Genomic DNA, 70,690 nt, shown 5'->3' on the forward strand with positions numbered 1-70,690 from the left:
TTGACAGATACGTTCCGGTTTGGATGTCAGTAAAATAATGACTTAGCCCCGACTTACTAAACAGAGGTACATTATCTCATCCTTATAGACATAGATATCAGGATTAACATTTAATATTTACGCCAGATGCGCGTCTCGTTTACAAAAGACTCGTCAGTGACGCTCGAATCAAAAATGCTATAAAAGGCCAAATAAAGTATGAAGTTGAAGAGCATTGAGGACCAAAAATTCTAAAAGTTTTGTCAAATATAGCTAAGTAATCTATTATAAATTAAATTTTAATTTTGAGACACTACATTAAAACACTACATTTTCATGTTTTTGTAAGACCAGAAACATACACGCTTCGAATACACATCGAAAATTGACAAGAATATTATTTATCAATAATGTTGTTCTTTATTTCGAGATGCGGGGTTAGTGAGTTTAAATTTACACGTATTGTTGACAATATATTGCTCGGGCCCATCTTTTCAAATTGCTACCGAAACATTTCCCCTACCCCCTTTTTTCTAACATTCTAGATTCATTAACATTCTAGATTCATTTCTGTATTCTTTATCTTCAAATATTATTGTAATTACATCATTTGTGTATTCAGTATATGTTTACCCCATTCTTAAATGTTTGCAAAAAGGGCGCACGCCCGTAAAATCCGCCCTGTCAACATCCTGTATTCTGTGGTCTATATATTTTTTTAACTAAGAAAAAGAACACAAACCCCAATTACCTGTTAAAGCTTCCATCCCTTACCAACATTTCATTAGTATCTTGTTACCAATGTAGATCTATAATTGTACTACATGATTCCAAAGATATCATGTTGAGGTTTGTAAAAGTATTTGAACATTTTGTGCCTCAATATCTTATTTTTCGGCATTAATTGTCTAGTTTAAATCTTTTGGGACCTTTCAATATTTCTAGCCATGAGTCTACCTATTTCAAAACTCGCATCATCGTCCGACAATTCCTGATGTTGCTGTTTTGTCTGAGCATCTCCATCTAGATCCCTTCAATGACGGTGATCCCTCTCTCATTAATATTTTGTCTTTGAGCTTGGGTTCTGCGAGGTGCTGGTTGTTGGTTGTTACTCGAAGACGATGGCTGCTCTTTAGAAATGGGTGGCCTAATGCGAGATTTAAAGGGATGATTTAGAAAGGCGGAGGATTGCTTGAGTAATGTTGACGGTGGGGTTGTGAGATGTTGATGACATATTGTTCTATGTAGGCTTCATAAAAGGACCAGTCTGGTGTTTTAGAGAGTTGGACGACTGGGTGCCGGAAGTGTTCATGGAAGTTGATGGATCAGATTTTCATGACTGGATATAAGAAATTAGTGGCTGGCTATGTGATATGAACAACGGATTGAAAGACGGCTGGTTATTAATACTATATAAATGAGACATTTTTATTAAATGATTTAATGTTGGTGTTTTCAATATACGATTAATATTGGTGTAGTTGACAACGTGTGTTCTAGGGGACAGTTTCAGGCTTCATTTCTGGCATTGACTCTCTCAACAATGTAGTGGAACTTGATTGTGTTGAAGTCGCATTTGTCAGCGTATTTTCCATTGCCTGGTCAGAGAGTGAAAGATCATGATGGGAAGACCCAGATCTGTTTTTCTAGAATTGTCATGTCAACAAATCCCTCATTTATGTCTGTTTGGTCCTCTGTTTCTCTCTCCTCTTCATTCTCCTCCAAGGCAGTCTGGAGTGCCATTCCTGGATGAGTATACAGACACTCAACTCCTATTTACTTATTTGTATACATCATACGGGCCTGGTATGAATGGTCAAGTGGGTTTCCAAAGACATTCTCAGCTGACCTGTTCACCGAGCACCAAAGAAGACTTCTACATATGTTACAGTATTTGTGCGACCATCGACAGCCTGAGATGCTCTGTCCTGGTCCCACCGGTACAAACCTTCCAGCAAAATGGCTACTTTAGGTCAATTTATGGCCTTCAACAATGGGAAAACACTATACCACATAGTTAGCTGTAAAAATGCAAGAAATGAAAAAAAAATAACATCCTGTTTATGTACAAAGCAAAGAAGCTAAATAAATTTAATCCACAATAAATTTGTGTATAAGAAAATTAGAATTAAAAGTTAATATATCTGATACGATACATATCTACTACTCTTGGACTCGTCTACAATAATAAAGTCTTTTTCATTATAATATAATGAACAATATACAGGTATATGTATTATATGTTTGCTTGATCTACTGCTAAACACATAAGTGCATAGATAACCATGCAGTGAGTTCTATAGTGTTCTGATACGATATGCTAAGATATTTTTTTTTCCAATTAAAGGGCATAATAAGCAAAGTAATTTATTACAACGATTTTGATAATTGAAATTTTGACAATTGACATAATAATGTTGATATAAATCATATTTAAATATGAATATAATTATCTAAATTCTAAGATGTTACACCACATCCATTTCAGCGCCACACACATGTTAATAAAAAAAGAGCATAACAATTATATCTAATATTAAGAGGCAAATATTCTCTGTGGTTTAAATAAAAAAAAAACAACATATCTGTACTATATTGATAGCTTTCTCAGTTCAAAACATTTATTAATATAATTTTTTATGTAAACATGTACATGTTTGTATTATTGTTACTTGACTGGAGAAATGTTTCACTTATCTTTTTCTTTCTTTTAATTTTTTTTCAGTTGTCCATGGTTACAATTAACCCTCTGGCATGAAATATTACAAAACAAACCAAAATAAAATGTTCAAATTCACTGGACATAAACCTGTTGAGGTGGAGATGGATGGACTACAAGGTAGTTGACCCCCTTGTACACCTTGATGTGTCTGTCTTCAGCAGCCCCGTCTGTGCATACAGTTTGGATCCACTTGGATCTAGAATGCAGAGCACATAGTTCTGTTGAAACTGCCACATTTCCTCAACTTTGATGGCATCCAGGAGTGATGTTCTTAATAGGTCTCGACCATACTCACCACAATACATTTTCAGAAGTTCACTGATGAGATCTGTGATGTCTTCCGGTTTCGGGGGTGGTTTTCCTAAGATATCTCGACCATGCTCACCACAATAAACTTTCAGAAAGTTCACTGATGAGATCTGTGATGTCTTCCGGTTTCTGGGGTGGTCTTCCTAACAGATCTGGACCATGCTGACCACAATAAACTTTCAGAAGTTCACTGATGAGATCTGTGATGTCTTCCGGGTTTCGAGTGGTGCGACAACAGTGTAAAGATAGTTCTTTCTTGGTGATCCCGTCTATTGGCTGCCTCTTTTGCTAACAGGTCTTCTTTAGCTCGCTTCAGGGCCTCCAGATCCTCACTGCATCACTGAAAGCTGCAACCAGAGAGTAGGCGCAAGAACTTTGGGTACAACGGATGCGATTCAGTGGTACAGGTACTGGCTATTCTAATGAAGTGCCAGATATCTAGTCTGACCTGAATATCCCTCTACTTCTGAAACTTCCTGCCAACAAAGTTTGGTCCGCAGCAGTTACTGTAGACATATAACACCTCTGTTGGTGAAATACCAGCATTCCTATACTTTTTTTCAAATCCGAAAGCATGTCATCTAGGCCAGCACCTTTTCCAGCTATCACTACTGACATCAAAATCTGACCGTATTTATTCCCCACATTGGTCACCCAGGAGGCAGTACAAGCAGCTGTTCCTTGAATATTTCGCAGTACTTTCTTGGTTGAGTCTGCGTTTAAAATTCTGCCATAGGTGGAGGTTAAAGATGCCTTGACATCATTGAGGCGGGAACGTACATCTCTACAGAAAACTGGTCATCCACTGGTATGATGAAACTTTCTCTGGTAATGGTGGTGGCTGAAAAGGAGAAGTGGTAATGAGCCCTAGCTTGGTTGCTTCTGTAAAGGTCTGACAGTCACTAAGATAGTGAGCTGTCCTCTTTAACATCTCCTCTCCATCAAGGTTCTGTCGTAGACGGCTCACACTGTTTCCTAGGCCCCTCTGTTGCAGCATCTGTACAACCTTAAGGTCACATCCCATGTCTTGTGAGTATACAATGGAGCTGGATTCTGTGTCCTACATCAAGCCCTCTCTTGGTTGCTTCTGTAAAGGTTTGACAGTCACTAAGGTAGTGATCGGTCCTCTTTAACATCTCCTACCCATGCAGCTCCTCAAGGTTTTGCCGTAGACGGCTCACACTGTATCCTAGGCCCCTCTGTCGCAGTATCTTTACAACTTCAAGGTCACATACCATGTCGGGTGAGTATACAAGGAAACTGGATTCTGTGAGAATTTCGTCACTCCAACTAATGACGTTCTTATGACATCTTGGACATTCCAGGTATTCCGCACCCAGATAATAGTACCCCGACATCCCAAGGACTTTACGTAAAGTGTGGTAGATACCAGCAGATGTCAGCTCCCTCTTGCTGCAAACCGGATCAAGGCAATACAGCAAAACCCTCCATACCTGAAGGAAAATAGGCCTGGAAAAATATCTGTCAAGAAGTGGTGTCTGTGTACACTGAAGTAGAGGCTGTGGTGGCTAATACCACATATGTGTTGTACTATCGAAGCTCATCTCTGGTTCCCCTACTGATTGACTCTAAAACAAGGATTTTGAGATCCTAAAGTGGTCGCATGGCTGCATAACTGGCTTCCAAGCCTCGTAGATGGTGTCTGATATAAAATAATAATTTAAAAATAAAATTATAAACAATTATCTAGTAAGCAATAGAAAATAAAGAGAAATCAATTGGATATCTACAATTAAAATAAATGGGGAACGTGTCCAATGATGCACCACCTGCTTGCATATCATATAAAGGTATAAAGGGACATAACTGAATGATGGTAAACGTGACGTTATCAAAATGTTTACTTCATCTGAGGTTGAAAAGTAAGTAAAAAGAAACAATTTTGATCCACCTTATTGTTTTGTTGAACCTTCTACATTTCTTCACATTTGGTGGCATCCAGGGGTGGTATTATAACAGATCTCGCCCAAGCTCATCACAATAAACTTAGGACTTCACTGATCAGATTTATGATAACTTCAAAAGTTCGTGTTTTGCTCCGGCATTGTTGTGATATTTCCTTCTTGGTGATCCAGTTTATTGGCTGTCCACTGGGTAAACCATCTTTGGGCAACCGATCTTCTTTTGGTGCCTTCAGTGCCTCCGGGTCCTCACTGCACTGACGGAAGAATGCTCGACATAATAAACTTTCATGAGTTTACTGATCAGATCTGTGAAGTCATCAAAAATTCGTGTCATACGCAGACAGTGTAGTGATAATTTTTTCTTGGTGATCAAGTCTATTGGTTGTCCATTGGGTACACCCCCTTTTGCCTACAGGTCTTCTTTAGCTCCCTTCAGGGCCTCCAGATAATCACTGCACCACTGAAACTGACCTTCATATCCCTCAACTCGTGCCAACAAAGTTTGGTCCGCAGCAGTCACGGTCGACATATAACACCTCTGTGGTGAAATACAAGCATCCGAATGCCTTTTTTCCAAAAGCATGTCATATAGACCGGCACCTTCTCCAGCTGTCACTACAAAATCTGACTATGTTCATTCCCCAGATTGGTCACCCAAGAGGCAGTACTTTCTTGGTTGAGCCTCCCTTTAAAATTCTGCCATAGGTGGAGATCAAAGATGCCTTGACTTCATTGAGGCGGGAAAGTACATCTCTACAGAAAATGGTGGTCAACCACTGGTATGATGGAACCTTCTCTGGTAATGGTGGTGGCTGAAAAGGAGAAGTGGTAATGAGCCCTCTCTTGGTTGCTTCTGTAAAGGTTTGACAGTCACTAAGGTAGTGATCGGTCCTCTTTAACATCTCCTACCCATGCAGCTCCTCAAGGTTTTGCCGTAGACGGCTCACACTGTATCCTAGAATTTCGTCACTCCAACTGATGACGTTCTTATGACATATTGGACATTCCAGGTATTCCGCACCCAGATAATAGTACCCCGACATCCCAAGGACTTTACGTAAAGTGCGGTAGAGACCAGCAGATGTCAGCTCCCTCTTGCTGCAAACCGGATCAGGGCAATACAGTAACACCCTCCATTACTTCTTTGGCATCCACAGAAAAATAGGCCTGGAAAAATATCTGTCAAGATGTGGTGGCTGTGTACACTGAAGTGAAGGCTGTGGTGGCTTGTATCACATCTGTGTTATGCCATCGACGCACATCTTTGGTTTCCACTGCTTGTTGACTCTAAAGGATTTTGAGATCCAACGCTTGTCGCTTGGCTACATAACTGGCTTCCAAGCCTCGAAGATGGTGTCTGATATAAAATAATAATTTGAAAATAAAATTATAGACAATTATATAGTAACCCATAGAAAAATAAAGAGAAATCAATTGAAAATCTACAATTAAAAGAAATGGGAATGTGTCCATATGACATAGATGATGCACCCGATTGCTTATCATATAAAGTTGTAAAGGGAAATGCCAATGAATAATGGTAAAAGTGACGTTATCAAAATGTTTACTTCATCTCAGTTTGAAAAGTAAGTAAAAAAAAACCTAATTTTGGTCCACCTAATTGTTCTGTGGTGGCATCCAGGAGTGTTATTATAACAGGTCTCGCCCAAGCTTATCGCAATAAACTTTCAGGAGTTCACTGATCAGATTTGTGATGTCTTCAAAAATACGTGTTGTTCTCCGACAGTGTAGTGATATTTCCTTCTTTGTGATTTAGTCTATTTAGTGGAGTGACAAATCGAGAAAAGCCGCTTATGTAAGGAGTTTAATGGACCGAAATACCTCACGGCTGAAAATCCACATGAAGATAGATTAAATATTATACTTTCATTTTAGCCCTGTCGTTGAGTTTAACCACGGTTCAGGTTTTTTTAACGCGTTAAAGAGTGACCTTCGGATTTTTTTCTTTTTTATTTTCAAACACGGGAACGCTTAATTTATAATTCCCGAATGAAGATACTATCCAAGAATTGGTATCAGATGAAAGAGTGATTTATCAGCTTTCATTTGACATCAAACTTTCATTCCATATGAACATATAAATTGAGCGAATTGGACGATATTCAAATGTATGTAACATTTTTGTCAATCTTACCGTCTGTCAAAGTATATTACATTTCTTATATTTATCACCAATAGTAAATTTTCACAAAAAAAGATTAATAATACATAAAAATCAACTTTTTCAAGCCTTTTTATACTCATCACATAGCAGTATTACTATTCAATTTTGACCTCAATAACTCGTAACGTTCCCTTTTACTATTTTCTCCTGTACTATGAAATGCTGTTTTTCACAATGAATTTAATATGCATTTTCTTAAGTATTGTAGATAGAATATAGATTTGTATCAAAAATTGAGTATATGTGCTTGAATAAGTACAGATGCTAAGGTTTAATAATCTTTGAGGTGCTTTTATTCTTGAGTTTTTCGAAAAGCCTAATTCATAAACCACATTGGACCACATATGATAAGTTCTGGAAAATTATTTGCAGTTCTAATTCCATTAAATTAGAACGATAAAGTTGCTTAGGTCGTATTATTAATTAATCCTTTACATGTACAAGAAGAAAACATTTTGATGTATTTGATTTAGGGAAAAACAATGCAGGTGATGATGAATCAACTTTCGCAAAAACACGCTCCATATGGCATTACCACAACTGGTAACATGTCTATTCTGGAGACAAAAGTCATACAACAAGCTAAGTAATTAAGGCATGTCGAGTCATTTGGGCGTGCCGATATTGTTTTAGCCCTGACCAACATTTAACAGAGGTGAGATATATATATATAAGTACGTCTGAGTCAGTGACAACTCTACAACAGATGTATTCATCGGATCGCCATCAATGATGGTGATACATGGCTGTGTACATTGTGTATATACAATCCGATGGATACATCTGTTGTAGAGTTGTCACTGACTCAGACGTACTTATGAATATAATTATTTTCTGTGACTGTATCTTGCATTAATTTGTAGGATCCTTTACTATAGATAATTGAGCTGATCTGTAACAATAACATCTCCATGCCTTATATATCATGTACTGTAGTACGCCGCTAGATTAAAACTGACGAGGAAAGGTAACACACGGCCACTGAAAGCTTTATTTTTGTAGAGCCCAGGTGGTCGTGTGGTCTAGCGGGACGGCTGCAGTGCAGGCAATTTGGTGTCACGATATCACAGTAGCATGGGTTCGAATCCCGGCGAGGGAAGAACAAAAAAAATTTGCGAAAGCAAATTTACAGATCTTAACATTGTTGGGTTGATGTTTAGACGAGTTGTATATATATATATATATATATATATATATATATATATAAAGTTAAAGCACTATATTTTCATGTTTTTGTTAGACCAGAAACATACACGCTTCGTAATGAAGAACTGTGATCAGTGTACCTTTTTCCTATACAAATATAAACAATCAAATCGAATACACCTTGCATAAGAAAATTGACAAGAACATTATTTATCAATAATATTGTGCTTTATTTCCAGAGGCGGGTTTACTGAGTTTACATTTACACGTATTGTTGACAATATAGTGTCCGGGCCACTCTCATCAAATTGCTACCGAAACATTTCCCTACCCCCTTTTTTCTAACATTCTAAATTCATTTCTGTATTCTTTATCTTCAAAAAATATTCTTTAATTGCATCATTTGCGAAGTCAGTATACGTTTACCCCATTATTAAATGTTTGCAGTAACCCAGTAAAAAAGGGAAAACTTATGCTCAAAATAAATAAGTGTTTTAAAAGGGGCGCACGCCCGTAAAATCCGCCCTGTCAACATACTGTATTCTGTGGTCTATATATTTTTTAAACAAATAAAAAGAACACAAACTCCAATTACCTGTTAAAGGTTCCATCCCTTACCAACATTTCATTAGTATCTTGTTATATTTAATACCAATGTAGATCTATATTTGTACTGCATGATTCCAAAGATATCATGTTGAGGTTTGTAAAAGTATTTTAACATTTTATGCCTCAATATCTTATTTTTCGGCATTAATTGTCTAGTTTAAATCTTTTGGGACCTTTCAATATTTCTGGCCATGCGTCTACCTATTTCAAGACACGCATCATCGTCCGAAAATTCCTGATGTTGCTGTTCTGGCTGAGCATCTCCATCTAAATCCCTTCAATTACGATGATCCCTCTCTAATTAATATTTTGTCTTTGAGCTTGGATTCTGCGAGGTGCTGGTTGTTGGTTGTTACTCGAAGACGATGGCTGCTCTCTAGAAATGGGTGTCCTGATGCGAGATTTGGAGGGCTGATTTAGAAAGGCGGAGAACTGCTTGCGTAATGTTGACGGCATTGTTCTATGTAGGCTTCTTAAAAGGACCAGTCTGGTTTTTTAGAGAGTTGGACGACTGGGTGCCGGAAGTGTTCATGGAAGTTGATGGATGATAATCAGATTTTCATGACTGGATACGAGAAATTAGTGGCTGGCTATTTGATATGAACAACTGATTGAAAGACGGCTGGTTATTAATACTATATAAATGAGACATTTTTATTAAATGATTTAATGTTGGTGTTTTCAATATACGATTAATATTGGTGTGGTTGACAATTTGTGTTCTAGGGGACTGTTTTAGGCTTCATTTCTGGCATTGACTCTCTCAACAATGTAGCGGAACTTGATTGTGTTGAAGTCACATTTGTCAGCGTATTTTCCATTGCCTAGTCAGAGAGTGGAAGGTCATGATTGGAAGACCCAGATCTGTTTTCCAGAATTGTCATGTAAACAAATCTCTCATTTATGTCTGTTTGGTCCTCTGTTTCTCTCTCCTCTTCATTCTCCTCCAAGGCAGTCTGGAGTGCCATTCCTGGATGAGTATACAGACACTCAACTCCTATTTACTTATTTGTATACACCATACGGGCCTGGTATGAATGGTCAAGTGGGTTTCCAAAGACATTCTCAGCTGACCTGTTCACCGAGTACCAAAGAAGACTTCTACATATGTTACAGTATGTTGTGCGACCATCGACAGCCTGAGATGCTCTGTCCTGGTCCCACCGGTACAAACCTTCAAGCAAAATGGCTACTTTAGGTCAATTTATGGCCTTCAACAATGAGAAAACACTTTACCACACAGTTAGCTGTAAAAATACAAGAAATAAAAAATATCAACAAATTTAAATGGAAAAAACTTACATCCTGTTTATGTACAAAACAAAAAAGCTAAATAAATTAAAGATAAGAAAATTAGAATTAAAAGTTAATATATCTGATACGATACATATATACTACTCTTGGACTCGGACTCGTCTACAATAATAAAGTCTTTTTCATTATAATATAATGAACAATATACAGGTATATGTATTATTTGTTTGCTTCATCTACTGCTAAACACAAAAGTGCATAGATAACCATGCAGTGAGTTCTATAGTGTTTTGATACGATACGATAAGATATTTGTTTCCAATTAAAGGGCATGATGAGCAAAGTAATTTATTACAACGATTTTGATAATTGAAATTTTGACAATTGACACAATAATGTTGATATAAATCATATTTAGATATGAATATAATCATCTCAAACCACAGCCAGATCAGCTCCATACACATGTTAATAAAAAAGGGCATAACAATTATATGGATTAAAGCAGTGAGGACGTTGATACAAATCAGAATTAAGAAACTCAATGAGTCTATCAATGTCAATTCTACGTCAATCTTTAAAGACCAAAATGTTGCAAAACACCTATCCTAACTCCATGACAAATATGTTATTGTCCCCGCAGATAAAGCCCCAAACAATATCGTTTTTGTGTTTAAAACTCATTACATTAACTGTTTGATAAACGAATTAGGTATTGACAATTCACTTGGAAACTCAACATATACCCTCACGACACTTACCAAAGAGAATATCCTGGATAATCATAGGTCTGTTCTATGTTCCTTTGGAATTTCAACCAAAGATGAAGAACTGGATCTTCCATCACTGTATTGGATACCTAAACTACATAAGTGTCATTACAAACAACGGTATATTGCTGGGTCTTCCAAGTGCTCCATGAAACCTCTTTCTAAATTTTTAACATCTATTTTATCAACAATCAAAGACGGGCTTCAAAGTTATTGTGAAACTGCCTATTCTAGAGGTGGCGTGAATCAGATGTGGATAATTAAAAATTCCAAAGATCTTTTAGAGTACATACAATCTCACTGGGGTAAATGTGATCTCCTAACTGCAGTTACGCATATCCCAAGATGGCGGACGATGTTTCTGTTCAATATTACTTTTGTCAATTGTGTAATAATCCTGAATTATTTTTCGGTAGTTCTTGTCTTATCTAAAGTATTAATAAGTTTGAAACTTAAATATAAAGCCTCTTTTCATAGTTCAACCGCTAAATGGAGAAATTATCATTTCAAAAAATCCCGAGGATATGGGTAACTGTATAAGCTGATAACCGTAACTGAATCAAATATTTAGAGAATGATATCCGTAACTGTAACAAATATTTAGAGAATGATATCCGTAACTGTTGAATTGTGTCTCTGCTTCATTCATTATACTCGATTTAATAGTTAGGACAATCATTTATTTCTGAAATAAAACTGTCATAAATTCGTCAAAATATATGAAATCATCGGGATAAAAAATAATATGCCCACAATTTTATAACAACATTAGAAAAAACCCACTGTTTAAGACTTCTTCACGCTTAGTCCTTTGGATGTTGGATGTGTTATAACTGACAAATTAGTTATAGATAGATCCATGATTTTTTAATAGTTTTTTTTTTTTTTTTTTTTTTTTTTGCTTTGAACTAGCTTTCAGTACTTGCGATTACTCACAGATGTTTGTTTAGAGTCAGCTTGGTTTTTTTGATGTACAAGTACCCTCCCACGTTCGCTTTTTTTTTGTGTAAAAACTATTTTTATTTGCATTCACATGATGACTTAAGCCTTTTCGACTGATTTTTAAGTCTGCTCTTATGTTGTTTCGTTACACCACTGTCACAGGTTAGGGGAGGATTGGACACCAGGTAACATGTTTATCGTCGCCACATCCTGTATTTGCCTAGGCCTGACACAAATTAGAAGCCTGCAATTCAGTGGTTGTCTTTTGTTGCTGTGTTTTTCGTTATTCTTTTTATTTTATTTTTGCCCAAAAATAAGGCCATTAGTTGATTTGAAAAAAAACGAATTGTGTTACATTGTCCTTTCAGGGCCTTTTATAGCAGACTATGTGGTATGAGCTTTAAGGAATTTCTCTTTACACTCGTACCACATTATTTTTTTTATTATATATATGTTCAGGACGAGAAAAAATATAGATACAGTAGGTAAGTCTTGCATGAGAGGCCGTCCTGGATGAAGTTCGAATAACATTGGACTGCCACGGGAATGGCAGATTGAATAGGGGAAAAAGTTTGTCTTTGCCACATGCCGTTTATAGACCCCTCAAAGAGATGTTACAAGGATTATTAACGTACAAAAAAGCACGGAAATTTTCTACACGAGGCATCTGATTAAAAAAATGTTCCCATTCTGACCGAACGTGGATGCGTACTTGTGCATCCCGGACAGCAAAACGGACGCCCCACTCTGGCCATTGTCTAGGGGGAGGTAGACCAATGGAGACCATTCTTCCAATCCCGAAAAACTCTTGGGGGTCTTGAAATTTAGTGTTTATATACTTGCTGTTTGTCATCTGATTTGACTCATACAAGTTTAGCTAGCTATAGAACCAGCTTTAATCTACCAGTTTTTTACATTAGGAAATGCTTGTGCCAAATCAAGAATATGACAGTTGTTATAAGTTTGTTTGGTGTGTTTGAGATTTTGATATTTGTTTTTGTTTAAGGACTGTCCGTTCTCAATTTTACTTATATTTCATCTATTTATAAAAGCTACCAAATTTCCGCCCTCTATCTCTCAATTCATGCTACTGACTATATAGTTACCATTAAAACGTTTAATCCCGCCGCAAATGTTTGCACCTGTCCTAAGTCAGGAATCTGATGTACAGTAGTTGTCGTTTGTTTATGTAATATGTACAGTAGTTGTCGTTTGTTTATGTAATTTATACGTGTTTCTCGTTTTTTTTTATATAGATTCGACCGTTGGTTTTCCAGTTTGAATGGTTTTACACTAGTAATTTTGGGGCCCTTTACAGCTTGTTGTTCGGTGAGAGTAAAGGCTCCGTGTTGAAGGCCGCACATTGACCTATAATGGTTTACTTTTTTAAATTGTTATTTGGATGGAGAGGCACTCACACGACATCTTCCTATATCTATATAGAGATACAGAATTGGAAGCCTGATCAATATTTTCACATATATAATTTTAAGTCTTCGAAGAACATTTCTGATTAAAATATATTACACTTTTAATAACCAGAGACATTTATTTCATACCAAACATGATTGAATTGTTTAGAAATAAAATCAGTTACGGATATCAAAATTTCCAGTTACGGATATTATTAAAAATTTATTTACTTCAGTTACCCATATCAACACGATATTTTAGATGGCTGTTTTCTCCATTTAGCGGTCGAATTATGAATAAAACACTTAGTATTTCAGTTTCAAATTTAGTTATACGTTACAAAAGACACGAAATACCAAAGAACAATACATTACTATTACAAAATTGACAAAAGAAATATTGACCAGAAACATCCTCCGCCATCTTTGGATATACGTAACTGCAGTTACGGAGATCACATTTACCCCAGTGAATCTAACTCTCTTTCATCTTGAAACAGTATTAAAACATTTGACTTTTCTACTCTTTACACAAGTATTCCACATTCCAAACTAAGAGACAAATTAAAAGAGTTGGTATTGGCTGCTTCATAAAAAAGAATGGCCAACGTAGATACAAGTATCTTGTCTTAGGGAGGGATAAATCCTACTTTGTAAAAGATAACTCTGATTCAAACAAAAAATTCTCTGAAACTGATATTATCAAGATGCTTAATTTCTTGATTGACAACATATTTGTTACGTTCGGAGGACGTGTTTTTCAACAGACTGTCGGTATTCCAATGGGAACAAACTGTGCCCCTCTACTTGCCGACTTGTTTCTTTATTATTATGAGGCTGACTTCATGCAGGAACTTCTTAGGAAGAAAGATAAGAAGTTAGCAATATCCATTAACTCTACTTTCCGCTATATAGATGATGTTATTTCACTAAATTATTCAAAATTTGGTGACTATGTGGAACGCATCTATCCCATCGAGCTAGAGATAAAGGATACTACAGATACAGTTAAGTCGGCCTCATATCTTGACTTACATCTAGAAATTGACAATGAGGGTCGGTTGAAAACAAAACTTTACGACAAAAGAGATGATTTTAGCTTTCCAATTGTGAACTTTCCATTTCTAAGTAGCACCATTCCAGCAGCACCTGCATACGGGGTATATATCTCCTAATTGATACGATATTCCCGTGCTTGCATTTCCTACTATGCAAACCTATATTCTTGATATAGGTTTGCTGCTCACAAGGAAGCTATTAAACCAAGAGTTCCAAATGGTGAAGTTGAAATCATCCCTTCGTAAGTTTTACGGACGCCATCACGAGTTGGTTGATCGTTATGGAATAACCGTTTCACAAATGATATCGGATATGTTCCTTACGTCGTAACTACAATCCCCTTCCCTTTCATGAATGTGACCTACCGAATAAGACTATTTACCGGATTTGTTATCACATAAGCAACACGACGGGTGCTACATGTGGAGCAGGATCTGCTTACCCTTCCGGAGCACCTGAGATCACCCCTATTTTTTGGTGGGGTTCGTGTTGTTTATTCCTTAGTTTTCTATGTTGTGTCATTTGTGCTGTTGTTTGCTTGCCTTTTTATTTTTAGCCATGGCGTTGTCAGTTTGTTTTAGATTTATGAGTTTGACTGTCCCTTTGGTATCTTTCGTCCCTCTTCTATATCTAATATTGAGAGGTAAATATTCTCTACGGTTTAAATAAAAAAAACATATGTGTACTCTATTGATAGCTTTCTCAGTTCAAAACATTTATTAATATAAATTTTTATGTAAACATGTACATGTTTGTATTATTATTACTTGACTGGAGAAAAGTTTGTTTAACTTATCCTTTTCTTTCTTTTGATTTTTTTTTTCGGTTGTCCATGGTTACAATTAACCCTCTGGCATGAAATATAACAAAACAAACCAAAATAAAATGTTAGAATTCACTGGGAATAAACCTGTCTGTCTTCAGCAGCCCCGTCTGTACATAGAGTTTGGATCCAGGTGGATCTAGAATGCAGAGCACATAGTTCTGTTGAAACTGCCACAGTTCCTAACTTTGATGGCATCCAGGAGTGGTGTTCCTAATAGGTCTCGACCATGCTCACCACAATACATTTCAGAAGTTCACTGATGAGATCTGTGATGTCTTCCGGTTTCGGGGGTGGTCTTCCTAACAGATCTCGACCATGCTCACCACAATAAACTTTCAGAAGTTCACTGATGAGATCTGTGATGTCTTCCGGTTTCGGGGGTGGTCTTCCTAACAGATCTCGACCATGCTCACCACAATAAACTTTCAGAAGTTCACTGATGAGATCTGTGATGTCTTCCGGGTTTCGAGTGGTGCGACAACAGTGTAAAGATAGTTCTTTCTTGGTGATCCAGTCTATTGGCTGTCCACTGGGTACTACCTGTTTTACAAACAGGTTTTCTATAGCTCCCTTCAGGGCCTCCAGATCCTCACTGCACCACTGAAAGCTGCAACAAAGAGTTGGCGCAAGGACTTTGGGTAAAACGGATGCGTTTCAGTGGTACAGGTACTGGTTATTCTTCTCATGAAGTGCCAGATGACCAGTCTGACCTGAATATCCCTCAACTCTTGAAACTTCCTGCCAACAAAGTTTGGTCCGCAGCAGTTACATATAACGCCTCTGGTGAAATACCAGCATCCCTATACCTTTTTTCCAACCCGAAAGCATGTCATCTAGGCCAGCACCTTTTCCAGCTATCACTACTGACATCAAAATCTGACCATGTTCATTCCCCACATTGGTCACCCAGGAGGCAGTACAAGCAGCTGTTCCATGAATTTTTCGCAGTACTTTCTTGGTTGAGTCTGCGTTTAAAATTCTGCCATTAGTGGAGGTTAAAGATGCCTTGACCGCATTGAGGTGGGAAAGTACATCTCTACAGAAAACTGGTCATCCACTGGTATGATGGAACTTTCTCTGGTAATGGTGGTGGCTGAAAAGGAGAAGTGGTAATGAGTTCTAACTTAGTTGCTTCTGTAAAGGTCTGACAGTCACTAAGGTAGTGAGCTGTCCTCTTTAACATCTCCCCATGCAGCTCATCAGGGTTCTATCGTAGACGGCTCACACTATTTTCTAGGCCCCGCTGTTGCTGCATCTGTACAACCTCAAGGTCACATCCCATGTCTGGTGAGTATACAAGGGAACTGGATTCGGTATCCTACATCAAGCTGGGACAGAATTTCGTCACTCCAACTGATGACGTTCTTATGACAGCTTGGATATTCCAGGTATTCCGTACCCAGATAATAGTATCTCGACATCCCAAGGACTTTACGTAAAGTGCAGTAGATACCAGCAGATGTCAGCTCCCTCTTGCTGCAAGCCGGATCAGGGCAATACAGCAACACCCTCCATACCTTTTTCTGCATCCACAGGAAAATAGGCCTGGAAAAATATCTGTCAAGAAATGGTGTATGTGTACACTAAAGTGGAGGCTGGTGTGGCTAATACCACATCTGTGTTATGCCATCGAAGCACATCTCTGGTTTCCCCTACTGATTGACTCTAAAACAAGGATTTTGAGATCCTAAGCTGGTTGCATGGCTGCATAACTGGCTTCCAAGCCTCGTAGATGGTGTCTGATATAAAATAATAATTAATTTATAAATAATTATCCAGTAAACAATAGAAAATAAAGAGAAATCAATTGGATATCTACAATTAAAATAAATGGGGAACGTGTCCAATGATGCACCTGCTTGCATATCATATAAAGGTATAAAGGGACATAACTGAATAATGGTAAAAGTGACGTTATTAAAATGTTTACTTCATCTGAGTTTGAAAAGTAAGTAAAAATAAACAATTTTGATCCACCTAATTGTTTTGTTGAACCTTCCACATTTCTTCAACTTTGGTGGCATCCAGGAGTGGTATTATAACAGGTCTCGCCCAAGCTCATCACAATAAACTTTCAGGAGTTCACTGATCAGATTTGTGATGTATTCAAAAATTCGTGTTGTGCTCCGACATTGTAGTGATATTTCCTTCTTGGTGATCCAGTCTATTAGCTGTCCACTGGGTTAACCATTTTTGGACAGCTGATCTTGTATGCCTTCAGTGGCTCCGGGTCCTCGCTGTTCTAATGGAAGGATGCTCGACATAATAAACTTTCATGAGTTCACTTATCAGATCTGTGATGTAATCACAAATTCGTGTCGTACGCAGACAGTGTAGTGATAATTCGTTCTTGGTGCTCTAGACTATTGACTGTCCACTGAGTACATCATATTTGGTCAAATGGTCATCTTTTTCTCCCTTCAGTGCTTCCAGATCATCACTGAAAGATACAACCAGAAAGTTGGCGAATGAACTTTGGGTACAGAGGATGTGATTCAGGTACAGGATATTATTTTCATGAAATGCAAGATGTTCAGTCTGACCTTTATATCCCTGCACTGGTCAAACTTTTTGCCAACAAAGTTTGTTCCGCAGCAGTAACGGTCTACATAAATAACCTCTGGTGGTGAAATAAAAGCATTACTGTATCTTTTTTCAAACCCTGAAAGCATGGAATCTAGGCCAGCAACTTCTCTAACAGTCACTACTGACATCAATATCTGCTTATGCTCATTGCCCACATTGGTCACCCATGAGATGGTAATAGCAGCTGTTCCTTATTGTTTGCACAGAACCTTTGTGGAATCTGCCTATACAATTCTGCGATAGGTGGAGGTTAAAGATGCTGTAAAGTAATGTGAGCCACATTCACACACAAAACTATTGTGACACAAAAAGCTGGCGTCAACTGTCTATTTGATAATAAAACCATAAAACTGAATCTAAGGGCATTTTCTTTTTGCAGGTCCCGGAAATAGGATCCAGGAAAGAAATAATCCCAAATTTTTCAACTTTTGTTGTGTCCTGGTCCCATACTAAACATTTTTTATTTCTTGCCATGTGACTCTTTCCTAGTATTTTTGCTGATATTTTCGAAAAAATCCCTCCATTAAGTGTATGAATGCATATTACTAACAAAATGACCTTACTGTGACCCCTTTTAAAATTTTAAATTGAAAAAAACATCTTTTTTTTAGATTTTCATTAATTTAAAATTAAGTAAAATTGGCATGGCCCTATTTTATAGTTTCTGTGTTTGCATTAAATGCTGTGGTCATTAATCTGATGCTGCTCTGAAGAAATGTGAGCCACATTCACACACAAACTATTGTGACACAAATAGCTGGCGTCAAATGTTTATTTATTACATGTATTAAATAATTATTCAAAACCATAAAACTGAAACCATGTTTTTTTTCTTTTTCCAAGTCCCAAAAATAGGATCCAGGAAAGAAATAAGCCCATATTTGTTATCTCTTGTTATATTGCTTTTTTCTAGTATTGTTTTATTGATAGTTTCCGACAAATCCCTAAATTTTAATTTATACTAGAACACACCCGCGAAATCGCGGGCATATATACAGCTTGTGAATTGTTGTAGGATTTTTTTGTAAAAGATATTATGTATTGAGAATATCATAAAAGGTATCAAAGCCCTCTCCCTTTTTCCAAAGTCCGATATTTGTTTCCTTTCTGTTAAATTCAATTATTTTCATGTTTCTGGCCTTGGACCACAATTATTCTTCTCCTTTGCTACAATGCATCTTTTGGTAAAAGTCAAATTAAATCAAAAATTTGCACCGCTTCAACCATGAAATAAATGCAACTGCTGATATATAGACCATTATTAGTCTAATAAAATATGCTTCTAGGACAATCCGTCAATGCCTTTTCTTTTGGGAGCCTCATTGACATGCCAATGGTAGGATATGAATTTTGTATAAATGACTAAGACCAACTCAGGCTTATTTGAGGTGTGGTCGGAGGGGTCCTGATCCCGAAATCCCGGGCATAAAAATACGAAATCCCGAGATGCAGAATTTAAAGAAATTTGTATCCCGAAATCCAGAAATTGAAAAATATATTCCCGGATCCCGTAAGGATCAATCCACAAATCCCGAGCTTAAAAACACCTGATCCCGACGTCCCGAAAAAGGTTATGCCTCCCTCTAATCTCTACCCTACTTTCATTTTTGCCAAATCACTACTTTCACTTTCAACAATAAATTTGTATGTCCCATTTATGGGCATTATGTTTTCTAGTTTGTGCATCCGTGCTTTCGTTCGTCCGTCCGTCTGTCCCGCTTCAGGTTAAAGTTTTTGGTCGAGGTAGTTTTTGATGAAGTTGAAGTCCAATCAACTCGAAACTTAGTATATGTTCCTTACGTCGTAACTACAATCCCCTTCCCTTTCATGCATTTGACCTACCGAATTAGACTATTTACCGGATTTGTTATCACATAAGCAACACGACGGGTGCCACATGTGGAGCAGGATCTGCTTACCCTTCCGGAGCACCTGAGATCACCCCTAGTTTTTGGTGGGGTTCGTGTTGTTTCTTAAGTTTTCTTTGTTGTGTCATGTGTAATATTGTTTGTCTGTTTGTCTTTTTCATTTTTAGCCATGGCGTTGTCAGTTTATTTTAGATTTTATGAGTTTGACTGTCCCTTTGGTATCTTTCGTTCCTCCTTTCGTAAATATAATGCCGATGTGGCATCCGTGTACTATGGAAACATTTTTGTTTCCCCATGTTTTACGGATTTTAATATATATGCAACTGGTATGACCCCTTAAATAGTAAACATGTCAAAGAAACCAGTAGACAGAATACAGAGTCTCTATATATTAAAGTAGTATAACCGTAGTTTACATGTAGATAAACGCGAAAAATAATTGTCCTCTCTAAGGAAGTATGATAATTGTGGTTCTTGCGATCTAAACACCACGATATAGAGAACGTTCTGATTAGCTTATTTATTTTTCATATTTGTTATCTATCATACGATTGGTTGTATTTTTCCATGTTTCAAACCGGAATGTTATCTATATCTAAAAGTCAGTCTGATGACGGAATCAATATCCGGACTCCGTTTTTGTCGTTTTTTTCCAAAAATAACTCAATCTGAATAATCATAAGAATGGATGACAAATGCGACTATGCATGTTACCTAAAGAACACAGAGGCGTGATGATTAATTTATCGTTGAAGGAAGAGAAGCGACACACAAAATGAGATCTTCTCGTTTAATAGTATAGAAGTTTGTGATTACATGTAACTAACAAAATTAACATACTGTAATCTCTTTTAAAACTTTAAATTGAAAATTTATTTCAGAAATTTTAATTCCATTGAAAAATACAAACAGAAAGTTGGCACACGCACTAAAGGTATAGAGGATGCGTTTCAGTGGTACAGGTACTAGCTTATCTTCGCATTAAGTACCAGATATCCTTCCACTTGTGAAACTTTGTGCCAACAAAGTTTGGTCAACATCAGCCAAGGTCTATATAAAGAACCTCTGGTGGGGAAATACCAGCATCACAGTATCGGTTTTCTTACCTGAATAACATAGCAATTAGACTTAGCACCTTACCCGGCAGTCACTGCTGACATAAATATATGCCCATGCTCATTGGCGAGTCATTGCCCACACTACTAACCGAGGAGGTGGTACCAGCAACTGTGCTTGATAGTTTGCGCAAGACCTTTTTGGTTAATTCTACTTTTACAAATCTGTCGTAGGTGGAGGTTAAATTTGCATTGCCTTCATCGAGGCGGGAAAGAACATCTCGACAGAAAACTGTGGTCAACCACTGGTACGATGGAACCTTCCCTGATGATGGTGATGGTTGAAGAGGACAAGTGGTTTAGAGCCCTATCTTTTGTCTGTGTTTTTTGACAGTTACAAAAGTAGCGTGCTGTCTTCTTTGGGTCCTCAGTGCTCTCCAATTTTGTACTTGTTTGGCTTTTTAATTGTTTTGATATGAGCGTCCTGATGAGTCTTATGTAGACGAAACGTGCGTCTGGCGTATTAAATTATAATCATGGTACCTTCGATAACTATATAAACCCACTGCATTTGTTTTTACCCTATCTTAAGGAGACTCGAGGGTACAAAAAAATCAGCAAAAACATTTTTGTTCATAACAAATTTTATTTATTACACTATTAGTTGTTACTTATGATATGGCACAAAATTCAACCAAAAAATCAATTCGTTTCGGCCCTAGATGACTTTATTTCATTGAAAAAGCTCCAAAATATCTTCCATTGTTTAAAAATGCCATGTTTTGCAATGAAATTGAAATATCTTTTTTTTAACTCATCCTTGACCCATATTTTTTATTATTTTTTTTTTAAATAAGCTTCTCAGTTTCAAAATAATTAACTTTTCCAAACACTACTTGATGGGGGATTAATAAAAGAAACAAAAGAACAAAAATATATATAGGTCAATGTACATGTATTCGAGATATTAACCATTGAAATTTTGGCGGGAAAATGTTCTCTCTTGACTTTCCATAGCTTTATCATTGACAAGTTTATGTTCTCAAAAGCTATTAAAAAATAGTTAAAATTTTTATAAGATTTTTACAGATGGCTTATCACTATACATATAAAAGATTTATAAAAAGAAAAATGGGGGTCAATGGGCAATTTTTTTGAAGGCATTCAAATGGATAAAAACAGGATTCCGAAAATCTGACAAAAAAATCCAAAACATGACAAGCGAGGTTCCTTAAACTAAACTATTGTTAAATATAAGCGATTTCTGTAATTTTTTTTTATTTCGAAATTACCCACGTTTCTCCTATTAGTTCAATAGGGGAAAAAACTACCTTAAAAAAAGGCATTCTTCTTTCCATATTTTTATTTTATTTTTCTATTATTAAAGTGTAGGATAAATTTATTTACAGAAAAAATAGCGAAATCCTATATTTAAAATAAAATAATTTATACCCGCGAGCCCCTTAAGTCAGGAATCTGATGAACAGTAGTTGTCGTTTTAAGTGTTTTACATAAATTATACCATTGGTTTTCCCGTTTAAATGGTTTTACACTACTCATTTTGGTACCCTTTGAATCTGGCTGTTCGATGTGAGCAACGGCTCCGTGTTGAGGACCGTCATATGATTCACAGTGGTTGAATTTTATAAATTGGGACCTGGACGGTGAGTTGCCTCATTGTCACTAATATCAAATCTTATATCTATTTATATATAACAAACTATAGTATGTTTCTTCATCATCACATTTAGCATGTTTAGAACAATAATTCTTTCAACTTATGAATACGTCTGCTAAGTTTACTCAGGATTCCTCAACATCTAAAATCTTGTCGCCAAGTGTACTAAATAAAGTCATCATAGATACCAGGATTACATTTTGTATTTACGCTAGACGCGCGTTTCGTTTAGATAAAAGTCTCATCAGTGACGCTCGAATTCAAAAAAGTTTAAAAGGCCAAATGAAGTACGAAGGTGAAGGGCATTGAGGAAAACATTCCTGAAAGTTTTTCCAAATATAGCCAAGGTAATCTATTCCTGAGGTAGAAAAGCCGAAGTATTTCAAAAATTCAAAAGTTTTGCTAACAGTTAATTTATAAATATGACCATATCAATTTTAATTCATGTCAGCACCTGGGCTGGTGATACCCTCGGAGAATTAAAACTCCAGCAGCAGTGGCATCTACCCAGTTGTTGTAAATGAACGAAAAGTGACGTTTAGCAATAATTATGTTACCAATCAGGTTTTTTCATTTAAAAAGTTTTCATCATTTTACTGTGTGTATTAATATTTCTTTTTTTTAAATTTGTTTTTTTTTTGTCAGAGTAACATTGTACTCTGATGTTATTTCCTATACTAGTATTGAAATTAGATATCCGGCTATGCAATCTGTAAAGGAAGTTACTACAATGTGTTTCTGGTTGATATGATAAGTAATGAATGATTGATTTATCAACTCGGGATGTTACAACCACAAGTTTTATTTATTTGTCGTCTTATTAGTGTATGAAGGATGAATTTCCCTTGTTTAGTCACCGGACGTATGTTATGATCAGCAGTATCTCCCACTTTTTAAGTTAACGTTGAGTATTTCAAATCTTAAAGTTATAAAGGTAAGGATTTTTTTTATTAATAAATACCCGACTAATTATTTGTTAACGAATTCATCAAAAAGTTTTGTTAAGATCGATTTTTTTCTTTCAATAAATAAATGTAGGTGTATTAAAATAAAAAGCTGACAGACAAGAGAGGGTTTCGGTAAAACTTTTAAAAAAATCCTCATAGGTCAGCGATGCTTTATTAATTACAAACAATTTTGTGTGGGTTAATGTTTGTCCTTATTTTCATTATTAAACTCTGATATAAATATTTTAATGATTGCTTACACGCGTTCAAGTTAAAAAAAAAAAAAAAAAGCTATGGCAATGAAGCCCCAATTTGTATCATAAAATAAATGTTTTCTATGAGTTTGAAATAACTTAGTGAATCTGTTTGATGGTTGGATATCAAGTATACAATCTTTGAAAATATTGAACATTTCAGATGGAAACAAAGATTTTGCTAATAACATTTGCTTTTGCTGTGTTATTTGTTGCTGGAAGTTATTCTGGTATGTAAATCCCATATTCAGTTTACATTGTTTTATTTTCAAACCTTGATTGCGATACAATAATTTATATAAAACAATAAACAAAGACTATGGGTATTTTATTAATTTTGTTTTTACTGTCTATTTTTATATTATCATTTACCAATTTTCAGTTTCGAAGCAAGGGCTTCATAAGTGTGATGTAGTAACTGCAGGGAAAACTATTCCATAACATTCAGCATGTCTCCTGATACTAAATGTTTGGAAATACAAATATAAAACGCCGAACCGTCTAAAATTTGCCTCAAATTATAGGCGATCTCTTGCCAATTCAAACTGAACCAAGCAAGCTTTAAGAAGTAACAGCAAATATTGGTTGGCTCTGATAAAAAAAATGGTGTGCCTAAATAGAGTGACACTTTAACCTGGTATTTTAACATGAAACTCTAACTAGCATGTTGAAAATGTCCGGGGTACCTGTCTAGAATTTGACCATATCGTAAAACTTGCGTATTCTTACTCTAAATTTGCATGAAATATTGGGTGTTGGACTTAAAATTATCAGCTATATCAATTTGTTATAGATACAGTCAAGAAAATACGAAAACATTTAACTTCAAATGGGGAAAAAATGATTATTAACAAAGCCGTAGTGAAAAACACGTGTTGATTGATATTACAACATTAGTGTCATTTTCTTCCTTTTATCGTTGACTTTTTTCAACGTTCTTTTTCGTAGAAAAAAGTCGACAAGCTTTGTTATTCTACTTAATAAAAATGTTATTTTTATAATTTTGTAATAGTCGATAACACACTGAATTTATTTTAAGTTTCAGGAAAGTGTCCAGGCTTTCACAAACCTTGTCCTTCGGGAAATGGCTGTATCCATCCCAAAGATTTTTGTGATGGTGTACCCGATTGCAAGGATAAATCTGATGAGTCTTTTGAAGAATGCGGTCAGAGTAAATATCTTATAATAAACTATTTTGCATTCTTAACCTGAGTAATCATTTATCAGCAGGTATTTGTCAATCAAAATTGGCAATTCAAAACTTCAGATATTAACAGTCTGAAGAGCTTTATGTCTAAATATATTGGTAACATGGCATGCATTTTCTTTGAACATGTAAAATGAATTTGAAATACCTGAAAAATTAAGTTTTTTTTCTCACAAAACAGCAGTTTGATTATTTTATATCGCTAGTTTGTAATTCCAAGCACAATTTGGGGGAAAATTACAAGACGGATATTTGACAAATTACCTTGCACTTTTTCTTTTGTCTTTCTGTGATAGAAATAAATAAATGAATTATTATTTTTGTCTTGATTTATTACATTTCAGCGGTTTTCTTGGATTTTTGTTTTTTTTTTTTTTTCTTTTTTTTTTCTTTTGTTTCTTGTCTAATGTCTCGTTGATGCACTAATAACATTGCGTCTTATTCCTATCTTAAATAGAAATTTGTTCATGTAACAAAAATATTTTTTATCTTGAAAGGCGACAACAGTTTATATCAGTACATGTATATGTTAATTTGTTTTATCATACTTCACGTTAAAATGCCTTGTTTTGATTGGCTAATAAGAGGGTGTTAATTTACTCTATCACATGGCTGAGAGGGTGACAATTTTTTTGAATGTCACCCTCTCGTCTAGACCAATCAAAAATCGATAATATTAAGGACAAATCTTTGAGTTTACATGAAGTAATTAAATACAATGCTTAAGTTCCACGTTTTGGCTCAGATTTTGTTATTTGACTGTCAAAATACAAAATATTAAACATCTTGCTTCTCTTTTGTTGTAATACTCGTAACGTTGTTATGCTTATGACGCCATAGAAAATACTTTTAAAATAAAATTAATCTGTAAAAGACAATAATGATAGGACGTTCAGTATAATAAATTAAAAAACACATTGCTGAGAGGTTGATAGAGCAGATTGTTACCCCTCGAAAAAGCATTATCCCCGGTTTACAATGTTTTCTCGGGATAACAATCTGCTCTATCACCCTCTCAGCTATGTGTTATTTATATAAAGATGTAAGTTTTTAAAAATATTTTCAACACTGCAGAACATTTTTTTTTCCATTTTTTTTTCAGAAAAGTATGGTAACAAAGCAAAGTGTCTTTGGGAAGGAGAAGTTAGGTGTCGTGGTCATATCGGATGTGTTCCTAAAAAAGAATGTAACTGAGCAAGGTAACCGTTTTTGAAAGTTTCACTTTTTATCATCGAATATATTGTAGAATCGAATATATTGTAGAATAATTTTTGACAACATAATTGAGGATTATTATACCAGGCCCATGTTAATTGCTTAGAATCAGCACACAGGTATAATTGCAAATCTTTACAATGAAAATGTATCGCTTTACAATTTGCAATTGGCATTGATTGTTTTAAGAACTCAAAATTTATATTTAAAAGCCTAATACTTCTGCTCCGTTTGAGCTCGTTTGTCGCATCTTGGAACTTGAATGAGGTTTAATTTTTCTCTCTTGTCTATTTCCAATGATTTTTAAATGAATACTAAGTATTTTTGAGAATTGTTCTATATGTTCTCCCATTTATTTGTATTGTAGTCCTGTCATGTAATGTTATTATGTTAATGTTATATTTAACATTGCCATATAAGCGGGAGGTTTGGCATGTCAGAATACCAGGTTCAACCCACCATTTTTTTCTTTAAATGACCTGTACCAAGTCAGGAAAATGGCTATTGATATATATTATAGTTCGTTTCTGTTGTGTCGTAGTTTTCCTCTTATATTTGATACGTTTCCCTGAGTTTTAGTTTGTAACCCGGTTTTGTTTTTTTCTAAATCGATTTATGAATTTCGAATAGCTGTATACTACTGTTGCCTTTATTTGTTTCTTATTTTGTTGAAGATTTTTTTTTTAATTTCAGGTGATGCTTTAGCAGATTAATAATAAAAAAGAAAAGTCTTACAGTCAAACTTTATTATTTTAGTCTTATAACTATACCCTTTCCTAAAATCAATATGAAATAAAATCTGTCTTCTGCTAGTTTAAATTCAATATGCTTAAATTCGTTACAATATATGAACGTGTTTATAAATAACTCACACACACACACAATATGTTTCTGAAAAACGGAACATATTTCTAACACTTATAATTCATACTATAACAAGTCAATATATGTTAATTTATTTTAAATGCTCCGAGGTTAAAATCTGTCGATGTTCCCTAGAAAAGAAAAGAAGAACGAAGTTCAAGGTCAATTTTTGAACAGTAAATGTTTGTGTCAAGCATGATAATTTTCAGAAAAAAATATGTGTGGGTTTTTTTTTATAAGTTAGCTTGATCAACTTGTACCATAGTACTCCGGAGTTGTGCGAGGAAACTTTTCATCTTGACATTCTGTGATGTTTCGGATGGTATTAAAAATAAATGCCTTTCAACGATTTTATTTGATATACAACCACATAATAACATTGATTTGTTGATATAAAGACACAAGTGACCAACTTTTTCTCTCAGAGTTTCAACACCAGTAACTCAAGTGATATATAGTGAAAGGAGGACACGCCCTGTTGCGTGAAAGGGAGGATCTACAAAACTATCACGTTAACTTATCCTTTATAAGCGCCCTATCGCGTGAAAGGGAAGATCTATAAGTAGTGTCACGTGAACTTGTCGTCTATAGATGTATTCAAACTAAAGTCTGTGGTTCATGCTGATGTTATTGTATTTGTTGTGTTTTTGTTAGGCTGTACCGAGCGTATGATAATAAACCCCGAAGATATAATTTTTAATCAGTTTAATTGAGGTCTGGAGCTGGCATGTCAGTAACCGCCAGTAGTCCTTTGCTAATTTATGTATCATTGTCATTTTGCTTAGTTTCTTTTGTAACCTATCCCGACATCGGACACGGACATCTTTTAAACTGAATTTTACTATACGTATTACTGGGTTTTTAGTTTTGGCTATATTATAGAGGTATAAGGTGAGGGTTGCGATCACACTTAACATGCTTAACCCCGTCGTATATTGCGCCTGTCCAAAGTCAGGAGCCTCTTTAATCCAGTTGAATAGTTTTGAGTAAAAAATACATTGAATTCATCCCAGCATTTTAAAACTCATGTATTGCCCTTACAAACATATACCGTTCCGTTATCTGAAATCAAACTGAAAACTTTTGAGATATGAAATGTAACAACGCCTGTGTTGTGTCCAATGTGATAGCCACAAGGTTCAATTACGCTTTTAAATATTGCTTTTGTTACTCGGGTCTTGGTTTCCTTTCCTTCATTCCTTTCAAAACTAGTTTGTACGATTTCAATTTACTAATATAAAAAGAAGATGTGGTATGATTGCAAAAAGACAACTCTCCCCAACAGACAAAATGGTACAGAAATAGGTTACCGTTCGGCTTTCAACAATGAACAAAATCCATACCGCATAGGCAGCTATAATGAAATGCCCCGAAATGATCAATGTAAAACAATTCAAACGAGAAAACCTAGGCCTAATTTATGTACAAAATAATACACGAAAAGCAAATGTATGTTACACAGCAGCAAACGACGACCATTGAATTACAGGACCTTGAATTGGGACAGGCACAGACAGACTGTTTAACTCGAAGGCGACCTCACCCTGACATTGGACAGTAGTGTAAATGTACACATCAGGACAAACTATAAAAAATAGTTGAGAAAGACTTAACTCATCAGATGGACACACATGGAAACAAATGGACGGGTACTTTTACATCTCCATAATTCCTTAGTCAGAATGAAAACAAAATTTAACTAAACGGGCTCTGTTTACACTTTGGGGTAATACATGAGATGATCTCCTAGATTTTTAGCAAGGATTTTGTTGTTCATTCTATTGATTTCTTCTATGTTGTGTTTGGTTTACTGCATATTTTGTCTCTACGACATTCGTGTGTCAGTTTCTTTTTTATTTATAAGGTTTGAATGTCCCCTGGGTCTCTTCCATCTCTTTTTTACTCGGCTTCTATTACTATATATATTAAGCGATACTACCTCTTTTGTGTCCTTTTCTTTCATCTCTTTGGAATTTCCATCTCCAACCTGCAATTAAAGAAGAGCGAAAAACATGGTAATCAATTTTAGAACAACACGATGCAAAGCTGATAACAAAGTCTTGCTTACAGTAGTACTAAATTAGGAATCGCCTTACTGCTCTGAAAATATTTGCAAAAAACATATTCAGAAATAAAATCGCGCGGGGGGGTTACCGTAATTATAACAAATTTTTTCGTGATGGTTCAAACTTCTTCTTCGTTTGGGCTCTGGCGGTGGATTGTCTAATTGGCAATCTTTCCATGAAACCTTTTAATTTTCATATCAGAATAAGAACAAAAATGTGTCCCACGTAAACGGATGCCCCATCCGCACTATCATTTTCTATGTTCAGTGGAACGTGAAAATGGGATAAAATCTCCAATTTGGCATTAAAATAAGAAAGATCATATCATAAGGAACATGCATTCTAAGTTTCAAGTTAATTAAACTTGAACTTCATCAAAAACTACCTCGACCAAAAAGTTTAACTGTACCGGGACAGACGGACGAACGAACGGACGGACGGACACACAGACCAGAAAACATAATGTCCATAAATGCGGCATAACAATACAAAAGGTCTATGTTGTACAACATCGAAAATCATCTACGTACTCCTTTTTGGAGAGTGGCATGAATTACCTGTCTATTTTCATTTTCCTTCCGCTCTGTAAACTTTTTATATTTTTCTGTGGTGTCACCGATAAAGGCTCCAACCCATGATAAACCAAAAATTATCCACACCACTACAATGAATTTGTACACATGCTTCCCAGCTCTATCGTCATTGATGCCTAAAGAAAAAAAACAAAAATAACTGTTTCAGAAAACTTTTGCGATATTTCTCAATATCTTTAATATTAACAATATTAGAAAACTGAATATAAAATAATCGAGACATTTTAAAACCATGAACTTTGCTTTGTACATTACGATATATATATTATTTATACGTTTAAAAAAACCTACAATATCGATATACTAGTAAACAACAAAAAAGTTTTCAATATCAACCAAGTTTCGATTTTTAAATAAAAACAAAAATTTAAAAGTTTAAAAATTGAACTATCCCGAGTGAACAGATATCGTTATCAGCCAGATTGTACGATATAGAAACTTAATGTAAACAAATATTATTTTTTTACGTTTACCTATTTTTTAGCTGACTTAGCGGCGATTTTTTTCCTATTTTTTAAATGTATTTACAAGTATATATGTAGGACTCTAAAGTGCGATGGTACTCCAAAGTGCGATGGTCACGCTAAAGTGCGATGGTCTACGCTAAAGAACGATGGTGTCGCACGCTAAAGTGCGGTGGCCTACGCTAAAGTACGATGGTGGCTCACGCTAAAGTGCGATGGTTGTTTGTTTGCTAAAGTACTATAATATATCACGTTAAAGTGCGATGGATTAATAGGGCAAGGTTCGAGAGCGAACATTCAGTGTAAAAATAGTCCTTTTGCAAAATCTAGTATTATAAGCTTAGATATACCATATGTGCTAGGCATTATAATCAAACAGTAGTCTTAAGTGAATGATTCCAAAAGACCAACCACGTAAAAATTGCTTAAAATGTTAGTTAGGTGTCACAAAATACATTTCTTGTAGATGAATTTTTAACTAATTCGGGCGTATTAAATATTGTGATAATTGGTGTAGCTTGTCGTTCATTCTTATGGGAGCATCTCCCCTTACAGTCGTCCTCGTAAATTAAAAATATAGAATTCGATATTTGTCGGAATATGTAACATTTATTTGTTTACGCTTTAAATTAAATGAGAAAGAAAGACGATCTTTGCCGAGATAAATTTTCTCCTTTTTTGTAGCGACTACACATTCATGTTATATTTTTTTGCAATATACAAAATGAAGAATATTTGAATAACAACTCTTTTTCTTACGTCTATCCTTTCGCCGACCATCGGACTTCAGCGTATAGAGGAATCGTACTTTAACGTATAACATTACATTTTGGCGTGACCATCGCACTTTAGCGTCCCCATCGTACATTTGGTTTAAAGTTGTTATTCAAATATTCTACATTTATCTTCGGCATACTAGTATTAATTTGTTAGCTCATCTAGCCAAAAGGGTCAAGTGAGCTTCTCATCACTTGCCGTCCGCCGTCGTCGTTAACTTTTTACATTTTGAACTTTTTCTAGAGAACCACTGAATGGAATGAAACCAAACATAGCATGATTGTTCCTTATGAGGTGCTGACCAAGGGTTGTTATTTTGTAGCTGATCCACCATCCCAGATGGCCACCAGTGGAGGACTTAGTTTAGCATACGACCCTATGGGAAATACATACAAATGACAAACTTTAGATTCCTACATATAAGATTAGATTTAAGTCCGACTTTGAAAAAGTTACATTACTACTCGCTTAAATAAATCGCTCGAGAGATAGTTTGCATTATGCACATCTATATTGAACAAATGATAAATACTAACCCACAACATAGTCTCCAAATCCGATCGTTGTTAACGTTATAAAGCTGTAATATATTCCATCCCCATACCTCCAGCCTTCTACGACAAGAAATATTGTGGATGGGATTAGTACCAATAATGTTATCATAGTTACATGTATTAATATAGTTTTCAATATATTGTCAATTGTTGAATGGGTTTTAAGACATGGTAATTTCTTATTTTCTATTCGTTTTGTTAATCTTTTCATTCTTTCGGCAACACCAACCATCATAAGCCCTGCTACGGGAATACCAATTGTAGCAAATATCACTGTGAAAACTCTCCCTTCTTTTGTTACTGGTGTTTGATTCCCGTAACCTTGAAAATACAATATATAAATAAGTTATGGTCACATTAATTTTGTATTACTTTAATATTATATTATTAAAACGCTATGATTTGTCAGTTCATGTCACATGTGTCAATTTTTACCTGGTCTTATGAAATGAATATACTTATTGACTTGATATATTTTTTTAAAAAAATCAAAAGAAATCCAGCTTTAAAGCTGTTATACTACTGCTAGCAAGTTAACAGTTTGGTTGTATAAATGTTTCCTCAAGCATTGTAATAAAGAATGTAACCTGCTGTCAATAGATAGGCAAGGCTTCAGCATTTGTACAATTCACTTATAAATATTATTAAAAGTTAAGCAATGTATACAAGTTGAAGCCCCGCCTATCTTTTGGTAACCGATATCTATCTTAACTAAAATTATTAAGCAAACATTTACACAAGCAAGCCATCCAAATCTTTCACTTGCTACCATTACTATAACAGCTTTGAAAAGTATTCAGTGTTTTGAAGTTTGATAAGAAATTCATTCAAAATACATAAATTAGCTTACAAACAATTTGCAACATGAAAGGATACTTCAATGCTCATTTTTTCAGAAATATAAACATCTTTGTAAGTTTTAATATTTACATGTACTGTACCTATAGTTGTTAATACTGTCATAGTATAGAAAATACAACTCTCGAAATCCCATTGTGGCGGTTTAGCTGTCCCGTTTGGCGACATAATTCCGCTATCGAATGAATCTTTTATCTTGTTTAGAAATACTTGTAATTCTACTGTGGTCATACAGGATGAGTGATCAGCTGATGAAAAATAAACAAAACATCGGTTCGGTATAGTTCTATCCCTTGCACAAATACGGGTATATGAATTACTAGTAATCAAAGGTACTAGGATTATAATTTAGTACGCCAGACGCACGTTTCGTGTACATAAGACTCATCATTGAAATTTAGACTGCCAGAGGAAATTGATGGTATATTGGATAAGCACAGCAACTATGCATTGTAACCACAACCTACAAACCCCCTCAAAGAGTTTATACCAGGGTTCATAAGAATCATAACGTGCAGATAGCGTGGCACTTTCTCTATACACAAGACATTGGATTTAACGACCCCAGTCCGACATGACGTGGCTGCGTACTTAACAATCCCTCACAGCAAAACGATTGCCCCTATTTACCAAGGGTTTTAATAGAAATACAACCTTAAGTAACAATATTTCATCCTAGGGGTGCTTGAAATTATAATAAGTATTTATTATGTTATACATTGAAAAGAAAGAAATCTTTCTCTACATGAAATTCTAGTTAACTATTATACTTTATAAAATGTTTTTCATGTGGAATGTTCTGGAACCTTACGGTCAAGAACCCGTAATTTTCCATGATAAAACACATTTATAAAGTCTACTTTGTATGTCAATTTTCTACGTATATAAACTGTGTTCCAGTGAGACAATCTCCATCTCCGTCATAATTTATAAAAAGTAAAATGTCATTCCGGTACTGTCATATACAGGCAACAATCGTTTACGAAACAAACACCTCATTTTCATTTCGTCCTTAAAAACCCGTTTTGTTATCATGCCCTTAATTTTCATATATATATTTACAGTCAAATATATTTGAATATTAGTTTAAAAAATATATGAGAAAAAAAAATGCATAAAAAGTAATCCCACTAAAAAAGTAAAGATAGTCAAGAATGATATACATATCTTTAAATTTGTTTCAATAACCATTTTCAAATGTGCACTTACATAAAAACGTGTTTATTGTCGATAATACGTCACTCGCCGATGTCTCTTCGTTTCTTTTTTCCAATACCATCATTACTGCTGCACAAATCAGTGAATAAATCATAACTACCATTACCAAAATCAGTAACGTTTTATGCTCCATTTTTCTTATCCTAACTCAATCTTTTATACTCTGTAAAAATTGGATTTTTTAAAAGATATCTGTATGATTCATTGGCACTTGAGAATTAGAAAATATATTTCAAAACTAGGAATATTTAAACTATATTTGATATAAGTAGTGATAACCACGCTTTGATAAACCTCATCGGCTATGGTATTGCTGATGTTGATTGTATAATTTGTTCGGTGCTTTATGCATTATTTATATTATGTTCAGTAGTTTTCATATTATGTTCAGTAAATTCGACATTATGTTCAGTAGATTCAATATCATTTTCAGTACATTATGCCACTTCTCAAAGCTATTATAACCTTGCAAGCCATTATTGTTCATTTGTACCCATTATTACTGTTAGTTGGTTGTCTATGGTTTGGTTGGTCTACCTGATTAGGTAAATTGTATAAATGATAAATGATAAAAAAAAAAAAAAAAAAAAAAAAAAAAAATGAACTTAATATTTTCTATTGGTTTCAAATTTTGCACCTCTCTCTTTGTCTCTCTCTCTCTCTCTCTCTCTCTCTCTCTCTCTCTCTCTCTCTCTCTCTCTCTCTCTCTCTCTCTTCTGTTTACAATAAAATATAATCTTCTTACCTCTTTACAGATTAAATCCACATGTTCTCAAACATTCTCCTTTTCTTTTTAAAATGTAATTCTGTTTCCAAAACTAATTCGTCTTATATTTCAGATAATTAATGCCAAATTTTAAATAAGAATTAATAATGAAACATGTATCAATTTCACAGATCATCATTATAAACAAATTGAAAATGTTCATACAATATATTGGAAATCTATATTGTCAATTAATTGTTTCAGTTCTAGAAATTGTACACTGCTATAGGTATAATTATTGACTAGTTCTGATCTGCATAATACATGATGATAGTGCAAATCGACGATTGAGAATATTTAATTTCAAAACCCCAAAGGAAACCTATTGTATAGTGACTATTTTTAATTTATAAATACCATGGTTGTCATTATAATGACATTGAGAAACTATGACACGACTTAATGATGCGTGTTTCTGACATACATTTTTATAGTTACCAAAGGTACCAGGATTATAATTTAGTACACCAGACGCACGTTTCGTCTACATAAGACTCATCAGTGAAGCTCATATCAAAATATTTATAAAGCCTAACAAGTACAAAGTTGAAGAGCATTGAGGATCCAAAATTCCAAAAAGTTGTGCCAAATACGGCTACGGTAATCTATGCCTGGGATAAGAAAATCCTAAGTTTTTCGAAAAATTCAAAGTTTTGTAAACAGGAAATTTATAAAAATGACCACATTATTTATATTCATGTCAATGGTTTGACTACTGGACTAAAGTACAATTTAGGTTCGTATGGTTAAATAAAGCAATCTGTTTAAGAGCGGTGCATTGCATTTGCGTGCATTTGTTTTACATGTGAAAAGAGTTTTTTTTAAAGAATTTGAATAGTTTAAACACGGACCCAAATTGAACTGGTACGCAAAATGTAATATTCACATTACCACTTGTTCAATATAAAAAGCGGATGATATGAGGTGTTATTTGTACAAGTACAAATAAAGCAAAAGCTTATATGTGTAACTGTTATTTTGTAAATTAGATGGCTGATTGTAGGATACCGTTATAAATTTTCACAGGAGGCATAAGTTTTTTTTTTTTTTTCCTATAGATTAAAAGACACTTGAATAAAGTTGTATTCCTTTATTAAAGAACAGACGCTTTCAGATATTCTGACTCATAACTGTAAATTTCTTGCATCGCACAGATATAATCCAGTCGTGTACATCATATGCACATGAATGGTTGCCTGAATCTCTTGAACTTCTTAGATCCTACAATGACAACAGAATGGGAATAAATGATTAAAATGCTGTTATTTGTCTTAAATGTTTGACTGGACGTGTTTTTATATATATACAACAAATATTTATGACAATGTAAATACATAGTTTATTTAAAAAAACAAGAATGTGTCCACAGTACACGGATGCCCCATCCGCACTATCATGTTCTGTGGACCGTGAAAATGGGGTAAAATCTCTAATTTGGCAATAAAATTAGAAGGATCATATTATACGGAACATGTGTACTAAGTTTCAAGTTGATTGGACTTTTACTTTATCAAAAACTAACTCGACCAAAAACTTTAACCTGAAGCGGGTCAAACGGACGAACGAACGGACGCACAGAACAGAAAACATAATGCCTATAAATAGGGCATAAAAAGGAGGGAGATGGTTATGCGGCCACTAGATTATTTTTGGTTATTTTTGTATTTGAATTGCCTTTTCATTGGTCAACATACCCTGGTATTCGAAACTCATCAAAAGACTAAATCGAACTTTTTCAAAGAGACACTTGTGCTATGTTTAATGCAATACTATCATATTTACTTGGCTCCACCTCTCACCGACAAAGTACTGGAATAGCAATATCATTGCGTAAACTAGGGAAAATGTGTTTCCAATACTACAATTAAGTTAAACACCACTTGAAAATTAATGCAATATAATTGTATTCACTTGTCTCCACATCTTCCCGACCAGGAAGTAACATCGATGCTCAAACTAGGAAAATTGTGTTTTCAATCATACAAATAGACTCCACTTGCAAAGAGAGAACACAGTTTAATGATATAGAATCTATGATAGTTATCAAGACATTATTTTTTTTTTTCAATTGATGTCTTTCCCTGATTTTTCAGATTTTCACTGTTATTTTTTTTCCTTTTCTTCACTGGTATGTTTGCCTGTTGTGAGCCTCATTCTAGCAATCATGCCTAAAAGTTGTCTATCAAAGATAAGTCCATTGCCAATTGCGAAGCCTATTCATGCATCACCACTTACGTGATATCGATCTACACAACCTGTTTTGTTGCACAGACGATAACACCGAACTCTAACTTTGTATTCGTCTCCTTTTTTATTTGTGTGTATGTAATAGAAGGTTCATTTGCTAATCCAAAAATGAGATCCTCTGTTCCTCATGTCATTTTACTCTTGATTGTAGATAAGTTTTGTGTACTTAGTTTAAACATATTTATTTATAGTGGATTGGGAAACAAGTTTTGCAACTTATATCAATCCCTTTCCACTTTGCGGGTGTGAGTGCTGCCTTGTAGCGGCATTAGCCTACTCTTTTTCGAAATCTACAAGGGTGTCTTTAACGTGCAAGAGATATGGCTCTCTCTTAACACGGGTCAGCCATTTATCGTCCCCCGCCGACTGTCTATTATCGTTTCCTCAAGACCGTAAATTTTGTGTATTTTGTTATTAACCTCTCTCTAATTAAGTCCAGCAATCAAAGACCATTAACGGGCTGCTGCAATGGTTCTGAAAGTACAGAGAGTGTTTCAATAAAGGTACACAAAGCAACGGTTAAACGTCCCCATTCTTATCGGTCGTGGCTGTGTATTTGTACATCCCGCACAGCCAAACGAACACAACCCGTTGTAAAGGGTATTACTGCCGGTCAGAAAAGACAGATGTAATCCGGTTTCTATACTCAAATCACCATTTTAGGTTCGAAGAAATATTCTAGGATTACAGATACCATTTAAATATACAGAATATAAAGGGGATTTCAAATTTCAAAGTAAAAAAGTACAGATTACATCAAAATCAATTTAAAAGAAAAGGGAAGAATAATAGAGAAACAAGTATATAAATCTAGAATACTATACAAGCCAAACTACTGCGAGATAATTCCAATAAAAATCCGACAAGGTAGTCATTTTTTTTTATATCGGCATATAACCCACTGGTTATACGTAATGAACGAATTTATTCTTTGCCAATATAACTAAGATTGGTTAGCAACTCAAAACCGGAAGTTTCCATGTATGGGGGTAAACTGTTTAACTTATATTATCAATAATTGTTATTCATAACGATGTGCTCTTACAAAGTTCGTGCAAACTACATTTTTAAAATTGTTATTGGACTTATTTCAATTGGAATCAGTTCCAATGATTTCCGTCATGCTTTGTAAATCAGTCATTTAAGCTGGGGTCACACATTCGCAATTTTTACTGCCGTCCTTAATAGGACCATTCCCGATTAAAATTTGTCAAAAGTCTGATCAAGATCCTGTGAATTGTGGACGGAAAATCAAACTTTAATGAAAATTTGTAGAAACAAGAATGTGTCCAAAGTACACGGATGCCCCACTTGCACTATCCTTTTCCATGTTCCATGGACTGTAAAAATTGGATAACAATCTAATTTGGCACTAAAATTAGAAAGATTATACTATGTAGAATATATGTACTAAGTTTCAAGTTGATTGGACTTCAATTTCATCAAAAACTACCTTGACCAAAAACTTTAACCTGAAACTCCCACTTTCATTTTCTATGTTTAGTGAATCGTGAAATTGGGGTCACAAGTCTAATTTGGCTTTAAAATTAGAAAGATCATATCATCAGCAACAAGTTTACTAAGTTTCAAGTTGATTGGAATTCAGCTTCATCAAAAACTACCTTGACCAAAAACTTTAACATGAAACTCCCCTTTCATTTTCTATGTTCAGTGGGCCGTGAAATTGGGGTCAAAAGTCTAATTTGGTTTTAAAATTAGAAAGATCATATCATAAGCAACAAGTGTACTTAGTTTCAAGTTGATTGGACTTTAGCTTCATCAAAAACTACCTTGACCAAAAAACTTTAATCTGAACGGACGCACAGACGAACGAACGGACGCACGAACGGAGCCACAGACCAGAAAACATAATGCACCTCTACTATCGTTGGTGGGGCATAAAAAAATACTTAATCACAACAACTAGATTTTTTCAGGTAGTGTCGATAATCAATCGTTTTTTGCGATAATCCCGTTCTTAATCCGATTCTTATCCGATTTATATCTTTAGCATGGTCCCGACATCGTCCCGATTCTACCAAATATTATCCAACAGAGATCAGAGAGTGAACCGAAGCTGACGGAAAATATCCGTAAAAAAACTGTCGGAATATTCGGGAAGATCAGGTACTGTCAGAACGTAATCCTGTCAGGTTCCGCTGCATCGCATTGCACACGGCTTTGTATGGACTCAGTCGTATTGATCCGCAATTGTCGGGACGTGGGTGTCATTGCCGAATTTCGTATTAATAATGGGACTATTCCGGAACGGTTTCGGCAAAACCGGTTCGCATTCGACAAGATCTGTTTGAAATCTGGACTTAATCGGCTAAAAATATCAATGAAAAATTTCTCCAAATCATTCCCTTCAACGGGACACCAATCAGAAAACACAGAACATTGTTGGATTTCGATCCGATACAGCAGAATATGTCACGGCATAGTCGAGATTGTAATCCGACTAGACAACATCGGCTGAGTTTTCGCGAACGTTACGGAACACACATAATGCGGGGTTCACACAGTGCCGATCATGGCCCCTGTTTGAGATCAGACAGCGCTTAAGGTAGGTTCACACTGCCGATCAGATCAACTCGATCAAGGCAGATCAAGACAAATTACGTGATCGGGAAACTGGTCTGACTCAATCGACAAGAATGTTCGGGATAGTCTACATTGCTCGTCATCGATCTGACTTTCTACCCGAGAGTTTTTGACATGTCAAAAACATTCGAGTAAAGATCGACAAGCAAGTCACTCGAGAAGATGTCGAGAATTCGTCGAGTAGCGGTCGAATTGATCGGGAAAGGATCGTGTAGAGATCAAGGTTGTTCGGAATACAAAAATTTAACCAATCAGTACTCGATCATTTCGACCTTTGGTCGACTAATGTCCGGCCATTTCCAGATTAACTCAACCATTGCCCTATCGCTTCCAAATCACTGCGACTTGTATGTTTATATTATCCCAGATCAACTCGACCAATACACAATCCCTTCGCGACTTCATTCGACCACTCTTCGATCTCTACTTTGCCATACACGAGAACAAATGACTGCTACACGATTCTCTAAAGGAGTGTGCAGATCTGATTAACTCTCATAAATATGATTCCGCAAAAATATTTTAGCAACATTATTTTTAACTGTACAATAATTCCTCCATGTACAGTACGTGTCTTTACTTTTGCAAGGAAAGGTAACATTTTAAAAGAGAGACAAAAGACACCAAGAGAACAATTAAACTCAAGAGGTCGAAAACAAACCGACACAGCTATAGCGAAAACGGTAACCGACGAGAAGACAAACAGCAGTCAACATAACATAGAAAACTAAAAACTTAGCAACACGTAACCCCCAAAAAAAACTGGAATGATCCCAGATGTTCCGGAAGGGAAAATAATCCTGCAATTTTGGCACCGGCGGATTTTTCAAACATGAAAGTAATTGTGTAATAATATTCATTGTTAGACTGCTGATGACTAAGTTATCTTTCAAAGTTGGTTTATAAGAACATCAAGATTATGTTTTACCTGTTTTATGGGCTATTTTCTGTTTTGTCTGTTCGTAGTTTCCGTTTGTCCAGAAATGTGTGTAGCATAACAAAAATAAGATGAGGTACAACTGCCAATTAGACAGCTCTTCACTGAACACCAAATGACACAGATATTATCAATAACAACCAAAGGGCACATTACAGTCAATATTTGTTTTCATTCGAACTTTTTGACGTAATTTTACACAAAAATGGGACGAAAGACAAATATTTTTTATTTGGTGCGAATTCTTTCGAACAGTAACGATACGAACTGTTCAGCGAGCACAAGTTTTGATCATTTGTTTCTTACATACTTTTGCAAGTTTGCATAAATTTTGACAAACTATACACTGGCTGCAAATGTGTCTACTGTTTGTCGTTCGTCGTTTTAAATCAATCATCTAAACGTGTTCTTGCTTGTCATAACTCAAAACATTGTCTAAAATTACTAAAAAAAACAATCCCCTCTAACCAAACGATGCATTTGTTTATAATTCTGTTACATTTAACAAACTATAACAAACGGCACACAACGTTTACCAAACTTTGGTTAGAAAGAAATGCACTATTGATCTCTTGATAGATATATGTAAAGTTGTAAAATGTTTAAGAAAAGTTGTCACTCCAGGGGATTGAAATCTTCTTTGGGTCATATTTTGAGGGAAAATGTGACATCGTTTCCCTCTTTTTGCAATATTGTTTTGGCAAATACATACAGGTTGTTGTCATACAGTAAAAAGAAAATAAATATCTTTAACCATTCAACTACTGGATATGAAATCTATGAAAAATGCTGATTACATACTTATGCACATATATTTGACAAACAGTAATATTTGTATAATGCGAAGGCATACTGAATGTTTTACGGAGGGGACCAACCTAGTATTGCATTAGCCACGATCAGGTATAAAGTAACAACAACAAAAGAATGACGTTACACATGAAAGTTCCTTGCCGACGTCCGCAGGACGTCACGCTAAAGTTCGTGGGTTTCTCAACATTCTCCGGGGCCGCGGATAGTGGCTCAAATGCATTGAATAAATTAAATAAATTGTCCAAGAACTAAATGAAATTTTACAAATAAATGAAATGAAATATTTCTTTTAAATTAGTCTCATATAAATTAAAATAATTTAAACTTGCTGTCACTTCACTTTATAATTGAAAACTGTCACTTTAAACACTTTCTGATTTTCTCCACTGCATCTGTCTTGGCTCTTCGCTGATATCTTTGCGTCTAGGTAGTAATTGAATCGGATTCACAAATCTCCAAAGGATATAACTTTACAATTGGTCTGTTAAGTTTAAAGTTAGATGTTCGGACCGTCGCAGATCGCACAAGGTTATCGTTTCCAAAGGTAAATTCTTCAATTACACCTAGTTTCCATGTCGTACGTGGAGAATTATCATCATATATCTGAACTACATCTCCTAGTTTTACACTTTGATTGTTATTTCCAGACAATGGGTGAAATTCTCGTAAAGAAGTCAAATATTCGTGTTTCCATCTTGTTAAAAATTGTTCAATAAGACAGAATCTCCTTTTCGCTTGATCATTCATAGTTTCATGATTGGTTGTTAAATAGGCACTATAACAGTCTGTTTCATCTGTATGTAACGGATACGGGAAATATTTAATTTGTCTTCCATACAATAGATACGACGGGGTAAGCGGCTCTGGATCGGCAATGTCCGACGATATATAGGTAAGCGGTCTATTGTTAAGGTTAGCTTGAATTTTCATAACTAATGTCTGTAACAGAGCTAAATCTATACATGCGCGTCCAAGAATCTTTTTTAGACAATTTTTAGTTAGTCCAATCACTCTTTCTCAAAATCCGCCGTACCATGGGGCACGTTTTGGAAAGAATTTTCATGTGGTTCCAAATTTGCTGAATTTGTCATGTAAAGACTTAGAGTCCGTTAACTTACATGACAAATTAAGCTTACAACTTTTGTTTCCTTCACAATATCCTGGTCACGGCACCATAATATTGTGAAGGAAACAAAAGTTGTAAGCTGTATATTTGTATTGCATTAGCCACATTCAGGTATAAAGTAACAACAACAAAAGAATGACGTTACAAATGAATGTTCCTTACCGACGTCCGCAGGACGTCACGCTAAAGTTCGTGGGTTCCTCAACAACTAATCCAGTGACAAATCTCATTTTGTGGTGTCATTTCCATAAAAAGAGCAATAAAACATATCAGTGTCACTATGAGGAAGTTTTTATAAGCATTGGGTTCCTCTTTATTGAGTTATTGCAAGTCTCTCAAACTGCCCACAAGGTGGTCGTCGTGTCAGCCACTGCCTCACCTAGATTTCTCGGCACCTGTTGATGTCTACGCCATTTTCTTTGTCTTCTATGCACTCTACAAGCTCTGTCACCACTATTAACCTGTCTCTCTGAGCTCTTACGACCTTGCCCACAAATCCAACTGCTTTATTTCTATGTAGATATTTTAAATGTATGATTTTACTAGGACCTTCTTCTGAATATAACCAAATAAACGGAGAATGTGTCCATGGCTAGCATATGTAACATTACAAAGGGTCAGGTTGGGACGTACGTGCGTACGGACGGACAAGGGTGACACTTTATGCCCACTCCGAAGCTGCAGGGAATAAAAAAATCGGACGTTTTTATACTAAAAATGTGCACACCCAACCAATTTTCGATTATCCCTACGACCCATATACGATCAGGTCGATCTGTTCTGGTCGAGATCAGGCTGATATCGTGAGTAGTTGATTTGGTCTAGCTAGTCGAGTAAAGATCGCGAATTGATCGGATTTATCGAATAAGTATTCATTTTGTTGTTGTGATGGAGTATTTAAGGAGTCGTGAATGGTCGAGTTAAGGTCATGTACAGTCGGATGGCGGTCGGGTAGAAGTCGTGAAACAGGTCCGTTCAAGAATTTGGTTGAGCTTGGTCTTGGAAATTTGGACAATCGGGATCATCGAGTTGATCTGATCGGCAGTGTAGCTTAAGATACGAAAAGTCGTATAATTATCCTCATTGATCTGAAATGTCCTAACATGGTCTCAAAGAAGTCGTCTACGTTCGTTACAGATACAGGATCGGGAATGGTCCGGAGAGGTCGGCCAAACACCCCGACTGTTAGGTTAGTTTCTGTGTTTTCTGGACGTTGTCCTCTGGAACGAGCATGATAGTGAGAAATTTATCATTGCTGTTTTTTGGCCGATTGAGTCAAGATTTCAAACAGATCTTGCCGAATGCAAACATTCTTTGTGAAAACGTTCCGAAAAAGTTCCGTTATTAATACGAAATTCGGAAATGATATACACGTCAAAGTCCCGACAATTACAAATAATAATACGACGGAGTCTAGACAAAGCCGTTTGCAATGCGGTACAGCAGGCTGTGATAGGATTGCGTTCCGACTGTACTTGATGATACCTAATTTGGCGACAGTTTTCTAACGGGTATCTTCTGTCAGCATCGGTTCACTGTCTGGTCTCTGTCGGAACACATCGATTGAATCGGGACGCTGTCGGGACATATTTGGTTGTTTTGTACCATGTGAAAGATACAAATCGGATTGAAAACGGGATAATCGGGACAAACTCGTTTGGAAACGTCTGATTTTGGACGTTGCCTGATTGTTTTCGTGATTCAATAAATGTTTTTTACAAATTTTAATTAAGCTGGGGTCACACATTCACGATTTTTACTACCGTCCTTGACAGGACCATTCCCGATTAAAATTTTCAAAAGTCTGATCAAGATCCTGTGAATCGTGAATGGAAATTCAAACTTTAATTAAAATTTGTAAAACCAATAATTTGATCACGACAACAATCAGATATTGTTCAGGAAGCGTCGATATTCAACCGTTTCCAAGAAAATTTATCCCGATAATCCCGTTCTCAATCCGATTCTAATCCAATTTGTATCTTTCTCCTGGTAAAATTCGACCGAGTCTGTCATGACTGCGTCCCGATTCTACCGAATGTAATCCGACAGAGATCAGACAGTGACCAGACAGTAAACCGACGCTGACGGAAGTTATCCGTTCGAAATTTGTCGGCATACTGGGGATCATCGGGTACTATCGGAACGTAATCCTATCACGGTCCGCTCTATCGCATTGCAAACGGCTTTGTCTGGTCTCAGTCGTATTGTATTCTGTAATTGTCGGGACTCTGACGTGGGTATCATTGACGAATTTTGTATTAATAACGGGACTGTTCCGTAACGGTTTCGGCAACAACGGTTCGCAATCGACAAAATCTGGATGCAATCTGGACTCAATCGGCAGAAAAACAGCAATGAAAAATTTCTCCAGATCATTCCCGTTCCACAGGACACCGTCCGGAATACACAGAACATCGTTAGAATTTTGATCCGATACAGCAGAATCTGTCACGACATAGGCACGATTGTAATCCGACTAAACAAAATCGGCTGAGTTTCCCCGAATGTTACGGGACGCACATAACTGTTGGGTGCTTCGCCGAACTATTCGGACCCTTACCGACCAGTAAGAATCTGTTACGAACTTAAACGACAATGATAGGACATTCCAGATAATTAAGGATAGTATTCCGACTTTTTTACATTTCGTGTCGTATCGCTGTCTGATCTCAAACGGGAGCAATAATCGGCAATGTGTGAACCCCGCATTAAAGTTTGAATTTCCAGCCACGATTCATAGGATCTTCATCAGTCTTTTGACAAGGTTTAATCGGGAATAGTCGTATCAAGGACGGCAGTAAAAATCGCGAATGTGTGACCCCAGCTTTACTGTCGGGGTGCTTGGTCGATTTCTCTAATACGACTGTGTTCAGACAATGATAGGATCATTGATGATAGTAATCCCAACTTTTCACTTTTTTGTCCTATCGCTGTTTGGTCACAAACGGGATCCATAATCGGCAATGTGTGAACGCTGCAATACTGATAACACTATGGTTGTGGGTGTATGTGAAGGTCATACTGTTTTCAGGTGATAAGCATTTAACATTTAGTTCATTGAGTTTTTAAGAATGGCTAAGTTAATACTGACAAGGATTCTATGTTTTGGTTTATATATTTGCATAGTGGTAAGTTTCTTTTTGTTATTTATTGAATGTTATATATAAAGTTTCTCAAAATACAGAATTAATGTCACTTTTAACCATTAAACCGATATGACCAGACTATCTGCCAGCGATCTTAAACCAATACGCCCTCGCAAGACACACATATATTATTTTTAGATTTTAGCATGTGACAGTTTAATACATTTTTTTTTTATCAACTACATTTTTGTCAAAAAACTATTATGTATTTACTCCGTCAATCATCAAGCTTCTGTTAGTAGTTGCATATGCAGGTTAAATGCAAGTCCTATCACTCGGGAAAACTACGTTAATATTGTATTGCGTAATCATGGACATGTAGACAAAGTCACAGTCACAACAATCGTGAAAGAATAACTAACAGTTGCCAAGCACTGCATCTGGGTCGTGAAAGATCTGTTATCAGATAGTGAACACACAAAAGGCGCAACACAAGTCTATGGGAGTCATTAACTAGAGATTAACTTGAGAGCCTGTATCGTTCACCTGATTCTACTTTGTTTTTGAAATCATATAAAAAAATATATAAACTGGCGGCCATCTTGGATGTTGAAATAACAATAAAGTAACAACACTTGGTCAGCATCTCATTAGGAACATTCATGCTATGTTTGGTTTCATTCCATTCAGTGGTTCACTAAAAGAAGAAATTTGTATGTATTTCTCATAGGGTCCTATGTTAAACTAAGTCCCCCACTGGCGGCCATCTTGGATTATGGATCGGCTACAAAGTAACAACACTTGGTCAGCATCTCAGAAGGAACATTTATGCTATATTTGGTTTCATTTCCATTCAGTGGTTCTCTATAAGAAGAAACTTCTATGTATTTTCCATAGGGTCCTATGTTAAACTGAGTCCCCTACTGCTGGCCATCTTGGACGTTGGATTGGCGACAAAGTAACAACACTTGGTCAGTATCTCATTAGGAACATTCATGCTATGTTTGGTTTCATTCCATTCAGTGGTTCTCTATAAGAAGAAACTTCTATGTATTTCCCATAGGGTCCTATGTTAAACTGAGTCCCCTACTGGCGGCCATCTTGGACGTTGGAATGGCGACAAAGTAACAACACTTGGTCAGTATCTCAATAGGAACATTCATGCTATGTTTGGTTTCATTCCATTCAGTGGTTCACTTAAAGAAGACATTTGTATGTATTTCCTGTAGGATCCTATCTTAAACTAAGTCCCTCGGCTGGCGGCCATCTTGGATGATGGATCGGCTACAAAGAAACAACACTTGGCCAGCACATCAGAAGGAACATTCATGTCATGTTTGGTTTCATTCCATTCAGTGGTTCTCTAAAAGAAGTCATTTGTATGCATTTCCCATAGGGTCCTATGTTAAACTAGGTCCCCGCTGGCAGCCATCTTGGATGATGGATCGGCTACAAAGAAACAACACTTGGCCAGCACATCAGAAGGAACATTCATGTCATGTTTGGTTTCATTCCATTCAGTGGTTCTCTAAAAGAAGTCATTTGTATGCATTTCCCATAGGGTCCTATGTTAAACTAGGTCCCCGCTGGCAGCCATCTTGGATAATGGATCGACTACAAAGTAACAACACTTGGTCAGCTAACCGACGACGACGGACGCCAAGTGATGAGAAAAGTTCACTTGGCCCTTTGGGCCAGGTGAGCTAAAACTAAACACGTTTTGTACCTATAATCACTTGGGTAAAGCTGATGACCGTAACTGCATTCACGGTCATCCCAAGATATATAAAACGTATTTATATGAGAGTATTATCCTATAGGTAGGAGAAAATAAGACGTGCTTTAAATACATAGTTCACCATATATATCTTTTTTTACGGTAGAGGGTATATATCTTTTTTAAAATGAACATACAACAAGACATGCACATGAAAAAGTGGGAATAAATGCATCAAAAGCGCGTTAAATGACACCTTACAAGTATAATAAAAAAAAATTGTGCTGCATAGCCTCCAACTTAAAGCCAAAAGATTTTTTTTATTTCTGGAATTCCTTGTAATGACATATAATAAATGCATTTTTTTTAAAAATGCCAATTGAAGTACAACAATTGATATTATATCATCTTTGGTTTGTCTTCTATTTTGTCTTGCAAGAAAAATAACGGAACCTGTTTTTAAAATACTACGATCAAACTAGTGAAGGCGAGCTCCAGCAAAATAGATCCTTAAAATAGTCGTGTGCGTATAGCGTATCACAAGGGGCAGGGGCGGATTATTTTCAAAAAAGGGGGGTCCCAACCCAGGGTAAAGGGGCTTCAAACTATATGTCCCCATTCAAATGCACTGATTGGTAAATAAAAAGAGGGTTCCAACCCCCGGACCCCCCCTTTTGGATCCACTACTGAGGGGAACCTTGTCAATTTGTATATAAAGCAATATTATTCATATATAAAGACATACTAATATTTTAATCTGCCTCCTCTATAACCATATACACAGGCTCGATTACCGGATATTCATATGTTTGATTAGTGTTTTTATGCTCCATTTATGAGCATTATGTTTTCTGGTCTGTGCATACGTTCGTTTGTTCGTCCGTTCGTCTGCTCGTTCGTCCGTGTGTCCCACCTCAGGTTAAAGTTTTTGGTCGAGGAGGTTTTTGATGACGTTGAAGTCCAATCAACTTGAAACTTAGTACACATGTTTTCTATGATATGATCTTTCTAATCATAATGCCAAATTACAGTTTTTTTCCCATTTTAACGGTCCACTGAACATAGAAAATTATAGTGTAGATGAGGCATGTACTAGAGACACATTCTTGTTTCTTCAACTTTTCGTCGTATCTCTGTCAATTTGTTTTAAATTTTTAAGTCGTTATCAATAAATATTTCATTGTTTACGAGAAATTTGCAATTTACTTTAATTGTCATGAACTCAAAATACGGCAAATAGTTAAAAATAAATGACGAAACATGTTTATATCCGCTAACTGAGCCCCTATTGAGACAAACACAACAAAACGCTATGAATACAAATACGGATATTCTTAGAATTGAGGGTCATCATTTAAAAGTTACGATCATTCTTTACAAATTACGGTCATCTTTTACAAGTTACGGTCATCTGTTTACCAATCACGGTCATCCTTGTATTATGTTACGGTCATCTTGAAAATATTTTGATAATGATTTACGGACATCTTAGCGATTTTTTCAGATTGAATTTACCGTTTCCTAAACATTTTTCGGTAGTAATTTGTGATTTCTGTGTGAATCTTTTATACATTTTCATCGTATCAATGTATACTTTACAAAGAAAATGATATAGAAACAAGGTAACAGACAATACAGATACTGACCTAATTTTTCATCCGACACCTTGGGATGACCGTGAATGCAGTTACGGTCATCAGCTTTACCCCAGTGATAATGATCACATTCCAATAAATAATGACATATTTGAAACTGATTCCTTGGTGTCTCAAAAAGTACAGTAAGATTATTTTTTTGTTTCTTGAAACTTTTTTTTTATTATTTAATGAGTGTTAATTTTTCAACAAAATTGATCGTGAAAGATCGGTCTACGCATTATCTTGATCGTAGAAGACAAGGCCACCAGGCGGGCGCAGGATGATTGCACTTTTTAACTTGTAACATTACATTAAAGGACATATTATAAAAAAAAAATGTTTACGTTTCTAGGTAAGCGATAATGAAAACGAATCATTTATAGATGGAACTTTGAAATACTTGAAATAATTATTCAAATAAGAACGGACATTATTGCTTTTTTCACTTTATCTGATTTTAAACTTTTTTTAAATAATTAAAAACGTATATGATAAGTAGATTTACGAGATAAAAGACCCTTCAGGAGCGTAAATTGTCATATAAAGTAAAAGTATATATGTATCTAAATGCTTACGGCATTAAACATTTTAGTCTTATTCCCTAACAAAAGAGAACTGGAATGAGTCATGTAAATCCGGTATTTGCTATACCAATAATGATAAATTAAAATACTATTTACCCTATAATTAAATATTGATTTGAAAGATTTCGTAGCATCAAATCTGTCACGAACTGGATCTTTCACAAACCCTAAAATCTTCTTTTTTATATTTTGTAAATACTTTTTTGCAAAGTTTCTGATTAGACCTACACCAATAAACGTTAGATTCATTTCATTCATTAAAATGGAATACTATTTACCAAATAAGTTGATTTATTCTAATTATGAAAAAAAAATTGTATGTTTACATATTTAATGTTATAGAAATGTCGAAGAGCAATCTGGTTTTTTTTTTTGTAGTTTTGTAAAAACTGTGTACTATTAAACCTTGTTTTTCTCAGATACTGATCATTATGTCGAACTATATATTTTGGTAGACTCATTAAATTAGATACAATCGCAATACTTGACCACCGTTAGACATTCTTTCACGGTAATTTTTCTCGATATACATTCTCTACTTTCATATTTTTCAACGAGATGTTGACATCCTTCAGTACCCCTATACAATATTCAGTCTTGATTCAGTGGCAATAAACTTGAGTACTATTTTAAACAAAGATAACTAAGGTTTGAAAGTTTATAATTTGGACCAAGGAGATTATAATACCAGTAAAAAGTCCTTGTTCAAAGTACATACTGTTTGTTATATTTTTTTTTCTTCATATAATTCAGATGTATTGTTCATCTGATGATGGGAATGGAAATTTGTTTTCCTCAAATACACCTATGGAATGCTCTAAAATGTACAAACTCTAAAATCAATTATTTTTGGTACATATTACTCATACAAGAAGTGAAATTCGCTTGATATAGCTTAAATCGTATTTTTCTACTTTTCAGACTTCTGATGTTTCCCCGTATTACAGAAATTACTGTGAGACGAACGACGACTGTGTCGATCCATCATTATGTTGTTCAATAGCACCGTTGATCATTGGCAAACGTTTATTAGACAGTCACTTAGATAAACACAATAACCTGCACCACTGCTTGCCATACATGAATGAAAATTCAACATTGTGTCATCTTCGGTTACAGTCCTCACCGGAAAAAACAAACTATTATTATATCGTGAATGTATGCCCATGCGCACCTGGACTGGAATGTACACCTTCAGACGACCCACCAATGCATTTACCTAAAGACCTATTTGGAAGATGCACAAAGACAAATCCATAGGTTTTTTAAATTAAATTTGATCAAATTTCAGTACATTACCAAATGTTTTCGATTAATGATCTTTTTAATTATAACATTTAGAATCAAAAGTGAAATAACGAAAAATACCGAACTACAAGGAAAATTCTAAACGGAAAGTCCTTAAGAAAATATCAAAATTAAACGCTCAAACACGTCAAACAAATAAATAAAAATTGTCGTATTCCTGGCTTGGTATAGGCATTTTCCAATGTAGAAAATGGTGGAATAAACCTAGTTTTATAGATTGCTTAACCTCTCTCTTGTAACGCATTAATATCATTTATGCATATTGAAACAATTTCGAGCAAAAATGTAAACCCAACTCATCAGTTGTACTTAATACTTAAATTTTTATAAAAATAACATACAGTGTAGTAATAAATCTTATTAAAATTGGATTGCAAGGAAAATAAGTACCAGACAAAATCAGACGTTTTAGACCCTAAAAACTTTTAGTGCTTAAATATTAGCCAATTTAAGTAAAAAGTCAAATTACCAATGCCCATTTAAGTTATACAGAAATAAATACATATTATACTTTTACTACAAAAAAAATAAAAGAATAATAACCTTAAATATCAAAACAGCACAATGTTAACTTTTCATATCTATCATTAATGACAGTAGATACACTGAGTAGGACTAATCATCTCGTATTTCAGTTTCGTTTGTGAACAGGCTGTTTCAAGCCTCTAGAAATAAGACAGCGCTGTGGATAAGATTAATTTAATAATATATGAAATTACTTTGGAACAGTTCATCTTTACTTGATATCTTCGTTATATTTCCTGGCCATTCAATACTTTATCTTATAGTTTGTTTCTGTGTGTGTTGCATTGTCGTTTTTTTCTTTTCTTTTTCTTTTTTTTTGTTGTTGCACTTAAGAGTTTCTGTTGATTCGTTGTTTTCCTTTTATATTTGATGTGTTTACCTCAGTTTTAGTTTGTAACCTAGATCTGTTTTCTATCAATCGATTTATGACTTTCGAACAGCGGTATACTACTGTTGCCTTTATTTATCAATCCTAAAAATGTATTAGTCACATTTGTTTGTTCCCTAGTTGGTTTCGAAAGTATTAATTTCAATTTGACCAGTTTATAAATGGAATCGCTTTTAGAATAAATATATATTAATCAGTGTTCAGTGTGTTATTATGGCGAGGTAAGTGGTACAGAATAACAATGTCAGCCCTCAAACATACAATGGAAATTTTGAATATTTCGCTACTAGTTAATGTTCTGCCCCCCCTTGGAATGGTGATGATGCACAAGGAAAAAGTAACAAAAAAGTTAAAAGATTAATGCATTCATACTGGTAAAATATATAGTCGAAAGAAATAAGTCGTAATGAAAACGAAATATTATAGGCTATTTTAGGGACCTTTATAATCTTTTCTGATGAGTCTAATGAGACGAAACGCGCATCTGGCGTAAATCTAAAATTTAATCCTGGTATCTATGATGAGTGTATTTACAACCACTGGGTCGATGCCACTGCTGGTGGAGATTTATTTTCCCGGTGGTATCAACAGCCCAGTAGTCAGTACTTCTGTGTTGGCTTGAGTTGTCATTGATATGTTCATAATTATAAACTAACTGTCAACAAAACTTTGATTTTTTTTAAATACTAAAGTTTTTCTTCCTCAGGAATAGATTACCTTAGCTGTATTTGGCAAAACTTTTAGGAATATTTGGTCATCAATGCTCTTCAACTTCGTACTTTATTTGGCCTTTTTAACTTTTTTAATTTCGAGCGTCACTGATGAGTCTTTTGTAGATGAAACGCGCGTCTGGCGTAAATACAAAATGTCATTCTGATAAGTTTATTTGTCTGTCACTTATAATCTGACTCGTTCTCTTCGCCACACACAAAAACAAACTATTTTTAGATTAACATAATTTTGAAAGTATAAAATTTCTAATTTTCGTTCTTTTCTCAGAAGATCTATTTTTATTGTTAAACATTTGATGGAAATATAACGAAATTTTATTAAAATACAACTGAATAATAAATATCTGTAAAATGTAATAACTCTAATAGCAATATGATTATTTGAAAATTAATCCAGCAAGAAGAGAAAATACTAAGCTATGTCTAAAATCTGTTTTTTTTTATTTTTATTTTTTATTTCTATTCTTTAGATTTATGATGTTTCCCAGTATTAGAAAAAATACTGTGAGACGAACAAAGACTGTGTCGATCCATCATTATGTTGTTCAATTGCGCTGTTGATCATTAGCAAACGTTTGTTAGACGGACACGATAATATTCTGCACCATTGCATGCCATAACAGAATGAAAGTGCAACATCGTGTGAACTTCAATTACAGTACTCACCGAAAATACAAAACTATTATAGTGTCTTTAATGAATACCCATGTGCACCTGGACTAAAATGTACACCTTCAACAGACCTGCCATTGCATTATCTGGAAAATGCAAAAGGCAAATCTAACTAAAGATTTTTTTTGTAACAAAATTTATCAAATGTCATTTCTGCCAAATGTTTGCGTGCGAGTTATTAATTTTTTTATTTTTTGACATTTCTAGTAAAATGTAAAATTACACAAAATACCCCGAGGAAAATTCTTAACGGAAAGTCCATAAGAAAACTGCAGTTTTTAAAGGTCAAACACATAAAACGAATAGATAACAAATGTCATAACTATGACTTGATACAAACATTTTATGGCTAGCTGAACCTCTCATTTGAAACGCATTCTTCATATCTGCATATCGAAACAACTTCGTTCTCACCAAGATGTAGCAGATTTTTCTTAGTTACAACATCTTATTTCCACCATCCCTAATAAGAAAGTTGTTTACATTAAGGAAATCCGGTTTCTTTTCTTATCATAATTTTAATTACAAACAGTACTCATAATGGTTCAATAACAAGGTACACATATGTATAAAATGTAATTTGACAGTTGATAGTTGCTTGCTTAACGTTCAGTGGTAATCATTACATGCATATTGAGGACGAGAAAGTATTAACAATTATTACAATAGCTTGGTTCTGTAATGTTTGACGACAAGGGATGAAATAGATGGAACATTTGAACTGCTCCCGGAAGAAAACAATGATGTGTTGGATTAGAGCAGACGCAATGCCTTGGAACATACACTCCTCAAACAAAGAGTTCTATATCGTGCCGAGATCGCGTCAGCTCTATAATGTGCATCCCTTATTTTTTCGGACCTCGAAGTTATAAATTCCGAGCAGCCTAATAGATAACACACTTTATACTGCTAGTTGGACGATGACTAACCAAGGTGACCATATTTCCAGACTCAAGTCAACCTGTAGTTTCGAGGAAATATGCTAGTATTAACAAGTCCTTCTACATAAAGAGTGTTAAGGGACTATCAGAAATAAAAAATAGTCATAAGGAGCATATAACATCAATGCCAATCTAAAAAAAAAGAATTGACAACCAATTTTATAGACTTACACATTATAAAAGCTCTTATAAGATCAAACTAATAAAAAAACGAGAAGGCAGTGTTAAAAAATAGAAAATTATTACACCAGGGTTTTCGATATCACAAACTAGTCAAAACATTTACTAAATGTTATCATCGGTATAAGGACATCATTCGTAAATATAGCTCAACATGCAGACTTCTTATACGTTCAGGTATTTCACATCCATTTTTTTATGGAAATATTCTTTATAAAGCACAAAGGTGTCAGTATTCACCTCAAAAACTAACAAAACCTTTGAATAGACTTATTAAGAAGGGATATAGTTACGATACTGTTGTCAGGTCATTAAAGATTGCATATTTTGGCGTTAATATTGATTCACTTATAGGGTCTTTGCATCGGAACTAAACACATTTATTCAAAAACCAGTTGTTGGCATGACACGGGTTATGTTCTTCTCATATATGTTATGATGATATGATACTAAACCCCTAACGGGAAGGATTGTGCCTGATATTCATATGATGAATACATAATCTTTCAATCAGTTTAATTGAAGTCTGGAGCTGGCATGTCAGTTAACTGCTAGTAGTCTGTTGTTATTTATGTATAATTGTCATTTTCTTTTTTTCTTTGGTTACATCTTCTGACATCTTACTCGGACTTCTCTTGAACTGAATTTTAATGTGCGTATTGTTATTCGTTTACTTTTCTGCTTTTGCTAGATTTATAGGGAGAGGGTTGAGAACTCATAAACATGTTAAAACCCGCCGCACTTTTGCGCCTGTCCCAAGTCAGGAGCCTCTGGCCTTTGCTAGTGTTGTATTATTTTTAATTTTGGTTTCTTCTGTACAATTTGAAGTTTAGTATGGCGTTCATTATCACTGAACTAGTATATATATTTCTTTAGGGGCCAGCTGAAGAACGCCTCCGGGTGCGGGAATTTCTCGCTGCATTGAAGACCTGTTAGTGACCTTCTGCTGTTGTCTGCTCTATGGTCGGTTTGTTGTCTCTTTGACACATTTCCCATTTCCATTCTCAATTTTATTAATATGACAGCATTTTCATTTTGGTTTTTCAAAGTTTGGGAAAAGTTATCGACAATGAAGAAGAGAAACATGTTAATCTAAGCTACAGGTAATACAGAAGGAACAAAGGTTGTTATTACTAAAATTGATTACCAAAACAAAACCCTAGAGTTTCAATGTCGTAGTATAATTGTGTTTTATCAACTGTTTAATATTTTATCACATTCTTTTTTTAATTTCATCTAGTGAGACTCTAACATAACTTCAACAGAAGTTTATAATTGTTTATGATCTTATTTTCAATCCAAACAATTTCGATTATATAAGTCATGATTTGTTAATCAAACATATATAGATAACACTATATGTGAGGGTTATTGTCAAGAATATAGGTTAAAACTTACGCAAATGATAAGCATTTAGCATTTAAAAATGGATAAATTACTACTGACAACGGTCCTGTGTATTGGTTATTTTTGCATAGTGGTAAGTTTCTTTAGTTTTCTATGTTGTGTCTTGTGTACTAATATTTGTCTGTTTGTCTTTTTATTTTGAAGCCATAGCGTTTTCAGTTTATGTTCAATCCATGAGTTTGACTGTCGCTATTGTATATTTCGCCCCTCTTTTCTTTTCGTTATTGATTGAATCTTATAAAGTTTCGCAAAATAGAGAATTAAAGGCATTTTTAACCATTAAACCTATATGACCAGCCTATCTATATATGATGTACCACCACTATCCCCTTCGCAACACACATAAGTTGGCATGTGAAAGTTTTATAGTTTTGTTTCTCAACAACTTTTATGTCAGAAAGGAATTGTGTATATGTACTTATTCAGTTAAAACATTTCGATTATGTTAGTAATTTAATATCCAGATTAAATACATTTGAAAAAAAACATATCAGAAGGTCATGAGCACCGACATCACAATATCATGAAGACAGTGGTTTAGCTGAAACGTGTTGTATATATGTGGTGCGGGATCTGCTTACCCTTCCGGAGCACCTGCTATCAACCCTAGTTTTGGTTGGGTTTAGTCTTTAGTTTTGTATGTTGTGTCTTCTGTTCTATTATTTGTCAGTGTGTTTTTTTTTAATTTTTAGCCATGGCATTGTCAGATTATTTTCAATCTATAAGTTGGACTATCCGTCTGGTATCTTTCGTCCCTCTTGCATAATTATAACACGGCTATTATGTAAAAACAATAAAGTTAATAACGTCAATCTTGAAACGACACGTAAGTTTAGTTGAATGTATAGCTTCTGTATTGTTTTCTTATAGATAAATGTTCCTTGTCTTTGTTCCGAAAAAATGTTAAAGGCATCGTTTACACAACAATAGACTCTTTTTTTTTCTTTTTTACAATTATAATCTTAATAAAGTGCTCTACATTTTAGCTTGTATATATGTAGAACTCTAAAGTGCAATGGGAACACTAAAGTACGATGGTTACGCTAAAGTGCGATGCCTACATGCTATAAAGTGCGATGGTCCGCGAAAGTATAACCGTAATAAACGTACTATAGATTATGACATGAACAGTCGCTTATACAAACCAAAACAAATTGTACATGCCGGAAGATATACTAAGAATATTTGATTAAAGCCTTTAAAAAAGGAATGTCCATGATTTAATTTCAAACCTAATCGGTCTGTGTTGGCTGAAACGAATGTGTCAAGTTATTTTCTTGTACTGGAAAGCAGACTTGACGTTGTGTCCTGCAGTTGACTAAATTTCTATATAGATACAAAAGAGTATCACATAGGTATTATGTATCCTACTTCTATTAGAAACGAACAGATACATTAAAATCATTATTTACGTTGCAGTCTACTTAGGGGTCATTAAAGTAATGCTGATTTTATTGAAAATTAACGCCGGTAAAATAAAGATATTTGTAACTTACAGTGACGACTGTAAGGGGGGTGTTCACATTAGTGATAGACTGTGTGTACGGTAAGCTACATCGATTATCCAAATATTGAATACTCCCGTATTGTGAAAACAAATTTAACAGAACATACAGTATTTTGTGACACCTAAACTATGTTTTTAGCAATGGTCTTCTAACTTTAAAATCAATCACTAAGCCTATCGGTAAATTATAACCAAGCTTTAGCTATTGCAAAAAGACTTTTTTTTAAATCCAACGTACTTTATCTTTTTAATCCCCCCAAACCTATACTATTGGTCCATTGCATTTAACCGTGATATACCATAATGCATCAGCAAACAAAATACCATCGCACTTCAGCGTGAGAAACCATTGTACTTTAGCGTAGACCATCCCACTTTAGCGTGACCATCGCACTTTAGAGTACCATCACACTTTAAAGTCCTACATATATACAAATCATGAACACAGAATAGTTATCCTGTGTATGAATTCATTTTCGACAAGTCATGTTTAAACATATATCAACCTTTTGAATGCCATGACGCTCGCCAATTAAGAACGACCTAATGTAACATATCAAAATGATAAAGTTGTGCCCTTTGCAAAATTCCTCCTTTTTTATTTCCTCTCCATAATTGATCATGTAAATGATGATACAAACGACACCACGAAACTAGAAGAAAACAAGAGATTGACACGAAAGAAAAGTAGTCCGTCGTCGACTATGCTGGTCATTAATGACTATCTAATGTACTCCCTTTGAGTTACATTTCTGTAAATAACGACAATGCAATTTTCCATAGGAACTTCTTTTATGGCTAAAACTGTACCACTTTTACTATGGAAAAAAACAATATCCTAGAACACTACTATTTGTTTTCAAAGGTCAAAATATAGGACTGTGCGGAATATTTATAACGTGTTATATGTCCCAAACTTCTAAGAGTTTAAACTTACACTATACACTAAAATTATTTGCTACCCCTACCTTGACTTTAATTTTTCCAAATATTTCAATTTGACCGTTATGCATAACAAAAATAGTAATGTATTTTTACTGGTAACATTCCTAATTATATCTCTATGAGATGAAGCATAGAGATCATATCTGGGAACCATTACGTAAACACAATTAATTATCTTTGAATATTATATATCTCCCCCAAAAGAAGCGTGTTTTGTGAAACAGCTGTAGTGCAACCTTTACTGATTATGTTTTTAACAACAAAAACATATACTACACACATTATTGTATATAATTCTGGAAATGTATGTAAATTTATCATTTCATATTACTGGGCGTAGTTGAATATTTCTTATGTATCAAAAGATGTGAAATATATAGCTGCAGTACTTCGTTGAAACACTCATATCCACTGGTGTTTTACTAAATATAACCGGACGGTGCTATCAATTACCTCGGGTGTCTTCATTTGCATTTTTAAGCTAACATCATACAAATTAGAAATATTCATGCATTTTGCGTCCCAGCCTGAAGATAATTTTTTCAAAAAGGTCAAAATAAAATTAGAACATCCGCTTATTTTGAAATGAAATATTGTTTTTCACTGAAAGCCTTTCATCGGCATTCAGGTTGTTTTAGGCTGAGTGAACATTGCTAAAATTTGGTAGTTTATCAATGGGACTGTTGAACTTTTTATTGAAATATAACGTTGATATCATGCTGTCATGAAGTGCCACTCAATACTTTGAGTTTAATTAAAATTCTTGTTGAAAATATATATACTGTTCCTTATATCTTTTCTTCTCATCATCCATTTGTATTTCACAATTAATGATGGAATATATATAAAATTTTGTAATACACAAGTTATAAATAAAACATCTTATAAACATTACTATGATCATTTGAACATTACTTCAACAAGAAGTGAAGAACACTATATACGGCTAAAATCGTATTTTTTCTTTCTTTCAGACTTCGGATGTTTCCCCGTATTACAGAAATTACTGTGAGACAAACAACGACTGTGTCGATCAATCATTATGTTGTTCAATAGCACCATTGATTGTTGGCAAACGTTTCTTAGACAGTCACCTGGATAAAAGATATAACCTGCACTACTGCATGCCATACAAGAATGAAAGTGCAACAACGTGTCATCTTCGATTACAGTACTCACCGGAAATGCCAAATTATCATAGTATCTTTAATGAATGCCCATGCGCACCAGGACTAAAATGTACACCCTCAGCAGACCTGCCATCGCGTTATCCTAAAGACCGATTTGGAAAATGTACAAAGACAAATCTATAGATTTTTTTTTCGTAATAAAATTTATCAAATGTCAGTACATTGCCAAATGTTTGCAATTTATTTTTTATTTCGGCATTTCCTGTAGCACAGTCCTACTAGTTTGCATATGGAAACAATACTTAGTACCAATATAGTCCCAACAACCAAGTATCTTATATATTAAACGTTTGAGAAACTCTATCAAATAAACTTAAAAGCAATCGGATCGCCTGGAAATTGACGGAGGACATTTAAGCGAATAAAAATCGAACGTTTGTATTTTAGAACACACATGTTAAATTATCAATGCTTATTTCAGCTACTGACAGTTGTCCAATTTTATACTTTCAGTAGTAATGGTGGTCTCGAACAATGGTAGTAAGGATCATCATTCACAATTCTGAATGAGGATCGTTGGTTAAACATTTTTTTCAAAATAATGTATTTATATCACATGAAGTTGATTTATTATTGGTTTTTGTAAGTGAACACCTCCTTTACTTCATTTTTAGTAGTAGTTGACATGAACATTTTGAAACTTTATTCTAGGATGATTGTGGATATGCTTACTGTATATAGATATTAAAAGATGCGGTATGAGTGCCAATAAGACAACTCTCCATCCAAGTCAAACTGAATAGGTCAAAGAACGCCCCTAAACACGAAGCAGTGAATCAATCGAACAGCAAGCTATAAAGGGCTCCAAAAATGACTAGTGCAAAACTATTAAAACAGGAAAACCAACAGTATAATCTATATAAAACTAGTATGCTGCATCATCTATCTTACGTATTCAGACTCATTCAAAATGTTAGAATTGGTATTAAAAAGAAACATTTTTAATTTATTACAGGATTATAATGACAACAAATTGTAATAATAAGATTACCAGGTATATCAATTGACTAATTTCGTATTGGTATTATAGATAGCGGCAATCATTGAAAGTTGATGTCCATAATATAGGTTAAAGGCTTAAAAGAAGATAAGCATTCGTTCAATTACTGTTCTGAAAATGACGAAGCTAATAGTATTAATAACGATCTTGACTATAAGTTATCTTTCTATAGTGGTAAGTTTCTATGAATATTTTAACTGTCATAAAGTAACATGCAGTATAGCAATGGTTATCGCTTTCAAAAAATATTATATTGTCAACTGTTTACCTAACAAAAAATAACCGGCATTTTACCATGAGGTATAATAATTCAAATTAACATTACCCTGAGACACATGATTTTTTTTTTTAATTTCATGTTTCAATATAGATCTGATTACAATCTGTACCTTGCTTTTAAGAATAATGAAACTTGTATCCTTGAATGCGTTACAAACTCTAGAACTGTTAGATATTAAGAGATTAAATACATACAGTTGTACATGCACAAAAACCAGATTTTTTCGTTTACATTGCATGCTTATTTATGTAATAATAACAATTATATATTTACCTTGTACTATAATATACCGTTCCAACAAATACAAGGCAATTTATTGTTATCAACAATTTTATTATTTCAGAGTACTGAGGTGTCACAATACATCCAAAAATACTGTGAGAAAAACCAGGACTGTGTGGATCCATCACTATGTTGTTCTATAACACCAGCATTAGGCAAACGATTTTTAGATTATCCTGGAAACTTAGATAAAGACTTCATGGTTCACTACTGCCTGCCATACAAGACTGAAAATGCAACATGGTGTACATTCAAATTGCAATACTCACCGGAAATACCAAATTATCATGGTTTGTGTCCCTGTGGCCCTGGGCTGAAATGTACACCCACGACAGACCTTGACCCGAAATATTATCCTAGAGACAAATTCGGAAAATGTACAAAGATAAATTCGTAGATATATGCGTCAGTTCTTATAAAGCCTGATTGTTTATTTTATCTTATACTAGTATATTATACATTTCCAGTAAAACGGTCGAGTCATAACAAAAGTTTGGTATTCATCCGTGACCTAAAATCAGAACATGCACAGTGAAAATCACAAATTAATCGAAAGATGTAAATAACAACCCTACAAGTGTACCTGAGATTAAATTCCCAAAAATCGAAAATTTGTCAAAATAACAAATTGTAAAAAAAAAATTGTTAGCAGAAAAAAAATAATTAAATTAAAAATAAAAAAAAAATTGCAAAAAAAAACACTGAAAGATTGGATGGATGATTTGCACCTTCCATACAAGTTGGATCAATCAATTATTTTGCGTTCTATGTCCTTGTTATAACAAATTTTATCTTTTTTATTTCATTATTTGTTTGTTGCATATTTATGTTTTCGTGTCTTCAATTGTGACATTACGCTTGTGCTCTGTCTCTTTTTTGCAAATAAATCATTCTTCTATAGACAGCACACCGAAAACATCTAAGATTTAACAACCTCCATACATCTATACTGTATACAGGGAGTGATGGGCATCAGATGTGTAGACAGAAAACGCCATTTTTAAGATCTACATATTTATTCAGAAACAACAATGTATGCCCAATAAACAATGTTGTTACTTGCAATTATGACAGTTTAGTGGCTTACAGGACTAAAATTAATGTTTGAACGAAATAAACTATTATGGTTTTTTCGTACTTTTTGTTTAAGAATTTTTTTTTATTTGTTTGCCGCCTTTAGGCATAAACAACAGTTTCATTACTGTATACGTGATTATTCAAAAGACTTAAATAAAACATATTTGATCATGATAAAACCTTCCATCGAATAACTTTGACTGTTAGTCGCCGAAGGTATAATCCGCTCAGTAGTCTGTGCGTTTATACTCACATGATCTATAATATATTTTTCTTTCAAATATTCCCTGTTTATAAGTAAAGCCATTTTTATGAACCAACATTCAAACTACCTCAGGCAAAGTTACACTTGGAAGGATTTGACTATTATTTTTGTGTTTCTTAGTGCCAATGAGACAACTCTCCATCCAGTCACACTTTATAAAAGTAAACCATTAGAGGTCAAGGTATGGTCTTCAACATGGAGCATTGGCTCACACCGAACAGCAAGCTATACAGGGTCCCAAAAAATTACTAGTGTAAAACCATTCAAACGAGAAAAACAACTGTCTAATCTATATTAAAAAAAAAATGAGAAACGAGAAACACTAATTAACCACATCAACAAACAACAACTACGGATCACCAAGTTCCTGACTTAGGACAGGTGCAAACAATTGCAGCGGGTAAAAACGTTTGAATCGTACCAAACCTTCGCCCTTAGTTCATAAAAACTAATAAAATCAAATGTCCGGAGCACATGGGTCAAGCCCGGGTTTTGACGGGGTTCGTGTTTCTCAGTCATTAGTTCTCTATGTTATGGTATGCATACGGTTGTTTGTCTTATGGTGTTTTTCTCTCTTTTTTTGTTGTTAGTCTATTTTCAACTATTTTTTTAAATGTCCCATTCTTATCTTCGTTCTCACTTTTTTACCTTTTAAAAAAATAGTTTTTCTGAATGAAAACTCCGTGGCAGAAACTAGATGAAAGTTTTTGTAATCTTCTGGTATCTATGATGAGTTCATTTATAACCACTATAGTGTGAAATTCACGTATAAAATTTCCGATGCTTACACCACATTTATGAATATTCGACGGGAATATAAGAGATATCCGCAATAAAAGGGTAAGATTTGAAAACGTATTCAATAAAGCAACCTATTTTCACTTTTTTTTATCTCCATCAAGGAAGCTATTTATCTTTGGCTCTATTAAGCCCAAAGTTTTACAGAATATCAGAATCGCAAACAAAGGAGATAAATTTCAGCTGATCCTCTCATAGTTTAAAATTGAACTTGAATAGGAAAGAATAAAAAAATCGAAATTACGTGCTGCGTTAAGAGAAATTGACAAGAGATAGACAGTCTTTGGTGGAAAACACTACGGAATAACCAAGAAGAAAAATCCTTTTGTATTGTCAATTTTATGCAACCCATACAAAATCATCTTGCAAACATAAATTACAAAACATTGACACATACACTAAAGAAGGACGTGACACTCAAACATGTATGTAGAGATAAGTTAACAATAGTATATGATGATACAGACATTTAGAACATCTGATACAGCTGAAATGAGTTTTCAAAACCATTTGACTATTTTACTTTAGTCATTAGGAGTGGAGACAACCTTACTCTCTTATACAACTATATGTCACGAAGACAAGAGCAACATTTGAATTCGATCCAAGAATGACCCGTTTTAAAAAAAAAGTAAAATATCATAATGGTTTACTTTTACAACTTGTGACTTGGATGGAGGGTTGTCGCATTGGCACTCAAACCATATCTTCTTGTATCTAACAGCTGTTTTGGTTATCCCCCTCAATATCACACCATTTAACGTTTTATGAAAGTTAATAAGTAATCGAAGCATCACAAGATAAAATCCAATGAAATGAAAATGAGTGATCAATTAGCGCAGAAACATAGCATTTGCCATGGGTTGTATAGAAATACGAATTGTTATCTTCGTTCGATCTGTTGTTAGTTCCGTAACATTTTCGTATGTGAACATATAAATACGCAACCACTTCTTAAATATAGTTGATCTTCATACATGATCTGGTCAAAATGCATCAATTTATTCATCTTTACTTAATTCGACATTTCATATGGTTTTGCCTAATTCGCACCAAATCCTACTTGTCCTAACATTAGTTCTATATTGTACCGCCTTGTATTGTATTGTATTTGCTTATAACATAATGTAGGGATCTTTGCTGAAAAGCTAGCTCAGTAGTGAATGCATTGGTACTGACACAAGTTTCAACAAACCTTTCTAAAATTGTTCGTTTATAAATTAGAAAATATACAAAAGTAAGGTTTCAGCCCCCCCCCCCCCCCCTTTGACAAGTTTACCTTTGTCTATTATTGTAAGTAATTTTTGTCATACAGTTCTTCAACTGTTTCGTGTCTTATACTTATACATATACATCCTTGACTTTCAGGGAGGGGCGTAAAGGGGTATATCTTCACGGAAGAACGCTAAATAAAATTTCCATTTCACGATGAACATTTTTCCCCCTTCATTTTATTATGGTAAAATTGAAATGTGTCAAACAAAGAGCAGAAAACACCCGAAAGCTACCAATGGGTCTTCAACGCCGCGAGAAACTCCCACACCCTGGGCGTGCTTGAGCAGGCCCCTAAACAAAAATGTAAATTAGTTCAGTATAATGGACGTCATACTAAACTCCGAAATATACACAAGAAACTCAAATTAAAAATCATACAAGACTAACAAAGACCAGAAGGAATGTTTTAATGCAGCGTTCAAATAAAAAGCCACAAATTCCATGTTACCTTAATGTCTCAAAATCATGTGACAGGATAATCAAAAAGTCAGACATGTGGTTTTTTTTTTACCATAAGAATCGGAGTTCCTTCAGACACGTGTCAAAAACAAGACGATCAAAGCCAGGTTATTTAATTTCACATTCATATATATTGTTGATCATCTTTCCATTAGCAATCCGAACTTTTCTGATTGGGTTCCATTAATAAATCCCCCATAACTAGAGATTAAAGAAACAACAGACACGGCTTCCTCCGCTAACTTATACCTCGACTTTGACATACACAGTCATCTCAGTACCCGAATCTATGACAAACGAGACGATTTTAATTTTAAAATTATCAATTTCTCCTACATTAGTAGCAATATCCGAACTTTACATTAATATCTGATATACATTTCTTAACTTATTAGGTATTCAAGAGCTTGTAGCTCCTTCTCAGACTTAGTGTATGAGCAGAAAGTTAATGAACTAGGGGTTTTTCAAAGATTTCTAGGTACTGACGTTGTTTATTGTCTTCACAACGTGTTACATCATTCTTGTATGTCTTCATGAATGTTACTTTTACCGTTTAGTCTGTTTTTGGTGATATCCATTAGACGTAACTCTGTACTTATTTATCCCGTCATTGTAATATTATCACCGGTGTGAACGTGATGATCGTAACTGCAGTTAATTGCTAGCAATATTATATTTTATATGAAATTAAGTATTAACTATGGCATATCTTTACAACTACAATTTCTTATACCAACTACAAATCAGAAAGACGGTTTGCTGCTGTACAGAGGAAGCTGGATTGATTAGTATTAACAATCTTTTACTTTTTCTGAAACATATATGTCATAAACTAGTAAATGGGATGGCTAAGTAAATGAATATTCATTCGTAAATTTGAACTATATGTATATAGCAGGCGAAGGTGTAGAATGTTCAGTACAATGTTGGACAGAGATAAAATTGACAGTTAAGTATACTTTTATAAACATATTTTATATCGTGAAATGGTTTTCATAAATCTTTTATTTTTGTAACAGTAAGGGAAGAAGACAAAAATATTACAAATGCAAATAAGGTAGGATTGGAATTTATACTTTAGCAACTCATACTTAATATTGTAATCTTTTCAACGATGTAATTTAAAGTATAGGTTACAGAATGGTTTGTAAACGGTTTTCATAATTTGTATAGATAATGCTATTTAAAAGCCTTTTTGACGAAGAAGAAAGTACATGTTACTGTTTTGGAAAAAGCTAAAAGGTGTTAGTTTATTCAAAATATATGCAGAAAATAAATGGAAAATAGAGACAATATAATAATTTACTACTGCGTAACGAAATAGGAATTAGTATGGAAAGAAATCATCAGTGTGAGGTTCATTTTCAAATACAATGTAATTAAAAATCTTATTAATATTATATCAGTGTCTCAACATAAATCAATCAACGCATTTATATGAAATATATTTTTAACAAAATATTTTTAGCAATATTTTTTAGCATTCTATTTTACATAAAATTAAGCAAATACCAACTTACTTTAAATCTCAACTAATTCACGACTAACTAAAAGTATAGATAATTCAAACTAATAATTAAAACGTACTTGTACTTTGAAAGTCTTTTAATTGGCTAAAATCAACACGCTGGATATTTTGTATTTTTTAAAAGTTGAATTCATTTGAGTATATTCTCACATATTTCAAACACTCCCTTAAAGTTGAGTACAGATAATTTCGACCAAATGGTCCATTAAATACACTGTGCACTTTCCTAAATTGTTTGAAGTTTTAAGCCTGCGTATTGTTCATATCTTGTTTTGAGTAAGACGTCTTTTTTTTTGTTATTTTACCTTTTATCCGTGACGTTATTAGAATAAACGTAAGCGGTATTCTGATAATTTTCATTGGACGTTGGCAAATATTTTGAAGGGATAGACTCCACATTCTACAAATATGTAAACTAAGGCAACCATCATTTTAAAGCACGATTTTTATTAGTTATCTTTTTCTTTGGTGCCTATACAATTCCTTGTACTTGATACTCAGTCCATCGTTCTTTTTATATTGTACACTTTACAAATTAGGAAGAACAAAAATTCGGTTAAATACAAATAAAAAATAAACATACAACATACAACATATAACATATAACAGCAAACAAATATTCAGCATTACAAGTGCCGATTTATATATCCAGAGTACGGACCCACGTCTGTTTCTCCAGAAAATGTATTTGGTAAGTCTTTTAAATGTTGAGATTCTGTTGATATTTTTATTAAAGAATGCCTCGGTTTTTTTTTCTTTTCTGTGCGTTTTCTGTCCTTAACTAAACGGATGGCGATGTGTTTATAAATTCATAAAGTTTTTAGATAATTATTGATATTTATTCGAAGATAGGGATAACAACAAAATAACAGTATGTTTCTTCAAAGCAACATGCTCAACGAAACAATGTACGATATTTTTAGTACAGCGGTGCAGCTTTAGATAAATGCTGTGCCTTTGTACTGAAAATGTCATGCATTCCATAATCACATGTTTTGCTTGGTAAGTTGTGGAACGACCTATTTATGATATTGTACCACAAAGGAAGAATTATACAAATCGGTTTCCCGTTGTCATAAATCTTTTCTATAATATGAGATGTAGGAGTAATGTAGTATTTATTGTGTCCCTGCATTAGGTAGCGATAAATTTCTTGTTGATCGTAACCTCTCTGCTTCAGTATATTAGACAGATTAAAATGCAATAATTACATATGGAATGTTTAAATGTATCGACGCGAAATATAAGGAATTGTGTACCTTATATGAACTGTGCGCATATTTCTGTTGGATTGGTGTCCTAAACCGTTACATTGATTTATTTATAATAAGTGTAACTTTTCTAAAGTCACGGGATTTATATGAGTTTGTATGCGTTTTTTTTTGTTGTTTTTGTTTTCATTTTATGTATCTTTTGTTATTCCATTGGTCGATATTTGAAAATATAAGAGATTGGCATTGCATTAATAAATCAACCTCACCACATCTTAGAGTGACGATTCCAAGTCAGTGGTTTTCTTTTGCTATGGATTGATATATTTTTGCCGGATTTGTTGACCTCAAGCTGTATTTTGGTTTGTAGTGTAGTATGATTTCGTACCATGATTACCTTGATAGAGGGTTGCTACTCACCAGGTGCAATCAAGCCAAGAGCTCGAATTTCAATTTTACAGACAACCTGAGATCACCCCCGGTTTCTGTTAGGGTGAGTGTGACTCAGTCCTTAGTTTTTATGTTGTGTTTTGTATGCTGTTTTTGGTCTTTTGGTCTTTCTCCTTTTTTTCTATATTGATGTCAGATTATTTTCGACTTTTGAATTTGAATGCCAATTTGGTATCTTTCGCCTCTCTTATGTTGCTTGTTATTATCATACAACGAATGTATTGATGTAGCGGTAAATAAATCAATTGTTTCGATAAACCTTTGAATAAGGAAAAGGTATAAGATTTTGCTGCTAACAAGGAAGCTATTAAACCAAGAGTTCCAAATGGTGAAGTTGAAATCATCCCTTAATAAATTTTACGGACGCCATCACGAATTGGTTGAACGTTATGGAATAACCGTTTTACAGATGATATCGCATATCTTCCTTATCTCGTAACCACAATCCCATTCCTTTTTTACGAATGTGACCTACCTAATAAGACTATTTACCGGGTTTGTAATAATATGAGTAACACGACGGATGCCACATGTGGATCAGGATCTGCTTACCCTACCGGAGCACCTGAGATCAACCAAGTTTTTGATGGGGTTCGTGTTGCTTAGTCTTTAGATTTCTGTGTTGTTTCTTGTGTACTATTAATTGTCTGTTTGTGTTTTTCTTTGTTAGCCATGGCGTTGTCGCTTTATTTTCGATCTATGAGTTTGCTTGTTCCTCTAGTATTTTTGCCCGTCTTTTATACTTTCTATAAATCTTAAATTGGTAATAGTGACATTATGTATTTTTATGTTACACTCGATATCCAGAAATCTTCTACAAGTACCGGTTAAATAAAAAAAGCTACAGGAAACAACATGTATATTCTGACATCACTTTTTGTTTCTTTATTTTCTTAAATACCATAACGGGACAACTTCCTAAACTCCTTTTTTGTTCTATTGGTTAGTGAACTATTAAAGAACCTTTGAACACATCGCATGGAGTGAGGCTTATATACAGTCCTTTGACTAAATAAAAGTTGTTGAAATATTGAAAGTCTAAATATTTCTTCTTTAACGAAGAAATAAGTAGTTACCGTGTGATGGACTCCGTTGTATAATATTTTGTTTATATTTATTTAAGCATTTTATTAAAGAATCTGTTATTGTGGTAAAATTCTAGGTTTTTTTTATTTCATCAAAGCTATCGATAAAATGATACAATGCAGGATTTATCTAGTATTGAGGAACCAGCCTTTTATTGATGCTGACCCTTTGTACTGGAAAGTTTATGCGTTGAATGATCTACACTTTGGGGAGGGGTTATTTTACTGTTTTTCTGTCGTTGTGTTTTCTGTTGAAAATGTTTTGTTGTTGTCTTTGTTTTTTCGTTTATTTCCATTTTTGTTAGTTTTGTTATTTCTGTAATAAACTGAATTTACCAATTTCGTAACACAATCTTTCAGCTATTTTATTCCATTTGATACTTTCGGTACTCTTAACTGTAAGAAAAACAAACAGGTAAAAACTGGTTTTATAGCTTGCTAAACCTCTCACTTGTATGACAGTCGCATAAAATTTCTTTATATTGACAATAATGTTTAAAAAAAACCAGATAGACTTAATAGTAAAAAATAGGGGCACAGTAAACATTGTGTTATAATCTTAATCACTTTAAAAACAAACAAAAATGTTAACAACAACAAGTTGACGCAGAATATTTATCAACAAGGTCCTGGCATCTTCCAATGAACTTTATATGAAAAGGACAACACATTCTTTGACATAACCCTGATTCATCAACTTTCTGCTCAGACACTGATGAAGTTTTATAAAGTCTGAGTCGCAGTTGCAAGCTCTTAAATACCGAAAAAGTTGCGACATGTATATTACGTATGCAGGTGAATATTACTGCTAAGATGGGGGAAATTGATAATTTCAAAATTTGAATCACCTTGTTTGTCATATATGCTGGTACTGAGATAACCGATTATGTCAAGTTCGGTGTAAAAGTCTAAAAAAAGGGGGCAGAGGAAGACGTGTCTTTCGTTTCTGATTCTCGAGAGTATATTAATGGAACCCAATCAGAAAAGTTCGGATAGTCAAATGAAAAAAACATCCTCAATATATCTAAATGTGAAATTAAATGATCTGACTTCTTTGGTCTTCTTGTTTTTGTTAGTTTTTGAAAGAATGGGAATGCCGTTAGTTTGTTGAAATAGTTTACTCCAAATTCAACAATTATGTTGTTAAAATAAAACTCCAGCACACTGATCACTTGCTCCTCTGTAGCATATTTAACTTTTTGTTCACTATTGACATATCCCAAAGTAATTATTTAAAGCGTGTGCTACCATTTTTGTGTTGACAAGCATTGTGGAGTATTTCTTTTAGACGATTTTTCGAATTCACATTTGAAATATGGCAGTTGTTATCAAATAGTCCGTTTCTATGTATATTGGTGTTTGTTCAAATGCAGTTCAGTGTTTCTAATAATATGTTGTTTTTCTCTAAAAGATGATGTGTTTCCTTCGGTTTTGGTTTGAGACCCGGATTTGTTTTCGCTCTATCGATTTATGACTATTTAACAGTGGTATACTACTGTTGTCTTTCTTTGAAAAAGAACAATTGTTTTGATAGAACTTGTTTATGAGAAATATCGAGATTACAATTTATCCAGAAGTTCTTTTTTTTTTTTGGAATCCAAACACGGTGTTAACATGATATCAATTGTATGGTCATTTTAATAAATTTACTGATTACAAAAGTATGAGTTATTCGAAATACCAAGGATTTTCTTATCCCAGGCATGGATTACCTAAGCCGTATTTGGCACAACTATTTTGAAAATTTGGGTTCTAAATGCTCTTCAACTTTATACTTGTTCGGCTTTAAAACTATTTTGATCTGAGCGTCATATACAAACGTATGTGCGGTCATAGATCAGACATTAACCTCAATGCTAACGACATTCTATACCAGCATTTCAATCAGCCCGATCATTCCATCGTTTCTATGACAGTTCGCATTATCGAAAAGATATACCATAGCTCTAACAATCCTAATCTTTCAACAACTCTCCGTAGACAAAAAGAAGACTACTGGATTAGACAATTGGGAACTGCAACACCTTATGGCTGCAATGACAAAATTGATGGTATAGGTATTCTATCTAGTCCTTCGTGTAACTCGGTGAATGTGATGAATATTTTTAACTTGACTCCTCGACGTAGACGCAGTCATGGTCATCGTCATTATACATCACCTTCTCTGCATGATGTCTCTATTAATGACTTGCTGCCATTCGTACAAAAGCCGTTAGGTATTCATCACATTCGCACGAAACTTTATTCATTACCCTTTCAAAACTTCATTCTCTGTTCAATTTATGTTTGGAATCCACTGTTACAAACCCTCATTCAAACCAATA

General features: G+C 34.5%; 1 protein-coding gene and 2 long non-coding RNA genes across 3 annotated transcripts; 2 read left to right on the plus strand and 1 right to left on the minus strand.

The window, feature by feature from the left end:
- Positions 1–26,821: 26,821 nt before the first annotated feature.
- Positions 26,822–34,190, minus strand: LOC143047633 (potassium channel subfamily K member 5-like). The gene is made up of 6 exons (XM_076220797.1): positions 34,088–34,190; positions 33,334–33,505; positions 31,249–31,587; positions 29,436–29,587; positions 28,752–28,799; positions 26,822–26,943 (listed from the first exon to the last, which is right to left on the minus strand). The coding sequence occupies exons 2-6, from the start codon at positions 33,473–33,475 to the stop codon at positions 26,899–26,901; spliced, it is 726 nt and encodes a 241-aa protein (XP_076076912.1). The 5' UTR covers positions 33,476–33,505; positions 34,088–34,190; the 3' UTR covers positions 26,822–26,898.
- Positions 34,191–44,827: 10,637 nt separating this feature from the next.
- On the plus strand, positions 44,828–50,152 carry LOC143049194 (uncharacterized). Its single transcript, XR_012970114.1, has 2 exons — positions 44,828–44,966; positions 49,784–50,152. It is a non-coding gene; the product is annotated as an uncharacterized LOC143049194 (long non-coding RNA).
- A 4,801-nt stretch (positions 50,153–54,953) lies between these two features.
- On the plus strand, positions 54,954–60,622 carry LOC143049195 (uncharacterized). Its single transcript, XR_012970115.1, has 3 exons — positions 54,954–55,087; positions 58,441–59,830; positions 60,280–60,622. It is a non-coding gene; the product is annotated as an uncharacterized LOC143049195 (long non-coding RNA).
- Positions 60,623–70,690: the final 10,068 nt, after the last annotated feature.

This window comes from Mytilus galloprovincialis, chromosome 10, assembly GCF_965363235.1.
Source record: "Mytilus galloprovincialis chromosome 10, xbMytGall1.hap1.1, whole genome shotgun sequence".
Classification (NCBI taxonomy): Eukaryota; Metazoa; Mollusca; class Bivalvia; order Mytilida; family Mytilidae; genus Mytilus; species Mytilus galloprovincialis.

Bases quoted from the DNA above. Each gene is read 5' to 3' on its own strand.
- LOC143047633 (XM_076220797.1), bottom strand. From the start codon at position 33,475: ATGGAGCATAAAACGTTACTGATTTTGGTAATGGTAGTTATGATTTAT. The intron at 31,588-33,333 runs GTAAGTGCACAT...TGTATTTTCAAG, and splicing joins GACAATAAACACGTTTTTAT to GTTACGGGAATCAAACACCA. The intron at 28,800-29,435 runs GTAATTCATGCC...CTTTAATTGCAG, and splicing joins AGGAAAATGAAAATAGACAG to GTTGGAGATGGAAATTCCAA.